This window comes from Camelina sativa, chromosome 9 (genome assembly GCF_000633955.1).
Source record: "Camelina sativa cultivar DH55 chromosome 9, Cs, whole genome shotgun sequence".
In the NCBI taxonomy this organism is placed as follows: domain Eukaryota; kingdom Viridiplantae; phylum Streptophyta; class Magnoliopsida; order Brassicales; family Brassicaceae; genus Camelina; species Camelina sativa.
This window is the reverse complement of record NC_025693.1, coordinates 33126178-33193333: the sequence shown is the minus strand read 5'-3', so window position 1 is coordinate 33193333 and position 67156 is coordinate 33126178. Positions and strand designations below refer to the sequence as shown.

Genomic DNA, 67156 nt, shown 5'->3' with positions numbered 1-67156 from the left:
CCTCCACAAAGAGTGAATCGTGTTCTGAAGTGTATAACCCAACAAGAACCGTGTAGTCTTCTTCAAAGCATTTCTAATATGAAGATTGTCACTACATTATAGTTACAAAAATCAGCTTCAGCCACAATTATGAGCCAGATTTGAGTGATATATGTATGGGTGACTAGATCATATAAATAATATTCTTCAAAAGAAAAATATATTTCAATGTATTCACACCAAGATTCATATTTCCTTCTTTGCACAATGATTCTCTGTTTTTTTTATGTGTGCAACTCACTATGATTCTCTCTTATGTTTACTGTTTGTAGTATTTTTTTCATAATGATAGAACAAAAGTCAAAAGAGCAAGAAAGCAAAAAATAAACAGAAAATAAGTAAACAAATAAATAAATATTGACCAAGGATATATAAACAATCCATTTTTGCAGTCTTTGTTATATGGTTAAAATAATAAAATTGATATTTTGCGGTAAAGATAAGATCATATGTTAATCTAACGTGTATGCAACTACAAATAGTCTGATAACATCTAGTCATCTACTGTAATAAAAGTCCAAAATGTACTGCCCATTTCGTGGTGGTTTAGAGTTTTACATCAATTAATATCATTCCAAGATTCACTTGTATATTTTAATTTGTATTTAGCTCGAAAGATATGTAAATACAAATTTCAGCTCTTTGATCACGTATGAGTTTGCACACGACAAGCCACCAGAAGCATATGGTGAAACCGTACAGCGGTACAGACTATACATATAAGAGTTGAAGCAAGATGATGAAACTAAGAGAAGGCAATGGAGACAAAGCGGTTTGTGCTTGTGCATGCGGTCTGCCACGGCGCGTGGAGTTGGTACAAGGTGAAAACACAGCTAGAGGCTGAAGGTCACTGTGTGACCGCGGTGGATCTGGCTGCATCCGGTAGAAACATGACCAGGTTGGAAGAGATTCAGACATTGATGGATTACTCCAAACCGTTGCTTGAGTTTATGAGCTCGCTTGGCTCGGATGACGAAAAGGTGATTCTTGTTGCTCATAGTATGGGAGGAATACCCGCTGCACTTGCGGCTGAAATTTTCCCTTGTAAGATTGCTGCTATGGTCTTCGTAACAGCTTTCATGCCTGACACAAGAAACCCACCTGCTTATGTTTTCGAAAAGGTATATGATTTGGTTGCACCGTATGGTCGTTTCTGAGTGATATATTCTGATATCAAACTGAAATCTGCAGCTAATAAGAAGCACTCCACGAGAGGAATGGTTGGACACCGTGTTTGGGAGATACGGGAATCCAGATTGTCCTCTAGAGTCTATTCTTTTGGGACCAACGTTCATGGCTAAGAAAGTGTATCAACTGTCTCCGGTAGAAGTAAGACTCCAAAAGCCTAACAAAACTTATACTTTTAACAAATAAGATTGCTAGTAACCTCAGTCACTCTTCTATTCACTGTTGTCATTTGTTAGGATCTTGTATTGGCGAAATTGTTGGTAAGGGTGAACCCGTTGGTTACAACCAATCTAGCAGGGACAAAAAGCTTTACTGAGGAAGGGTATGGATCGGTTACACGTACGTATATCATATGTGGAGAGGATAATATAGTACCTGAGGAATACCAACGTTGGATGATCAGTAACTTTCCGGTAAAAGAAGTAATGGAGATCAAAGATGCAGATCATATGGCAATGTTCTCCAAGCCTAAGGAACTATGTGCTCTTCTCTTGGAGGTTGCAAATAAATAACCAACTATAGCTTCCACCACAACCATAAACCATATATGAGAATAAAGATTCATAAGTGAGAACTGTATTAAATTGGGAAGCCGTATGCAAGAATGGTAATGAATAAGATACGTGTAAAAAAAAAACTATACGTATCAGAATTTATTGCTTTTTATGGTTGAAAACTTGAAATATATAAGTAGATAAAACTAAATAGTCAATATGTCGTGTGGTTTAGAAACTCTCTAGATCTCAGACGACCAAAAATCTACTAGTCAACATCCAAAGAGTGATTGCTGGAACCTTAAATTTAATGTGTTCAACCACAAGATGCTAAAAGTAGAAACAAACAATGGAGAAGAATAACCAGAAGAAACGGTTTGTGCTCGTCCATGGGCTGTGCCACGGTGCATGGACTTGGTACAAGGTGAAAACACTGCTGGAGGCTACAGGTCACTGTGTGACAGCAGTGGATCTGGCTGCATCGGGTATAAACATGACTAGAGTGGAAGAGATTCAAACTCTGAAGGATTACTGCAAACCATTACTTGAGTTTATGAGCTCTCTTGGCCCGGATGACGACGATAAGGTGATTCTTGTTGCGCATAGTATGGGAGGAATACCAGCTGCACTTGCTGCTGACATATTTCCTTGTAAGATTGCTGCTGTTGTCTTCTTGACAGCTTTTATGCCCGACACAAGAAACCCGCCGGCTTATGTTTTTGACAAGGTACATAAAAAACGATGATTCAATTGCACAGTGTGATCTCTTCATACTGATTCTAATATCTGCTTGAAACTAGCAGCTGGTCAGTAGCGGTTCAGAAGAGGACTGCTTGGACACTGTGTTTGGGACCTATGGGACACCTGATCGCCCTCTAGAGTTTGCTCTTTTTGGACCAAAGATCATGGCCAAGAATTTGTATCAACTCTCTCCGGTCCAAGTAAGACTCCTAATTTAAACCCAAATGATTGCTTGTAACTTCAGTCTTTTATTGATTACTGTTGTGGCTGATTAGGATCTTGAATTAGCAAAAATGTTGGTGAGGGTAAACCCCGTCGTTACAGACAGTCTGGCAGGGACAAGAAGCTTTAGTGAGGAAGGCTACGGATCCGTTACACGTATATATATCATCTGCGGAGAGGACTTTGCGATACCCGAGGATTTCCAGCGCTGGATGATCAAGAACTTTCCAGTAAAAGAAGTAATGGATATCAAAGATGCAGATCATATGACGATGTTCTCCAAGCCTCAAGAACTCTGTGCTCTTCTTTTGGAGATTGCGGATAAATATATGCCTAAATAAAATCTTCACTGCATCACAGCTACAAAACTCAACTTCCACGACAATACTAAGCGAGATGTGAGTGATATGGGTGACTACATTTTATATTTACAAGAAATAAGCAAATCATATTATTGGTAAAGAATGGTTGTATCATATGAATAAGAATGTAAGAAGAGGATTACACACTACCTGAAGATGTAGAACATATATATGCCTATAAACCTGCATATTTAAGAATATTACTATGAACTTTAGCTTATATTCAAAATAAAACAAAGATGGTAGTGATCAGCTATATATACAAGCAGCTGAAAATGCATATATGAGATGAATAAGCAAGGGCAGAATGTTAGCAGTACGAATAAGACCAAAAAAAAAAAAAAACACTAACTAATCCAAGTCATATTGAAGTCCATATAACATTATATCTAGAAGTATCTGCTAAAAAAGAGAAGGCAACTAACCAGGGGCAGTATGTGCTTGTTCGTGGATTCTGCAGACAAGTTGAAGCTTCAAGGAGAAAAGGTGGAGACTGGTCACGTTTGTTTAGATTGTAGGCAAAGGGGATAAGGTATTAAGGTGTGTCTGGGGATTTTCAACATAAAAGGATCAAGAACAAGAACACTGAGGAGGTTAAAGAAGTGATGGTATTGTCAAAAAAAAAAAAAAGTGATGGGAGATCAAAGATACAGATCATATGTCCATGTTATCAAAGCCTCAAGAACTCTATCATTATCATCCCTTTTGAAGATAGCAGGTAAATATTTCCTAAATAAATCTAGGATCCTCACTGACGTTGTTTACATACATAACAGTTCTTATATTGAGGTCCATAAACATAAGCAGTTTCTCACTCAAAGATTATGGTCTAAGAAGTAATTATGTGCTCTAAGATTATATTCAATCAAGAGGTCGACCTACCAACTAACTCCATCAACTAAAATTTTACAATCTCTCTTTTCAAAACTTATTCTTGCCTATACTATGGTCAATGAAACAATCACCTCGAACTTTAACAGGCCAACAAATTACCTCATGTGGAGTCTTCAGTTCCACCAACAAAAATTGCATCTAATGTGATACAATTAAATGTGCCCTAATAATGGATCTTTCTAAACGTTCAGACTATATTGCTTACTATAGTTGAAATGAGAAATCTAACAGTCAAAGTAGTGTTCATTTAGCATTCTCTAGATCTCAGAGAACGACCAAAAACTAACAGTCAATATACAAAAGAGTATATGCGGGAAACTTACCATATATATATGTGTTGAACCAAGATGCTGAGAGTAAAAAAAGGCAATGGAGAAGACGCACCAGAAGCAGTTTGTGCTCGTCCATAGCGTGTGCCATGGCGCATGGACTTGGTACAAGGTGAAAACGCAGCTGGAGGATGCAGGTCACTGTGTCACAGCAGTGGATCTGGCTGCATCGGGTACAAACATGACAAAAGTTAAAGAGATTCAGACTCTGAAGGATTACAGCAAACCATTGCTTGAATTTCTGAGCTCGCTTGGCTCAGATGACGATAAGGTGATTCTTGTTGCTCATAGCATGGGAGGAATACCAGCTGCACTTGCTGCTGACACTTTCCCTTGTAAAGTTGCTGCCATTGTCTTCTTGACAGCTTTCATGCCTGACACAAGAAACCCACCAGCTTATGTATACGAAACGGTATAAAAACAAACATGATGATTTCGTTTCACATTATGATATCTCTCTTCTGAGTGATTCTAATATTTGACTGAAATCTGCAGTTTCTCAGAAGCATACCACAAGAGGAGTGGTTAGACACCACGTGTGGAAACTATGGGGAACCTGATTGTCCTCTACAGTATACACTTTTAGGACCAGAGTTCATGACCAAGAAAATGTATCAACACTCTCCTAATCAAGTAAGACTCCAGTTCTTTTAACTAACACAAATATAATTGTACTAGCAGTAAACTCATTCAATCTATTTGTTGATTGTTGTTGCGGCGAATAAGGAACTTGAATCGGCGAAAATGTTGGTGAAGGCAAACCCGTTAGTAACAAACAATCTAGCAGGGACAAGAAGCTTCAGTGAGGAAGGATACGGATCCGTTACACGTATATACATTGTATGCGGAGAGGATTGTGTGGTGTCAGAAGATTACCAGCGTTGGATGATCATGAACTTTCCACCAAAAGAAGTAATGGAGATCAAATGTTCTGATCATATGCCAATGTTCTCCACTCCTCAAGAAGTGTGTGCTCTTCTCCTTGAGATTGCTGATAAATATTGCCTAAATTAACCTGGCACTGCAAATGAGTTACCAACTACAGCTTCCACCAATAAGAATAAGTCATATGAGAGAATGCATCTATATGTATAAGAAATAAGCAGAGTGATTTCTAAATAAGATGAAAATAACAGAATAATGTGGCTTCTCGAACCCTTCATTGGATACAGAAGACAGTAGTTATTGTTTTTCACTTTTCTCAATTAGATTCAAGAAAAGACAAAAACTTTTCATCTAATTCCCTCTACCCATCAAACAACTACAAGCACTGAAGCAATTAGACTAAGAATCTAGGCTAACAAGACAAAACAAAGTAAACGTACTCAATTCTAACTAAAGCAGGTACCTTTGAGAATCCCAGGTGAACATCGGCCAATGTGGATGCTCCGATGCTGCGGTTTAGAGAAGAATGGGATGCTCTGCGGCAGAAACGACCGCAAATTTGATGCCTTTGCTTCGAAAGAACCAACATTTCTGGGTTTCTGTAACCGGCGAGTTGAGGAGGAAGAAAGACCATTAACGACGAAAGAGAGACACTGTTTAAAGAACCGGTTCGGACCGGAAAACGGATTTGATTTGAATTAAGAACCGGTTTTAAATTGAACTGGTTTATTGCCGAGAGCTAAATTCCAAAGTTGAGTCTTGACAAAAACAAAAGCATTTCTCACTTAAATTTTTTTTTTAACACGACAACACATACATACAAAGAAGTGATCTTAACGTGGCGTATAACAAAACGTAAATGTAAGAAATTGTGTATGTAAAGGGACATTTTTAGTTCAACAAACAATTCAAATCACAAATCTCTAAGTTTGCTGAGATTAACCGGAGATATAACATTGATATCACCATATAACAATTGCTTCGCGATAATAACATTTGCTGCTTCACTCGGATGGTAAGGATCCCAAAACACATATTTATCCCTCTCTTCGCACAAACTCGAAGTAGGTCCGCACGGAATTATACCTGCGTATTGTCCTCCATTACCGCAACAAGCCTTTGTCGCGGATATAAACCCTGTCAAATTTTGTCAATCCAAAAATTTCTTTATGTCATATAGTCACAATATATGGATTAATTTTGTAGAAGAGCAAGAAAAATGCATTACCGTATTCTTTGTAGTTGGTAATGAGTTCCATTACAAGATCGTAGACATTGGCATGGACAAACATTGCACCGGGAAGTTTCTTGTTTAGTTCATCTAATAAACTCTTTAATTTAACATTGTATTGATTTGCTAGCTTATTAGCCAAATCCACACATTCGTCTTCTTTTAATTGATTGATCGTTTTTTGGTACGGTATGCATCCAATCGGTCCAACGTTACCGATTACAAACTTCCTTGCATCCATTTGATATAGCCTCTGTATTGCAATAATACAATTCAATGGTAAGCTTATAACATATTGATATCAAATAACAAAAGATGAGATTGGTTTTGTTGTTGCTTACAGTTAGTTGGTCACGTAAATGCTCGAGCATGTCGCCGATGAAATCGTCAGGAGTTTGAGTGAACCGTGTTCCGACAGAGAGAAGTGGGAATAGATAATTGTTGAGGAAATCGTTTGCTCCTATAGTGATTGAGAATATTGATTTCTTGCTTATATACTCTTTTGCTTTCTCTTTTCCAAGTAGATCATCGAATTGTTTCCGTGTAGTGTTGAAGAAATCAACTTGTACATCCATACCTAACCTATTCACCTACCAAATTTTTACATTTCCATAAAAAAATTAGAACTCTAAAACGAATTTAAGATATTTTCAAATCCAAAAAACCGATCAAAATAGTTTAGGTACGTACAAAGATTCTCCCGGTGCCATTCATGATTCCTCCTCCTCCAGATGCATAATTTACACCGGCTAATAGAGCTTTGCCTGTCGCATTCGGTGCTAAGAATGGAATCGCGTAGTTGGCCGACCCAAGTTCTTCCCCTAAATAAACATTTGAACGTTTTAGAACCGTTTAAATCAAAATTTCAACATGTATAGAACAAACAAAGGTTCATGTTGCTAAAACTTTCGTATGCATGCTCTATTTATCCAACTTGGATTTCCTATCAGGTTATTTGACTTTAATAGTGTGATTTACAAAAACTGAAAATAAACAAAACGTCAACATAAATGCGTAGGTGTGTTAGTTGAACATCATATCTAAACGAGTAAAACAACAACATACATCATTTACTATAAATGGGTTATAGAGATTAGAATATTGATGGATAATATTTGATCATGTAATTTTTTCCATTTTGTATGTACCAACGATGTCACCAATTGTCCGGCCATTGGTGAACCGGCCGGTAGGATTTCCTCCGGAGGCTTTGAAATCGATACCATTAGGCTGCATATTGGCCCTAGACAACGTCGATAGATAATTATTATTTCCGGCATCGACAAGAGAATCTCCAAATATGAACGAAGCTCCTAATCCGCCGCCCTTTTTATCATTGTTAACTCCACGACCAGCAGCTTCCACTGAAGCAGTGAGAGTTAAGAAGAAGAAGAAGACGAGGATAGTGAAAGCCTGAGAGACCCTGCTTGACGTAGAAGTTCTTGTCGTAGCCATATTTCTCGGATTTGAGAAGTTTTGGTGTTATTGTTTGAGATTATATAACAAGTATAACAAAGTGTTAGTTTGAGATCGAAGGGAAACTTGTGAGGTTGTGTTTAATTGGTTTAAATGAATTTGGTTTGACCGTTTTGATATAAAGGGGAGGCTTCAAGAATTTTCTAGTGGTGGTTCATCAACGTGTCCTAGTTTTTCCTCACGCTAGTAAGAAAATAATGACGAGAATTTAATTCTTTAGACGCTTGAACTCTATGTATTTTGACTCGTAATTAATCGAAGTAGCTCAAATTTGTTGGAACAAGAAATAAAAGTATCAACGCCAAAAATTATGTTGTTAAATTTACAAACTAACAAAATGGGTGAAAAGGTATACATGCATACAAAGTTTTTATAATCACACCAAAAAAAAAAAGTTTTTATAAAGAAATAGACTGTCTCAAACGATGTATGAAACTTCTTTAAAAATATTTTTCGTAAAGTTTTAGTTTGTTTTGTTTTTACTACATATATGTGTGTTGTGGAAAATTGCGTTGAATTCGTTTGTTTAGCGGAAAGTAAATCTCTTAGAAATACACCGCAACATATGTTTTTTGGAAGATTTGTGTATGGATCAGCCGATCAGGTAAAGAATTTTTTTTTACTACATAAGGAGAAGACTAAATTACGGTTTTAAGAAATAATTTTTGCAGCATAGTTCATTATTTATGAGTTTTTGTTCAAAACTAAAAATGAATATTTGGAATTTTACTTTTACCGCATACTCAAAATTATAAGTTTGGAGAGCTCGTAGTTTCTACTACATAATTTAGTAGGAAAAACATAACGAAAAGACTAAAATTAGGGTCAGTTTAAGACTAAATTTTGCTGCAAAATTAATTATTGGTGAGTTTTGAAATTTTTATTACCAAAACATCCTCACAATTATAAGTTTGGAGAGCTCTACTACATAACTTAGTCAGAAAAAATATAAAGAAAATATTAATTTACAGTCAGTTTAAGACTAAATTTTATAGCGTAGTTAATTAGAGCTAGTTTTATTTTTACTAAAATTGAACATTTAAAATTTTTTTTTACCAAAACATACTCAAACTTACAATTATGAGTTTTGGGAGCTCGTAGTTTTTTTGACGTTCAACTAACTATAGATCTTATGTTATAACCCCCATCCCCCAACACTCCTCTATATTAATAACTAAAATTTCATTTTAATATTTTCTGGAAGTTTAGTAAAACACATACAGTAATAGGAGAACGCTCCTTGAAAGTGAGTAGGTGTTAATTACTTAATTTGGTTGACAATGTAAGACTCTCATTATTTTTTTTATGGTCTGAATCTTTATTGTTTCTTTTGGAAAAATTATATTTTCTTCCTTAGTAGAAAAGTCCACCTAGAAAAAAAAATAAATCCAATTCCCTTCCTTAGTAGAAAAGTCCACCTAGAAAGAAAAAAAAATCCAAAATTTGCAAATTTGGTATCAAATAGAAAAAAAAAATACCAATTGGGATAATATTTTCTTCTAAATGCTTCACATCTTTCTATATTCCCATTATTTTACTTAGCTGTATTGCAATTAAAGGGAAAAAAAACCACAAAATATTTAAAAAGATTAAGTCCCATCATTAGGGTGTACTTATCTGCAACACAATTCCCAAATTCTCTGCACATTTTCAAATATAATATGACCGTTGCTGTGTAACATTCAACTCAACCCAAAATAAAAATCTAAATTTTTTTATCATTTCACCACTAGAGCACCAGCCATAAAAAGAGAGACTTTTGAAATCATTCATCCATCACCAAGAGAACCCGAATCAAAAACCTTAACCCAGTAGTGTGGTGATGGAAGGAACCCAAAAGGTGTCTCTTTACGAACAATGCAGAGAAGATAGGATCAAAGAGAATCTTCAGAGGATGCAAAATCTTGGCATCTTGAATCTCTCTCGCAAACTCAGATCCGAGAACCGACCCATCAATAGAAGATCTCACGGTAACCCTAATGCCGCTCTGAGATCGACTCCTCCTCTTCAGCCATCTCGCAGATCTTCTCGGTATAATCTCTTCCTTTTCCCCATTTTGTTTGTTTGTGGAAATTAGGGTTTATGAATCTTAATTAGGGTTTATGAAACAGCTTAAAGCAGAGATTTTTTTGGAGGAATTGAGGATTTTGAGTAGAAATTAGGGCTTTTTGAGGCAAAATTAGAGTTTATGAATCGATTTGTTTCAGTTTAAAGGAGAGATTTTTCTGGAGTAATTGGGGGTTTTGAGTTGGAAGAAGGGTAATAGGGTTTATGATTTGTTTCTTCTTTTGTGATTGTTGTTAGATTGGAGAACACAACTCCAGTTATCTACACTGATGGGATCAATGAGAAGGGTAAAAAAGCAACTAAACGAGGGAATGTGGTGATTGGTGAAGGGGTAAGGTCAGAGATTTACACTGAGGAACATGAGAAGCTTCTTGGGAATACAGAACGAAGCTGGACTTGTTTTGTTGATGGCTATGATAAGGATGGCAAACGGATTTATGATCCGTTTAAGGGTAAAACTTGTCACCAGTGCAGGTAAAAGAAACCAAACCCTCATTTGTGGTATTACAAGTTGCAATACTGTGAAACGAGATTTGCTCAATGCTTTAGTATGTGTTTGTGTGTGTGTGTGCATTACAGGCAGAAAACGATGGGATATCGTACACAGTGCAGTGAATGCAACATGGTTCAAGGACAATTATGTGGAGATTGTTTGTTTATGAGGTTTGGTTGCTACTTAATATGATTTGCTAGCAGTGGAGTTTTATTGTTATTGGTGGTGAATGTATTTTTAAATGTTTGATGTAACAGATATGGTGAACATGTGCTGGAAGCTCTGGAGAATGCAAACTGGACCTGCCCTGTTTGTCGCGATATTTGCAATTGCAGTTTGTGTCGGAATAACAAAGGATGGGTTCCAACTGGCCCTATCTACAGAAGGGTACGTTGTTTTCTTTCGATTGTTCTTTTGTATAATCTTGAACAGTATCAAGAGCTTAAGATTTCTTTCTGTATTGGGGTTGTTTTCCAGATAGCTGCGCTTGGGTATAAGTCTGTAGCACATTATCTGATTCAAACCAAACGGTACCAAACTGATGACTCAACCCCAAATCAAGCTTCTGCAAAGAGATCACTTTCCTTTAAAGAAAAGATTGCTGATGATGGAGAAGTACCAAAGCTTCAGATTGATGATGATTCCTTGGAGAAAGAGGAAGATGAAAACACTAATGAAAATCAAAACTGTGATCTCCTTGAAGAAGTACAAAATCTTGCGGAGATCGAAGATCAGAATGGTGATTCCTTGAAGAAAGAGGAGGATGAGAATCCCAATTCAGCTAGAAGGTCACTGAGCTTCAAGCCTTATGCGGATAATCAGACTCCATGGGTTGATGTTCAGGTCTTAAGTTGTCTTGAGCCACCAAATCAAGATCATTCATGTGCTCACACTGGTGATGATCTTTCAGAAGTTCAGGAAAAGATAGGTCAAAACTCGAATTTGGAGGCGAGACCAGTTAGCTACTTGCTTCCTGTGGATGACCAGACTCCATGGGTTGATGTTCAGGTCTTAAGTTCTCTTGAGCCACTAAAGCAGGATAAACAAGAACATTCATGTGCCCACACTGGTGATGATCTTTCAGAAGTTCAGGAAAAGATAGGACAAAACTCGAATTTGGAGGCGAGACCAGTTAGCTACTTGCTTCCTGAGGATGATCAGACTTCATGGGTTGATGTTCAGGTCTTAAGTTGTCGTGAGCCACTAAAGCAGGATAAACAAGAACATTCATGTGCCCACACTGGTGATGATCTTTCAGAAGTTCAGGAAAAGATAGGACAAAACTCGAATTTGGAGGCGAGACCAGTTAGCTACTTGCTTCCTGAGGATGATCAGACTTCATGGGTTGATGTTCAGGTCTTAAGTTGTCGTGAGCCACTAAAGCAGGATAAACAAGAACATTCATGTGCCCACACTGGTGATGATCTTTCAGAAGTTCAGGAAAAGATAGGAAAAAACTCGAATTTGGAGGCGAGACCAGTTAGCTACTTGCTTCCTGTGGATGATCAGACTCCATGGGTTGATGTTCAGGTCCTGAGTTATCTTGAGACGCCAACACAGGATAAACAAGAACATTCATGTGCCCGCATTGGTGATACTCTTCCAGAAGTTCAAGAGAGGATAGGACAAGACCTTAATTTGGAGACAAGACCTAGGGAAAGTCAGACGCCTGTAGTCAAAGCTCATAACAAGGTCCTAAGCGATGAGACAGAGACCGGGGTTAACTCAGTGAGGACTCGAGTAACGAGTAGTAAGAGGAAGGCGGCTCTTGAACCTAATCAAAATAGCATTGGTGGAAGACTAAGGCAGCGCCGAAAAATCCAAAGTGAGGTTTAGAATAAGTTCCAGAAGAAACCTTAACGTCTTTTGTTAAGCTACATGATGACTCTTTCTGTTTCTTTTTGGTATTTTTTAATGCTTATGTGCAAGTATCTTTTGTTTAAAATCTATCTAAGAATGATTTGGAAACTAAATCTACAAAGATCTTAAATCAAATTTATTTCAAAATGAAATTTTAACTCTTATTTTGTTAAATAAAAAGGTAAAAACTTTTTCTGTCAGCAAAAAAATAGAGGTTTTGTTATTTGTTAATCATTAGTTTTAATTTTTAAGTTAAAGCAAATTTATAGAGAACTGTCTATGAACCAAAATTTTCCAAACTTTACTATTCAAAAAGTGCTTTCAAATATACTTGGAAAAATTGTCGTAAAGGTTTACCCAATAAAGTGATTTCAATTTGTTCCGAATTAGAAGCTAATAATAACACGTATACATTCTTTAAGCTGTTTTTGAATATAAATTCTGCAATCTTTTTTTTTCATAAATGTGGAGTCTAAAAAGAGCAAGAATCTTCCCACTGTTCTCAACCTAACATATTTAATACGCTTATATATATTTGGTCTGCTTACCCAAACACTCCCAACATATTTAATATGAACTTTTTTACTTCTTAAATTTACTACAAAATATTATCTTCAATTATTCAGTATATATCTAATTATAATTCTAAGTTACCAAAAAAAAAACTTATGAATATATGTTTTTTCGAGATTCTTTTTTTTCACAAAAAAAATTACTTCATATTACTGGCAGAGTTGACTAATTCATACATTTTTCAGGGCAGAAAATAAGACAAAAAAAGTTAATGTTTTTTTATCTAATAAAAAATAATTTCTGTTTTGTTTTACTCTAATAGAATACTAATAAACAATTTTTTATATAAAATTATATAAACATTTACTGTCTATTTCACAATGCATAAAATGAGTTTAACATATCTTTCATACTCATAGAAAAAGAAAAAATCAAATGATTACAGAAAAAAAATTGAAATAATTAGAGCTTATCAAAAACCCTAACGCCACCACTACACTACTACTCTTTTGCTTTTGTGAAAAAAAAAAAAAAAAAAAAGTCAATGCCTTTTTTGACCGAACCTGTTAAAGAGAAAGAGAGAGAGAGAAACGCACTGAGTAGAGAGAGAGAGAGAGAGAGTGTAGTAAATGAAACGAGAGATTGGTGGTGAAAGGAGTCAGCTTTGCATTTATTATCATCTTCTCTAATCTTCCAAACAATCCAAAAAAACAGAGCAAAAAAAAAGCTAAGCTTCTTCTTCGTTTTCACAAGAGTTCTGGGATCTGTTTTCTCTTAAGGGTTCTCTCTCTTAGGATTGTTTGTTTGAAAATTCTTCCGTAAAACTCGTTTAATTTTTGTGGGTTTTGTGAAAGTTTCCGTTTTTAGAGGCTTTCTCTATTGATCTGTTTTCAAGATCTTCACTTTTTAGGGTTTTTGTTCTTATGGGCTAAAGAAAAAAAAAAAAGGTCTTTTTGAAATTGAGATTAATGCATTTTCCTCTGTGGAAGCAAATTCATCACTGTGCTGCTCTGATCTTGGATAAGAGTAAGAGCAGGAGAAGAGATGGAGATGGGTCTGATTCACCAATCGATGTTAAAAGAAAAGCTTCAGTGCTTCGGAAATTGTATGAAGATAAGCTTAGAGATGCTCTTGAAGAAGCTTCTGAGAATGGTTCACTCTTTAAATCTCAAGAAGTTGAGAAAGACAATGAAGATGAGAGCTTGGGTCGTTCTAGATCCTTGGCTAGGTTACACGCTCAACGCGAGTTCTTACGAGCAACTGCTTTAGCCGCTGAGCGCACTTTTGAGTCTGAAGATGATATACCTGAGATTCTTGAAGCTTTTAACAAGTTTCTTACAATGTATCCAAAGTATGAGACTTCTGAGAAAGTTGATCAGTTGAGATCTGATGAGTATGCTCACTTGTTAGATTCCAAGGTATGTCTTGATTACTGTGGATTTGGGCTTTTTTCATATGTTCAGACTTTGCATTATTGGGATTCTTGTACGTTTAGTTTATCTGAGATTACTGCCAATTTGAGTAACCATGCGCTTTATGGTGGAGCTGAGAGTGGCACTGTGGAACATGATCTCAAGACTAGGATAATGGATTATCTAAATATCCCTGAGAGTGAGTATGGTCTTGTTTTCACTGGGAGTAGAGGCTCTGCGTTTAGGTTGCTTGCGGAATCTTACCCTTTTCATACGAATAAGCGGCTTTTGACGATGTTTGATCACGAGAGTCAGTCTGTGAATTGGATGGCTCAGACTGCAAGAGAGAAAGGTGCAAAAGCTTATAACGCTTGGTTTAAATGGCCAACTTTGAAGCTGTGTTCCACGGATTTGAAGAAGCGTTTGTCTCATAAGAAGAGGAAGAAAAAAGATTCTGCGGTTGGGTTGTTTGTGTTTCCTGCGCAGTCTAGGGTTACGGGGTCTAAGTACTCTTACCAGTGGATGGCTCTTGCTCAGCAGAATAACTGGCATGTGTTGCTTGATGCTGGTTCTTTAGGTCCCAAAGATATGGATTCGCTTGGTTTATCATTGTTTCGTCCAGAGTTTATCATCACCTCGTTCTACAAGGTATTTGGGCATGATCCTACAGGTTTTGGTTGTCTGTTGATTAAGAAGTCAGTGATGGGTAATCTTCAGAGTCAGTCTGGTAAAACAGGATCAGGAATAGTGAAGATCACACCTCAGTATCCGTTATATCTCAGTGATTCGATAGATGGTCTCGACGGATTGGTTGGTCTTGAAGATCATGACGTTGGTACATATGGCGGCGATAAACCAGCAACCGCAGAAGCTGCTCGTAGAGGTGCTCAGATGCCGGTATTCTCTGGTGCATACACTTCAGCTCAAGTGAGGGATGTGTTTGAGACAGAGCTCTTAGAAGATAATACCTCTGATAGAGATGGGACTAGTAGTACCATATTTGAAGAAAATGAAAGTGTTTCGGTTGGAGAGTTGATGAAAAGCCCTGCTTTCAGTGAAGATGAGTCGTCTGATAATTCGTTTTGGATTGATTTAGGTCAAAGTCCGCTTGGTTCAGACCGTGCAGGTCACTTGAACCACCATAAAATCGCCTCTCCGTTGCCACCGTTTTGGTTTACAAGCAAACGTCAATCACCAAAACCGGTAGCAAAGAGTTACAGTAGTCCTATGTATGATGGTAAAGATGTCCTCTCGTTTGATGCTGCAGTTATGTCAGTTACTCAGGAGACAAACTCAACTCCATCACGGAATCTGAGGAACTCTAATAGTAATCTCCAAATGCAAGAGATACAGGAAGAAAACTGCGGTAACATTGTCTATCGTGCAGGATCTGGTTTTGGATCAAATGGCTCAAGCTCCAAGATTTCTTCAGAGATGAAAGATAACGCAATAAGACGAGAAACAGAAGGTGAGTTTAGGTTATTGGGGAGAAGGGGTACTGGTGGGAGGCTTTTGGGTGTGGAAGATGAACAACCGAGTAGAGGAACACGGGTTTCATTTAACATGGACCGTATCAGTCATAGTCTGGACCAAGGTGAAGCTTCTTTGGCCAGTGTGTATGACGAAAGTGATGGTGAAAACCAAAATGAGGATGATTGGGACAGAAGAGAGCCAGAGATTGTTTGCAGCCATATTGATCATGTGAATATGTTAGGTCTTAATAAAACGACAACTAGGCTCAGATTTCTGATTAACTGGCTTGTGATCTCTTTGCTACAGCTGAAAGTGCCTGAATCAGGCAGTGACGGTAGCAGCAGATACATGAACCTTGTGCAGATTTATGGCCCAAAGATAAAGTACGAAAGAGGAGCAGCGGTTGCTTTCAACGTGAAAGACAAAAGCAAAGGGTTTGTAAGTCCAGAGGTTGTTCTGAAACTGGCTGAGAGAGAAGGTGTATCTCTTGGTATTGGTATCTTGAGTCACATACGCATAATGGATCTTCCGAGAAACCACCGTGGGGGCGCTAGGATCAAGGAAGATAGCTCTCTGCATCTTCAGAGAGAAGCTGGTAAGCGCGGTGGAAAAAATGGGTTTGTGCGATTTGAGGTTGTCACAGCTTCTCTCAGCTTTTTGACAAACTTTGAGGATGTTTATAAGCTGTGGGCTTTTGTTGCCAAGTTCTTAAACCCTGGTTTCAGCAGAGAAGGATCGCTCCCGACTGTAATTGAAGAAGAAGCAGAAGATTCAGAGACGTGATTAATTCTTTGAAAAACTTTTTGAACACGACTCAAAAGGGCTTGAACCAGCTGCGTAAAGAATTCGCCTTTTTTTTTATAACGCCTGAGCCACATTAACATATCCTAGAGCTCGGCCGCACTTCTGGAAATGGAAGGAGGGTAAAAAGTTAAACTGTGAATTTAGAGGATATTGCTATATATAGTTTTTCCGTTTTGCTCTGTTTCAGTTTTTAGGAATATGAGATAGGAAGGACAATTCTTGTAAACTGGAAAGCAGAACATGGTTTGGCCAACGATTCCACTTTTGAAAGAAGGGAACAGAGTTAAGCATTTGCTCTCACACTAAAACCTCGTTAAGTTCATATATTCGTAAATTGAATTTGTTTAAAACATTGAACCTGTTTTGTAGGAAAAATTACTACTCTAACCGAAAAGAGATCCTTACTTGGAAAAGAGATATTCAAAATGTGAAATAAGTCCATCGAGATTCATAATTCCCAGTTGATAGCTATAGCAACGTGAAACATATTTGCCCTTACCGTCTTAATAAATACAAGATTTTAGAAAGAGAAATATTCCGGGACGTTTCCCTACGGAGGAGACATGAAACCCAAAGATCAAAACATAATCACTATTTTAGACAAGTACCTTGTAGCATATACTATATCACTATTAGAAGACACTTAGATCATCTGAAAATAAATTTGAGAAGTTTTAAATTTGAAATAAGATAGCTATGCTAGCTCTAATATAATTAAAAGATTAATTGATGGCAAAACTAATATCTATGTTGGTTTTTAGAGTCGTTTTAACATCGAGTCTTGAATCTTTTAAGTAAGAATAAGATATAATTTTTGATGCGTTTTGAGTCTTAATAGGTTTGTGGACTTAAAGAGTTATGGAAGATAAATGAAGCAATATGCGTCAAGAAAAAGAGAAGATTGAAGATGACGATCAATCGGTAGAGATTACGCTAGATACCAAGCGGTACATCCTTTGTACCGATCATAAGAGACTTTTTAAGTTTTCCTTTTTCTCAATTCGAGGGCTGAAAATCTTTTTATGTAAATAAGGTTCTCAACCCTAGCCGCAGGAGAGACGCTTATGTGGAATTTTTTTAGTTTGAAGGTTGTTTTCTCTTGTGTTCTTAAGATTTCTAAAACCTTTTGTAGTTTCCTATTCTACCCATGTCCCTCCTTCTATCTATTATCATGTGTACTTGTTGGGTCACGTATGATATGACTGACTACTCAGAGAGTCGACCCAAATATTAATAAAGTTTTTAAGTTTTTTTTTTAAATGTTTTAAAAAGATTCTAAAATTTTTTCAAAGATTTTAAATGGTTTTAAAATATTTTTAAAAATATTTTGAAAGATTTTAGAAGATTTTTAAAAAGTATTAAAAGGTTTCTAAGAAGAATTTATACACTATTTATAAAGTAATTATAGATTTTTACACATATAGAAAGGTAATTTGTGTATATTTTTATAAGTTTACATACATGTTTGAATAAATATTAGTTTTTAGTAGTATTTCTAGTAATGTTTTAAACAAAAAAATATTTTTGAAAAGTGATGTTAAAAATATATTTTGGAAATTCCCCATTATAAATCGACCAAAAAACAAAAATATTTAACCACATGATAAATGGGGTTGATGGTAACGAAGGAAATGACAAAGGAATCCATATGGTGGGGGTCGTGGACAGTGTTTATCAGTTTATGCCGTCTTCAACGTAAAAACCTTTTGAATCACTCCAAAAGTTCTTTGTACGTGTAACGTCTTGTCGAAATGGTAATGGCATATCCTTCAAATAGTGAAATGCAAATAAACATTTATTTGGGAACATCCATTGTATGTCTCTTGAAGGCTTGTAAGGTCGGTAGCTATATTTAGAATAGAAAAATCCTTTAAAAAATATATAAAAAGACACTTATTTTCTCCTACATTTGTTATATGTCTCAAGTTATTTCTAATTGACGTGTAATGTAGTGATTGTTTACCAATTTACATAGGACGAATGTCTTTCGCCACCAATTTAGAATTATTAGTCAAGAGGTTAACCCATTAAAAATAAAGATAATCTCACCAAAAAGATAACAAACCTATAAAGAGATAACTTATTATGTCGTTCGACGAACTCCAACACTTTCAGTCCGCTAACGAGGGGTTCTGGGAGCCTAATACATTACTCAACTTCCGTGATTTATCCGCTATGCAAATCACAAGCATGACCATCTAATAGTGAAACCCATCAGCTTAGTTTCTTAATCGTATAGTATATGTATATTTCTTTAAAATTGAAATGTTCACCAAAAGCTTTAATTAATAGGAAAAGAAAAGAAAAAACTCTTCTTCGTATGTCCAGATTTTATCATGTATTAAACTATTATAGTATACTAGATTTTAATCCACAGTATATATCAAAACAATTTTTTTAATAATTAACAGAAAATATATGTTGTATTTTGTGTTTGTTTTAATATGTTTTGATTAATATTTAAATTCTATAATTGTAGATCAATTATATTTTTTGTGTTTAGTAATGTTTAAAATTGGTGTAATATCTCTCGTTAACTTATTTGATATCAGACTAAAATATTTTGTGTATTTAAGTAGACTAACCTGTAAAAAAATATATAATCATATTTATACAAACTTTAACTTGCACTATAACATGATCAGTAAGAATGCAAACTTTTTTTAGCAAGTTAAAAGTATATAAAATATTTAAATTATGAATACTAATTTTTAAAAAACTTATTTAAATATGTTTTTCGGATATTATAAATAATAATTTCAAATTTTGATATATATTCAAATAACAAGGGTTTAATTATGTAAATCTTATAAAGAAAATGTTACTTTACCATACCTACTTTCGAATTAATAATAGGGGATGTAGTTTTTTACCATATCTATCTTCAAATGTTACTGTGCCATCTACTTCCGAATTAATCGACCAAATTAGAAAGAGACCTTTTAAGCACATGACGAAATAGGTTTATGGCAGTGAAGAAAATAACATAATAATCCAAATGGTGGGGCTCATGGATATATTCTCTCTTTGGTATTACTCGTAAAACCCATTTGAGTCACTCCAAAATATCTATGTAAGTGTAACGTCTTGTTCACATAAGTAAGGTAAGACTGGAGCTAGTGGTCAAAGGTTAAAATGTTTTTACACCAGATCTAGGGTTAGAGTCCTAAATAATGCAGTTCCTTATTAATAGTGTAGGAATAATCAAAAGTTTCAAAGTATTGGAGGTAGAGTCGTTCATCTTGGTTTCGAGAATTAGGAGTAAAACTGTCTACCTTGGTATGACAAAGGTAATTAAGAATCGTAAGTAGAAATATATAAATGTTGTGAGGAGAGGTTTTGTTCGTGGAGTCGTTTATCATAATCAAAATGTATTGCAGGTTATGGATTTGTTCATGTGTTCCAATTTTATCATGTATATGATAGATTAGTTGTTCACTATTTGTAGTAATAGCTTTTGATAAAAAGAAAAAACAGTTTGTGCAAAAGAAAAAAAAAATATACTATATATATCTAGAAACTTGAGACAAAGTCTAATTTATTATTTTTTGAATAAAAGTATAAAATATTACTCTCCATATCTCAAAAATATCCCCGTTAAAAACATTTCCGTTCAAACTGCATTGGAAAGAATAACTAAAAGATATTCCAAAATCTCGATACCATAACGTTCTCTATAAAAGACGAGGGTTCTACTCTTTAAGGCATTAAAAACTTAAGACATGCCAGTCCAAATAAGCTCATCGATCCCTTTAGTGGTCGAAAAAAAACTCACCCAAATGGTGAAACCCTCAGAACACATACCTCCTCAAACTCTTTCTCTTTCAACACTTGACAATGATCCAGACAATGAGGTCATTTACAAGACTATTTACGTTTTCAAAGAAAAGAAAGCTCTTGACGATGTTTACCGGCCGGAATCTTTGCTTAAGGAGGCTTTATCCGATCTTCTTGTGTGTTACTATCCACTCTCAGGGATTTTGAAGCGGTGGGAAAGTGATAGAAAGCTTCATTTGACCTGTGGGGGCGATGATGGCGGTGTGGCATTCACGGTGGCTACTACAAATGTGGAACTGTCTTCCTTGAAGTATTTAGATAACATTGACTCAGATACGGCCTTGAAGTTCTTGCCTCATGAGCTCCAAGTGGAGGATGGTTATCGACCTTTTGCTTTGCAGGTACACAACCCTATGATGTTTCTTTATATAAGTACAAAATTAAGTTACATGTCATGTTTCAACCTTAACACTTCGGGTCATAAGACCAACACGATTAACATCAGTTTAATAGTATTAATAAACGATTACTGTTGTGAAAATAACAATGATAATGATCACAGGTGACCAAATTTAGGTGTGGAGGATTCACCTTAGGGATAGCGATATCGCATGCAATGTGTGATGGATATGGACTAGGTCATACCATGTGTGCCTTGGCGGAGTTGGTTGGCGGGAAAAAGAAGCTGAGGGTGACGCCCGTTTGGGAAAGAGAAAGACTCGTGGGAAAGCCGAGAGAAGATGATCAACCTCCCTTTGTTCCTGTCTACACGGCAGTTTCGCCCTACTTACCTACTGATGATTGGGTAATATTATTAGATTTGGTTCGAGTTGATTGATAAACAGACAAGAAACCAAATAAATTGGGTTGTGAGGACATTTTCTGATATATTCATGTTTCTTTTTCTCACAAATTATAAGTTTATTAGAAAAAGAAACAAAATACAAGAAAATCGTCAGAACCACACTATTTTTGCATACAGTATATTGATATAAGAAATCAGTACTACGTATATATAAAAATTGGTAAATTAAGTTTGCTTGATTATTTTGGATAAAACTATTTATCAAAATTAGTTTTTATGAAAAAAAAAAATAGATACTTTAGTTTATTTTTAGGCTTTTTATCTAACAGGTTAATTTTTGTTCCATGTTTATAATTGTAATCAGGTAACTGAAAAAATAAATATTAGAGCGGAGAGCATAAGAAGGTTGAAAGAAGCTACATTGCGAGAATACGACTTCTCTAGCGAGGCACCAACTACTTTTGAAGTTATAGGTGCTTATTTGTGGAAATCAAGAGTTAAAGCTCTGAGTTTAAATCAAGATGGTGTCACAGTGTTAGGTTTACCTGTAGGAATTCGAAAAGTCGTGGATCCGCCTTTACCCGATGGATACTATGGGAATGCATACATTGATATGTATGTGCCATTAACCACAAGAGAAGTGGGAGAATTTATGATCTCAGACATCGTGAAACTCATAAAAAAGGTGAAGAAAAAAGCTCACGATAAAGATTATCTTCAAGAAGAGCTTTCAAACACTGAAGATATCATCAAGATGAATTTAACGAATAAAGAAAAAAAAGATGGTTTGTTTTTTTTGACGGATTTGAGGAATGTTGGGATTTTTGGATCTATGGATTTCGGATGGAATGAACCGGTGAATATCGTCCAAGTGGTCCCGCCGGAAACAGCTAGGACAATTGGTATGCTCATGAGACCGTCGAGATTGGAACCAGCCATGGTTGGAGGAGTTCAAATTATGATTACGTTGCCAAAAGCTGCAATGGCTAAGTTCAAGGAAGAGATAAACGCTCTAGCTAAAGTATAAATAGTATTTCTTTTGTATGTGGTAATCTGAATAATAAAATAAAATCAATAAATAATAATATTTGAATAAAACTCTAGTGATCTAATGTTGTTGTTATGCATAACTGAATTTTTTCAATGAAGATTTTGACAAATTTTGGAAAAAAAATAAAATTAGAACAAACTAATAAAATCGATAAGAAAAGTCTAAGATACCAAGCCATGACAGTGTGTTTGAACGAACAATCGGACAGAGAACCTATTGGTAAAATAAATGGGCAAAGCGTATAAGGCATATAAAAACTTAAGACATGCCAGTCCAAATATGTTATATAAAAACCTGAAGGAATTTTGTTTACAATTTTGTTAACTAGTAATAGAGCATCTCCATTGTCTTCAGTCTTTTTAATATTATTATTAGTAGAGATGATGGCCAATAAGAGGATGCCTGTTATTTGAGGGTCGAGTTAGCGTAACTTGTATTTGACACGTTACCCTTATCCGACTGTTCTCGTAAAAAAGGTACCCTTGATTGGGTTGGGTAAAGGATATATAGTTCTATTATTGGGTAAGGATTGGATAAAGAGTATTAAATTTTATCTATTACCCGACCGTTACCTTCTTCATTACCCAACCTAGGCATGACCAAAATTGAACCGTAACCGTATTTCGGACAGTAACCAGATCATATACGAACCGTAACCAGATCGTAACAGTATAAAATGGTTAAAAACCGTAACCATTAACCGTAAATATATGGTTAAATTATAGTAACCATAACCGTTAATTAACCGTAGCCGTATCAAAACTGTTGGTTAACCGCATAGTTAAACCGTAATTTATTAACCGTAACTGTTTTAAAAACATAATAAAATATTCTAGTAATTATTTATTTTGTATGAGTAATATGATATAAAGAAATCTGAGTACACTAAAAGAACATATTAACTATAAACAAATAATATCAATTATATTATATCATTAAAATATCAACTATATCATATTATTAAATACCGTAACTGTATATAACCGTAACCGCTTCAGCCGAAACCGTTTTAACTGTAACCGTTTAACCATTTATTAAACAGTTATGGTTAAGGTTAAACAAAATTTCTAACCGTAATCAGTGATTAATTAACCATAACAGTGATAACCGTAACCGTGGTCATGCCTAACCCAACCCTTAAATAACCGCTTTGTAATATTTTATAATATTTTAAATTAATTAAAATATTAATATTAGTTAGGTTTAAAACCTCATTTTGAGAACCTTATCAATGTAGGTGCCTTTATAAACTTTTTGTGTGGGTGGAACCGATAGAGGAAAATGAAGAGAGAAATAAAAATAACAAATGAGACTTTTATAAACTTTTGTGTGGGTGGAATCGAAAGAGGAAGATGTTGCGTTTGCAAAGAAAAAAAATCATAAACAAACCAATGCCATATCTCAAACGTTCTAAAATATTTCGTCAAGGCATCTGTATTGGGATAACTGATCTGATGTTCTTACGTAAAAATATATATTATGAAAATAATGTAAAATTATTAGCTTAGATCTTTTGTTTAAAGAGTTGGTTATTGGGAGAACATGTTTAAGATTATAAAATTTAATAATATAATAATCTAAAACATAAGTATTACAATTTTAAAAACTTTTTAAATTAACATTTATATTAAAATTGAGTAGGAAATAAAAACCAACACAAAATACAATTCCAAATTATTATGAAAGAAAATAACATGAAAGATATAAATGAAAAACACAAACAAAAAAACAAACATATTAATTAATAAAAACACACAAACATTTTATTTAATTAATACAAAGTTTAAAAACACACAAACATTATTTTATTTCTCTTGCAAAATTCTCATCCACTCTGGTAGTGACACGTAGACATAAGATCATGCCTAAATCAAATCTTGCACAAGATCTATTTCCATTGATCTAATCCACTGTTCCATTAAATTATATTTTTAAATTGTTAAGAACATAGAGAAAGTTCTCCCATTGTAGATGGCCTCAGAGACATTTTACTTTTCTATATTTTTACAAAATAAAAATCAAATTTTACTTTTCTTTATTTTTATTCTTTTTTATTTAAGACTCCTACTTTTTGTTACCAATGGACACTGACTCACACTACATCGGAAGTAATAACTATTAATTATAGATTGTGGTTTCCAATGACGAAAATCAATTCCAAAATCCAGAAGCCAAAACGTCTGCTATAACAAGACAAGAGGGTTCTTGAGTTAGTTGTATTTAGTTAAAACATGGCAGTCCAAATAAGCGCATTGATAACCGAGATGGTGAAACCCTCAAAATACATACCTCCTCAAACTCTTTCCCTTTCAACACTTGACAATGATCCTTTCAATGAGGTCATTTACAAGGCATGCTACGTTTACAAAGCCAAGAACGTTGTTGACGATGATGCTGACCTGCCGGAATCTTTGCTCAAAAAGGCTTTGTCCGATCTTCTTGTGTATTATTATCCACTTTCAGGGATTTTGAAACGGCGGGAGAGTGATAGGAAGTTTCAGTTGAGCTGTGGGGGTAATGAAGGCGGTGTGGCATTCACGGTGGCTACTACAAATGTGGAACTGTCTTCATTGAATTATTTAGATAACATTGACTCAGATACGGCCTTGAAGTTCTTACCTGAGCTCCAAGTGGGGGATGGTTATCGACCTATTGCGTTTCAGGTACTAAGCTTCAAAATCATTTGATGTTTCATAATATATAAGTACGAAACTTAAATACATTAAAATATAGATAATAATACCTATTTTGTGCAGTTTAGATCACATCTGAATGTTGTATAGAAAATAAATGATGTAATATATTAGAATTAATTAAACTATATAAACTTTGAAGTACAATTTATAAAATTTAGGCTTAGTAATCATTTAAGTAGCTACATTGATATACTATAAAGTTTTATTTTGTTTTTTATAACACAAATATTTCTTTTAATTTCATTTATGCTGTTCAAAAATTCATTTATAAGAAGAAAAATATAAATCAAATACAATTAATTAAAATATATTTATATATATTAGTGTTGGTAAAATAAGTAATATGCATCTAACAAATCAAAAACAAAATAATTCACAACTTTAAATTATTATTAGGAAATTTTGACAAAAGTATCTGTCCCAATTTTTTTTTTCAAAAATGCCCCTATTATAAAAATATATTTTCTGACAGCTTATTCGTCAAATCTACCGAAATGTGTGTAACCTTATAAAATAATCAAAAATTACCTTCATACGCACGCGTGTAAAACTTTATAAAATATTACAAATCCTACACATACATTATCAATATCTTACAATTTATTTATGTTTTGGTCTTTAAATTATTTTCAATATCTTAATTGCTAATATTTTAAATCTGACTTTTAAATTATATTCTATTTTATGTCAAATTTAATATCATCTCAATATTTGTTATAATTTGCAACCATACTAAAGTGATCTTTGGGTAATAAAACACTAGGTCTAATTTTATTTATTGTAGACTATCATCTTTGGATGTCCAGTCCCACAAACTTCAAAATCTTCCTTTTTTAAACTAGGTTTACACTAAAAAATTTCTTAAATTATTCCAACAAAAATTTTAGTAGTATGAATAACATGGTTCATGCTATATTTACCAAAGCTGTGGTGGGAATAATAGTGATGATAACAGGTGACCAAATTTGAATGTGGAGGATTCATCTTGGGAATCGCAACGTCGCATGCAATGTCAGATGGATATGGAACGGGTCATACCATGTGTGCCTTGACGGAGTTGGCTGGCGGGAAAAAGAAGCTGACCATGACACCGGTTTGGGAACGACAAAGACTTGTGGGAGAGCCTGTAGACGATCAACCTCCATTAGTTCACGGGGGTACCACGGCTGTGTCGCCCTACTTACCTACCGATGATTGGGTACGTATGTGGTTAATTTTGGGCAGTTTCAAAATAGTATCACTAGATTCTTTTTATGATTAATGAAGAGGCTAAAATTGGTCAGAGGAATTTTCTGATATTTTATGAATTTTTTTTATAGAATTAACATAAGTCTGAAAAATCCAATGATACAAGAAAAATGTTTGTTTATTAAGGTTTTCAAAAGATTTAAAAACACTTCATATAACCGATTTACTATTATATCTAGAACCAAAATTGGTTTGCTTTGTGGTGTTCTTACATATATATGTTCTATATGTTGTAATATCATACAAAATAATTTTAATACTTGTCCAACTAGTTTCAAATAAAACTATATTAAAATTATCATAAATTAATAAAAAAAAATCATATAAGTTCATTATTTTTTGTTAAAGTTTGTATGATATCCTGAAAATCAAAAGAAGAAAAACGAAACTAAAGTTAAATTTAATAATGCCAAAAAATGAAAGTACAATATATGCATAATACGTAAATATATGTTTTAAGTTAAATAAACATATTAACTTTTTGAAAAAAAGTTACCTCATAATTAAATTTTGACCTCTAAAATAGAAAAAATATGAGATAGTTTACATAATTGTCGTGTAGCTTTACATTACGAAATGAAGCATCTCCATGAGAACACCTCATATTTTTCACACAAAAAAAAAGCTCGCTAACAATAGAATAAAGTTTAATTATTTGCTTGTGTATTTAAAGAAACCATATTTTACTATGAGACAACCTAGTTGTTTATATAAAGGTGAGTGTTTACAATCTTTGTAGAATTAGTACTTAAAGTTAGAATTAATATTATATTTTATATACATAGTAGAATTATCTTTTTATATTTTTAAAATTATTTAAATTTTGGATTTTCTTATTATTATTTTTTTAATTCTTTAATTTGTTAAAATAAAAAAATTATCTTATTTATGACTAAAATCTCAAATCAATAAAATTGACACATGAACATGTGAGTTACACCAAGCTTTATATAATAAGATATATATTAAAAGAGCAAAAAATAATTTTTATTTTCCGAAAATCGTTGATAGTTATAGTTACTTGATATAAATTATTTATCAAAATTAGGTTTTGTTTTAAATAGATCCTTTAGTTTATTATTATTTTTGCTTTAGTTTAAAAGTTATTAATTCACGTTAATAATTGTAATCAGGTAACTGAAAGAATAAATATTAGACCGGAAAGCATAAGAAGGCTGAAAGAAGCTACACTCGAAGAATATGACTTCTCTACTGAGGCACTCACAACTTTTGAAGTCATAAGTGCTTATTTATGGAAATCAAGAGTCAAAGCTCTAAAACTAGATAAAGATGGAGTCACGGTTTTGGTTTTCACCACAGGAATCCGAAACGTCGTGGATCCACCTTTGTCTGACGGATACTACGGCAATGCATACATTAATATGAAAGTGTCGTTAACCGTAAGAGAAGTAGATGAACTTGGGATCCCAGACATCGTAAAACTCATAAAAGAAACGAAGAAGAATGCTCATAGTAAAACTTACCTTCAAAAGGAGCTTGCACACATAGAAAATACCATTAAAATGAATTTAAAGATCAAACGAAAGAAAGATGGATTATGTTTATTGACAGATGTGAGGAATATTGGAATGTTTGGACCAATGGATTTCGGGTGGAATGAACCGGTAAATTTTGTCCCAGTCGTTCCCCCGGAAATAGCTAAGACAATTAATATGGTCATGCGACCATCAAGATTGGATCAGGCGATGGTTGGAGGGGTTCAAATTATGACTACATTGCCCAGAGATGCCATGGTTAAGTTCAAGGAAGAGATCAATGCTCTAGACTAAAGTGTGCTTAGTCTTTCTTTTGTATGTTGTAATTTTCATGATAAGATCAATGATTAATAATAACATCTTTCAATAATGCTCTAGAGTACATCTAATATTTTTTTTTTGGGAGACAATTAATTTTTATTTATTTTTAAAACTCATGTAAAACAAGCATAATTATAAGTGAGACATAATGAGTAAAAGTCCTTAATTACGGCTGAATGAAAGTGAAACCACATAGCCAAGAAGCTTTGATGATTGTACTATAGGCGGAAGAATGTGCCGATTTACCCGATGATGTAAGCCTGCAAATTTTGTCTCGTAAGAGTAATTGAATCTCCTTGACTGTAACATGTGCCAATGTGCCGGTTTTGAAACAGAAGAATATAGCCTTAAAATGTGCTCTTTCCACACACTGTAAACAACAACTGCTTGGAGAATTAGCTTACTCATTGACATAAGTTTGTAGTTGCGAGTCGCAGACCGAACCCACGTCCCTATGTTGTCAAGCGAAGGAGGGGAAAGCATTGGATTATTAATTGAAAAAGGATTGCCATACCTCTGTTGAATTAAGACAACCAAATAAAATCTGATGCACAAAGTAAGAAATCTGATGGAACACTCATCCACCAACTACGTAACCGGTCTGGTGTTCTGTCTCTCATAACAATACAAAATATGAAAGCATTGTTTTTGAATTTTCTCCTTAAATCAAAAAGAGCGGAACCTGTCAACATTTGGAGCAGAAGGATGAAGAGATAATAAGGTTCTGGAAGTTTAGAAAGTCTCTCGTTCTCCATATGAAAACATTAGGCTCCTGAGATAAGGTGTTAGGTCATGTTTATCGGGAGTTCATAGCAAGGTTCTTAGAATTTTTGTGACAAAAAAATAAATCAAAAGAGAAAAAAAAAACAGAAGAGGCTCTCTTATATAATAGACTCAAATCGTTTATAAGAGACGCTACGTGTCCTTATATGGTTGGCGGACAGAATAATACAAAAGCGATTTTTTTTTTGTTGAGACAATTAATCTCTTCTCTCTTTCTCTCTTTCTATCTATTTCTCTCGCGATCAAAGTCTCGATCCGACAAAGAAAGGTTTGCTTTAATCGGAGGTTATAGAATCAGTGAAGTGTTGGGTCGAAGGCGATTTGAATCGGCGGATTCCAAACCCTTCCTTCTGATTCCAAATTCCTCTAAACTCGATTTCTTTTCCTCTCTCTCTCTTTCTCTCGCGATATGCTGAAACAACAAAGGAATTTGGAATCAGAAGGAATAATTTGGAATCGATTGATCTGGAATCAGAGGAAGGGTTCTGGTATGATCCATTTTTTTGATATTGTTAGTGGCGAATCCTTAATCGCTTGTGTGTGGTTTTATTTTGACAGATTTGGGTCTGCTTTTTTCTCAACTTTTATTGTTTTGAATCGTTTTTCATGTGGAATCAGTGGGGTCAATCGCTTGGTGTAGTAGCTGTAGAAAATTAGATCACTAATTCTGTTAATTTACTGATATATTCTTTGTTTAGATCTTGTTTTTTTCTGAAGGTTCCTAGAGTTGCTGGTTGTTTTAAATATTTAGGGTGTTCTTTGCTGTGCAGGGCTAGCGGGTGCAACTGCGGATGTTCATTGTTATGATGTACTTTCTAATAAGTGGACTAGGTGAGCATATGTTGGAATCTTATGTTCGAAAACTTTACCATCAGTACTCATAAATATAAACCAAATCGTATATATATATATATATATAGTAGGTTTCGAGATTCTCTGTTCTTAAGAAACTTTTGTCTAAAATTCCCTTTTACCAAATTCCCTTTTGTCTAAAATTCCCTTTTAATCGGACATTAGTGAATCCCTTGCCTAAGTAGCTTGCATCCTAATTGAACATGATCCTCAGTTTGTGAACTGATGCTCTTGCTCTGTAACTGTCTTCGTTATGCTACACAACCTTATCTTGGTTCTTATCCTTGCAATTAGTTTTATGAATTGGTTGAGAGATAGGTTCTGATTCAGAACAAAGCCTGTATGCTTTATAGCTATAACTTCTTTTAATTTTTTTATCACGAATTCTGAATTGAGATGGTGTTTTGTGACTACTCTTTGTTTTGGCTCTCATGGTTTCTGCATTCAGTAATGGCTTTTCATAAATTTGTAGTTCCTGATTACGTTGTTGGACAATCTGAAGCTGAAGCTTCTAAAGAAGGGAGGACCTTAGCAGATTTTTACTATGGGTGTTTGGGATTATCTAATTTTGCTTTAGCTGGAAATAGTCTACCTTTAAAGTTTGACTTGTTGTTGCTTAATGGGTAATGGTATTGGTATTTGACTTGACTGCCTAATTGATTCTGCGTGAATACAAAACCTCAAAGTTAGATAACTCTTAGGTCTACATTTGAGTGTGTTCGTTTAGCTAAAGGAAACGTTTTTATTGTGTGTGTGTGCAGTCTTGGACATTGATGCAGTAGGAACATTCAACATGTGTCACGCAGCACTTAAGTATCTTAAGAAAGATGGGCCTGGGAGAGACTCATCAACTCGTGGTGGTTCGATTATTAACATAAGTGCTACTTTGCACTACACGGCTTCTTGGTACCAAATTCATGTTTCTGCTGCCAAGGTAAAATTTGGATCAAACTATCTTAAATTTGGAGAAAATCAGTATTAAAATTAATCATTCTCTCCGNGCGAAGGAGGGGAAAGCATTGGATTATTAATTGAAAAAGGATTGCCATACCTCTGTTGAATTAAGACAACCAAATAAAATCTGATGCACAAAGTAAGAAATCTGATGGAACACTCATCCACCAACTACGTAACCGGTCTGGTGTTCTGTCTCTCATAACAATACAAAATATGAAAGCATTGTTTTTGAATTTTCTCCTTAAATCAAAAAGAGCGGAACCTGTCAACATTTGGAGCAGAAGGATGAAGAGATAATAAGGTTCTGGAAGTTTAGAAAGTCTCTCGTTCTCCATATGAAAACATTAGGCTCCTGAGATAAGGTGTTAGGTCATGTTTATCGGGAGTTCATAGCAAGGTTCTTAGAATTTTTGTGACAAAAAAATAAATCAAAAGAGAAAAAAAAAACAGAAGAGGCTCTCTTATATAATAGACTCAAATCGTTTATAAGAGACGCTACGTGTCCTTATATGGTTGGCGGACAGAATAATACAAAAGCGATTTTTTTTTTGTTGAGACAATTAATCTCTTCTCTCTTTCTCTCTTTCTATCTATTTCTCTCGCGATCAAAGTCTCGATCCGACAAAGAAAGGTTTGCTTTAATCGGAGGTTATAGAATCAGTGAAGTGTTGGGTCGAAGGCGATTTGAATCGGCGGATTCCAAACCCTTCCTTCTGATTCCAAATTCCTCTAAACTCGATTTCTTTTCCTCTCTCTCTCTTTCTCTCGCGATATGCTGAAACAACAAAGGAATTTGGAATCAGAAGGAATAATTTGGAATCGATTGATCTGGAATCAGAGGAAGGGTTCTGGTATGATCCATTTTTTTGATATTGTTAGTGGCGAATCCTTAATCGCTTGTGTGTGGTTTTATTTTGACAGATTTGGGTCTGCTTTTTTCTCAACTTTTATTGTTTTGAATCGTTTTTCATGTGGAATCAGTGGGGTCAATCGCTTGGTGTAGTAGCTGTAGAAAATTAGATCACTAATTCTGTTAATTTACTGATATATTCTTTGTTTAGATCTTGTTTTTTTCTGAAGGTTCCTAGAGTTGCTGGTTGTTTTAAATATTTAGGGTGTTCTTTGCTGTGCAGGGCTAGCGGGTGCAACTGCGGATGTTCATTGTTATGATGTACTTTCTAATAAGTGGACTAGGTGAGCATATGTTGGAATCTTATGTTCGAAAACTTTACCATCAGTACTCATAAATATAAACCAAATCGTATATATATATATATATATAGTAGGTTTCGAGATTCTCTGTTCTTAAGAAACTTTTGTCTAAAATTCCCTTTTACCAAATTCCCTTTTGTCTAAAATTCCCTTTTAATCGGACATTAGTGAATCCCTTGCCTAAGTAGCTTGCATCCTAATTGAACATGATCCTCAGTTTGTGAACTGATGCTCTTGCTCTGTAACTGTCTTCGTTATGCTACACAACCTTATCTTGGTTCTTATCCTTGCAATTAGTTTTATGAATTGGTTGAGAGATAGGTTCTGATTCAGAACAAAGCCTGTATGCTTTATAGCTATAACTTCTTTTAATTTTTTTATCACGAATTCTGAATTGAGATGGTGTTTTGTGACTACTCTTTGTTTTGGCTCTCATGGTTTCTGCATTCAGTAATGGCTTTTCATAAATTTGTAGTTCCTGATTACGTTGTTGGACAATCTGAAGCTGAAGCTTCTAAAGAAGGGAGGACCTTAGCAGATTTTTACTATGGGTGTTTGGGATTATCTAATTTTGCTTTAGCTGGAAATAGTCTACCTTTAAAGTTTGACTTGTTGTTGCTTAATGGGTAATGGTATTGGTATTTGACTTGACTGCCTAATTGATTCTGCGTGAATACAAAACCTCAAAGTTAGATAACTCTTAGGTCTACATTTGAGTGTGTTCGTTTAGCTAAAGGAAACGTTTTTATTGTGTGTGTGTGCAGTCTTGGACATTGATGCAGTAGGAACATTCAACATGTGTCACGCAGCACTTAAGTATCTTAAGAAAGATGGGCCTGGGAGAGACTCATCAACTCGTGGTGGTTCGATTATTAACATAAGTGCTACTTTGCACTACACGGCTTCTTGGTACCAAATTCATGTTTCTGCTGCCAAGGTAAAATTTGGATCAAACTATCTTAAATTTGGAGAAAATCAGTATTAAAATTAATCATTCTCTCCGTTTATAAATTGCACTTCTGTTGTAATATGTATTAATGTTTTTATTATGTTTTGTATGTTTGAAAATTAATTAAAATGCATTATTTTCTAATTTTATAAAATCTTAAATGTTTACACATTTATACCATTTCTATTCTATTTAAAAATTTTAAATTTTAAAAAACAATATTTTCAAAAATAATAGACTCAAAATAAGAACCTACCAATAAAAGAGAAAATTTTATCTAAGAGATCGTGAGTTCTTATATTCTAAACAGTACACAATTAATTCATAAAAAATTTAAGAACTCCCCTTATATGAACCCCCAATAATCTTGCTTTTAGAACCCCCGTTGGGAAGCCATTCTCCACATAGGTGGGTGATCAGATGTATTCCACGAGGTAACAACCAGCAATCATCCTCACATGTCCCGCAGTATAACCATACTAGAATATCCTGTGGCTCAAGGTCCATCTAGTGTTGTTGTAGTCTTTGTTCATTTTTATTTTTGTACATACCTGATAAGTTAATTATAAAAAGGTGAAAATACACCATACCCAAATTTGACAATTAATTATTATATTAACACTTCATTCTATCTCCTTACTAGAAGGAGACAATTTTTATGTAGAAATATTAAAAGCCCACCAAATTTTTATTTCAACTTAAAAAAATCAAAAATACGAAAATAGAAAAAAATATAATGTATAAAAATATGATTTAAAAGTAAAATGACTAAAACTATTTTTTTTTTGTCAACCATTGGGCCACAACTGGCCGGCCCATTAGTCAAATTCCTACATTCGTAGGAGCCGGGACTCAATCCCGGGTGTGATGGTGCCTTCTACAAATGGACTTACCTCCTCCCGGGTGTAAAACTATTTACTTTTGTTATTTTGATTGAAAACCATTATTTTAAATATTTTACAAGTGGAAGCCCCCTTGGCCTAATGGTTGGCCTAGGGTTCATTAATGCTTCTACACCAGGAGGTCTGGGATTTGAACCTTGGATAATGCGATTTATTAATTATGCAGATTAATGGATGCAAATTTACAGACGATGGAAGTGTCCATCAAGAGCATGAAGCCTATCTAGTGAATCTAATAGGGTCGGAAGGAATTATCCATGGTAAATCATATGTAATAGTTCTCATAATTTGCAATCAATAATAAATCCAGAGTTAAAAGAAACTTTTATAAAAAAAATCTTTAAAAGTAATTTTTAAAGTTATAATTAAATGAGGGTATTTTAGACTTTTGTAAATTTGAGACCCGTATAGTCTCTTATTTCAAACTCATGCAGAATATCTAGTGTTTTTTGGATGAGTTTTATTTTGCATCCAATTATTACATCTACACGCATTGCTTAATTTGAGAAAAACGAACAAGAATTGATAACTACATATTTAGATACTGCTTCTAGATAATGAAATGAACAGTCCCTGATACTATTTTCTATTGTCTCTCCCAGCCGCTGCTACCACTTAAACATGATACGATTTACGTACGTTTGCTTTTATCACTCAAATAAAGATGAAGATATACTGGCCGTTCGGACAACAATGACATTTAAATGAAATTACTATGTCAACCCGTTTCCATTTCCTTAATTTATTGGCCATGCATGCGAACAACAAAGATAACTTAGCATATAAACGAAAGTGCCAGTTGTAACTTGTTACAACATTTAAGGTTAAACGTGGCCAACATGATGCCAAACATCTTGTTTATAAGGACAAGAGTGTTCATAAAATTATTCACACAGAAATTAGAACATGTCGATCCCTTTAATTGTCGAGAAAAAGCTCACCGAGATGGTGAAACCCTCAAAACACATACCTCTACAAACTCTTTCCCTTTCAACACTTGACAATGATCCTTATAATGAGGTCATTTACAAGGCATGCTACGTTTTCAAAGCCAAGAACGTTGTTGATGATGATGCTGAACTGCCGGAATCTTTGCTTAAGAAGGCTTTGTCCGATCTTCTTGTGTATTATTATCCACTTTCAGGGATTTTGAAGCGGCAGGATAGTGACCGGAAGCTTCAGTTGAGCTGTGGTGGCGACGAAGGTGGTGTGCCGTTCACGGTGGCTACTGAAAATGTGGAGCTCACTTCTTTAAATAATCTGGAGAACATTGACTCAGATACGGCCTTAAAGTTCCTGCCTGAACTTCACGTGGAGAATTATGGTTATCGACCTTTTGCTTTGCAGGTACACAACCCATTCTTGTTATTAGGTGTTACGAATCCGGTTAGTATTTGGGTCGTTATTATCACATTTATCCTTGACTTTAAATAAAAACTAAGTTTTTCGATCGAATTTGTTATTTAATTAGTTTGAATTAATTAGGATTCGATTTTTCAAATAAAAAACAAAAATTATCCGCTTAAACCGTATAAAAATATATAATTTCATTTTTAGATGAGTTTTTCACTTTTTTGTGCACGGCTTGGGTTGTGTTGGCTAGCTTGTTATCCCTTAGGCTTATACGGATTTAACATCTTGTTATATATTATATTCAAGGACGGAATACATCCATTGAAAATTTACAAGTAAATAGAACAAACTTCTTATTTTATGTATATTTCATCGAGTAATAATTTGGAGGAAAAAAAACAAAAAAAAAGTAATACGTAAACCTCCTTAATTAATCATTCCGGTCATGCATGAAATCTGCAAACTCCGCATATTTTGTGTCCAGTTTTGTCTTGTCTATTTAATTTAATGCATGTGACCACTTCTAGGGTAAACATTTTTTTTTCTTTTCCAAAGAGTTTCTCTAGAACAACGTAAATTTAGACGCATGTAAATGACACACAGCTTGTGGCAGGTGACCAAACTTTTCTCACATCAATTTCAGATGTACTAATAATAAAATAAAATAAAATAAATAATAACCGTATTGATTACGACAGGTAACCAAATTTGGATGTGGAGGATTCGTGTTAGGGATGGCCATGTCACATGCAATGTGCGATGGATACGGAGAAGGTCATATCATGTGTGCCTTAACGGAGTTAGCTGGCGGGAAGAAACCAACGTTGACGCCGGTCTGGGATAGAGAAAGACTTGTGGGGAAACCGGAAGACGATGATCAACCTCCGTTTCTTCCCGGTGGGGACACGGCAGCTTCACCCTACTTACCAACGGATGATTGGGTATGTGTGCACAAAACAAGATCCGATCCTCATCACGTCGTCTATTTCCCACATACTATATGTTTTTGGATATAAGGTAATATTTTAATTATATCCTTGTTTATAAATGTTTTAGGTAACTGAGAAAATAAATATTAGAGCTGATAGCATAAGAAGATTGAAAGAAGCTACATTGAAAGAGTACGGATTCTCTAATGAGGTTCTCACTACTTTCGAAGTTATAGGAGCTTATTTGTGGAAGTCAAGAGTTAAAGCTCTCAAATTGGATCGAGATGGAGTCACTGTTTTGGGTTTATCAGTAGGAATCCGCGACGTTGTGGATCCACCTTTGCCCGATGGATACTACGGTAATGCTTATATTGATATGTACGTGCCATTAACTGTAAGAGAAGTGGAAGAATCTCCGATCTCAGATATCGTAAATCTCATAAAAGAAGCCAAGAGAAAGGCTCACGATAAAGATTATCTCCAAGAAGAGCTTGCAAACACTGAAAAAATCATTAAGATGAATTTAACGATCAAAGGAAAAAAAGATGGGTTGTTTTGTTTGACGGATTGGAGGAATATCGGGATCTTTGGATCAATGGATTTCGGGTGGAATGAGCCGGTGAATATTGTCCCAGTGGTCCCATCGGAGACAGCTAGGATGGTTAATATGTTCATGCGACCATCTAGGTTGGAACCGGATATGGTCGGAGGTGTTCAGATTGTGGTTACATTGCCAAGAATTGCAATGGTTAAGTTCAAGGAAGAGATGAAAGCTTTAGAGTAAAACTCGTTTTTTTTTTTTAATCTTCTTTTGTTTTGTGAAATCATACAAAAATAATAATAAGAAGAGTCTAATTTTGTTGCAACAATCTTAATTCACGTTATAATTAGCTAATTAGAATGAATGATGAAACTTACGTCAGCATGGTTTGGAAAAATCAAGAATTTAAGTCTTTTTTATTAATAACATAAAATATGTAAGTTTGAGCAAGTTAGGCCCCCGTCATATTTTCGACGTTTCTATTTAGTTTGATCATGAGATGCCCACAAAGTCATAAACATGAAGATGTTCCACATGACATGATATATGTCCATGTGTTAGATTCTGAGCAGGAACGGAGAGTCTTGTAAACAAGAGACACATCTATTATTATTGACTAGGAGCGAATCCGAGTTACCCCGAGTGATATATTCAGCAGCGGACCAGGAAAAAAATTTTGGGAGGTCAATTACAGAAAAAAAAATTATATATGTCATATTAGTGGTTTGAACTTAGGATTGGGGAGGTCAACACTATAGAATTTACCATCTATGTTAGTGAAACTTTATAGAACTACATGTAAAAACAACTATTTAATTAGTTTACCCAGGTCAGGTTATCCACCTTCTTTCTTTTTAGATCCGCCGTTGGATGTTTGTCAAAAGAAAAAAGAAAAAAAAGGTCCACCATTGGATATATTTGACTACTGATATTTTAAACTTTGTAAACTAAGGACATTTCCAACCCAGAAATAGCCAAAAAAATTATATTAAAAAAATATATATATATATATATATTTTTTTTTTTTAATTATACAATTATATTTTAAAATTTTTAATGAAGTGGAACCAATAAAAATTGTCAATGGCCTACTACTGTAATTAAATGTGGCCCAAAAAAGAATATGATCAATCCAATAATCACTCAAAAGTTCTGTAGCAATACATGAGAGGATAATGTAGTATTGTATTTAACATTTAGTAAAGAAAATGTATACTGTAATAACGAGGTTGTATGTACCATCACACAAAGTTGAAATGAGTTTTCCCCACAAAAAAAGTGTATAAGGCCCATATCGAGCCCAATACGTTAGAATCGTTCCCACTCACAGAACAGAACCGACGAAGAAGAAGAAGAAAAAGAAGCAAAACCTTCCCTAAAACCCTAAGAAACTCTGATGCACTCATCGAATCAAAGCTCTCGTCTTTTTCTAAACCCATGTAAATCAACGCTAACCCAATACCCAATCTTCAATTTCCCCAAATTTGCTTCAAGAAAACTCGTCAACTCTCTGAGAACTTCCATCGATTACAAGCAAGACGAAGAAGAAGAACTCGTAGTAGTTCCCAGTAACACAACTCGTCGTCTTCCAATCACAATCAAAACCTCTGGCAAAGTTTCTAGGTACTTCATCAAAGGTGATTCCTTGGAGTTACTGCTATGTGTTGATGAAGAAGATGGTTCTGATGACGATGGCCGCCTCGACGATGGGTTCTTGAAACTGATAAGACTTTCATCTTCAGCTGCAAAAGATTTTTTCATACCGAAACAAGTCAGTGAGAATTACATAAGTTATGTGAAATGGAAGTTTTTGCACAGAGTTTTCAGCTCTGCTTTGCAAGTTCTTGCCACTCAGGTAACTTATTGAACATATACTTCTACTAGACTTTGAATTTGTTGCACTGTCATGAACTTGAGTCATGTGTTGCTGCAGGCCATGTTTAGAGCCATAGGGATTGGACAATCTCGGTCACTTGCTCCATCTGCTGCTTTTAATTGGATATTGAAAGATGGGCTTGGACGGTTAAGTAGATGTTTATACACTGCTAGTCTTGCTTCTGCTTTTGATACTAATTTGAAGGTATAATAACTTTTGTGGGGTTATCTTCATCAAATTGTAGTTCTTGAACCATTTGTTACTTATACTCTTTTTGTTTTTTTGTCAAAGAGAGTTCGGTTCTCGACATCTGTACTCTTTAGTCTTAGCATTGGAGTTGAGTTAATGACTCCAGTATTCCCAAAGTACTTCCTTTTGCTAGCTTCTATTGCCAACATTGCTAAACAGATTAGCCTGTCGTGCTACTTAGCAACCGGTGTAAGGTTTCATGTTTTTTTTATTTTTGTTACCTGTGACTTTTAAGTGTTTTTATATGTTTAGTGTTTTGGTTTTGACAACCGATGTATCGTTATGTGTAGTCAGCTGTACATCGAAGCTTTGCTGTAGCGGATAACCTCGGTGAAGTCTCTGCAAAGGCGCAGGTTTCGTTTAGGGAAACATACTTGAGTTTTGTATCATTTCTATCACATTACACATACATGACCTGATTTGATTTGTGACATTTCAGATTCAAACCGTGTGTTTTGATAACCTTGGTCTCTTACTGGCTGTTCTTCTAAATATGCTATTTCAAAACAACCAAAGGTTAGATGATCATGATTCTAGTAAAGTTTCAGTTATTTCATTAGTGAGATCGTTCTAGAATGTACTGACTTGCTAATGTGCTAGATTGCAGGCAAGTCTACCTTTTGTTCTATATCCAATTTTCTCCACATTTGATCTCCTTGGCATTTATAAAGGGCTTAAACACATCAATCTGCAAACATTAACCAAGGTAGCTTTTATAACCTCGTTGATGAGAGACCCAAACAATGGAGAATAATTCCTGTTATAAGTTTAATTTTTCCTTTTTCTTATCAGAATAGGCTTGAAATAATTCTGGAAAGATGGATTGAATTCAGGCAAGTACCTTCCCCTGCCGAAGTGAGTGAAGAGGAAGGAATTGACCTTTTAGGGAGCAGAGGTGAAAAACAAAAAACAAAAACCTCTAAAGGCTCTTAAGATGGTGTATTAATAAGCTGAATTGTTTCAAATATTATTTATATTTTTGTAGGTAGCAAAAGGGTTTGGCCCATCAGAATTGGATGCTTAGATCCAAAGGCTCAGATTCCTGCACAATCAATGATGGCAATGCAATCACTGTCCAGTGATGATGGCTACTTCATAACCATTGAACTTTCCTCTCAAGGTTTCAGAAGAATACCAAAAGTGAGTTTTATATATGCTAACTTGTAAGTTCTCAGATCCCCACGATTCTCTAGTTTGATCTTCGCCATTTGTAAAATGTTTAGTTGGGAATTGTCATTTGCTTGCGTGAAGGAGCCAACAGTGTGGACATTATCACGAGTTTGTTACAGGTAAAGGACTCTACTAAGTTTCATCAATTTTATTTTAGTATAAATTCATATACATCTTGATCTGATTACACTTTCTGGTTGGTATGTTCAGACATGTTACATCCGTAAATCCCTTGGAAACAATAGAATCAAGAGAAGAGACACATCTTCAGACTTGACGCCACAGGATTGGTCCTTACTCACAGGAGAGAGTAAGCTTGCTGCACGAGATGATTCTATCACACTGAACAAACAAATGCAAGAACAAGGTTGGATTGTGAAGAACGTCTTGTTGAGTGCAGAAGAGCAAGTTAGATACATTTTCGACAAAACTCAATTGTAACATAAAGGATAAAGATCAGTTAAATTGTAACTGTTTATAGTACACAGAGATTTGTCTGTAAATTGAAGCGTGAGTGAGTACTTTGTTAAAACCCTACGTGGCAATCTATACACAAGAAAGTAGTTACCATTTACATTAGACTCCTTTGTAGAACGTGAAAATATCAATTTGAGAAGGAACTCGGCTCAGTGCTGTACATAGAGTAGTCACTCAAGCAGATGTTCGTTCTCTCCTCGCTCCATTTCAGAATCTCCATAGCAAACTTGAGCGATGAATCAACACTGTTCGGGTCCAAACTCTTGCTCGAAGAAACAAACAGCTTTTTCCCAGTCAAGGAAGAGTAAAACCGCTTGAACTGAACCGCCATGTAGTGGAACGCAAGCTGGCCCAAAGTGGGGTTACCGTTGTTGGAACCACGGTGACGACTGACCACGGGATTGAAGTCTTGGAACCACTCGCAGCGTGACAAAGGAACTCGTTCCAATTTTTCTTCCAAGAGATCGTACTTGTTGAGTATCAAGAGGAAGTCCATGTGCTCAAAGATGGGATGAGTGATAATGCTTTCAAAGAGCTTTTTGGTGAGTAGCATCTTGTTGGTTCCATCTTCTGAACACTGGTCGTAGTCACTCATGGAAACAACAAACACAACCATCCCAACATCTTCAAACATATCAATCCACTTGCAGTTTTCACCGAGGCCTCTCGAGGGTACTCTTATTAACTGGTACCTGAAAAAAACACAATAAAATGTCTTCAAACATGTTCGAACTAACTTGAATGTTACAAACACACAAAAAGGGGATCAGATAATACTTACCTGAGCAAAGAATCATTGTGATCGGACGGATCAAGATTCTCTTCAGATGCAGTCTGTGGAAATGAGAAATCGAGACAAGCTAGACCACTGGACGAAGTGACTCCTTCAGCATATAATATATCCAAATCCGATGGCTCGTAGTCTGGTGTCAATACGTCAATAGCCTGAAGAACGTGAAAACAGCTTCTTAGGAAACTAATAAACTCATAGTTCCACTTCCCAGTAACCAAATATCCAACGGAATATTGAGTGCAAAAGAAATAGTGAAACACTTATTTACCCGTTCCAAAAAGTAACTAGCGACACTGGGAAGGAGTCCTAGCTCACTTCTTCGCTTGTATGTAGCTTGGATCGCTGCATCCCTCCATAACTCTTCAACCAGTGGGGCATACTCACGAGAAGCTGCAGGGAAAATGACCCCAAGATTTCCAGCAGCCATAGTCTTCAATAGCCAATCAGAAAATGCTTTAAGCCTTGGGCCAATGGAGTACACAGTTTTGTTGTTGCTTTTAGCCTCTCCTGCTCATAACATAAACCAAGTTAAGACTCAAATGGGTAACATATATAAATTCATGATTGTCCATAACAAATTTCAGGTCCTGCCACTAAGCAAAAAAAGTAGGAGTGTGAAATCTATTCACCTTCATCCGCAGCAGCAGGAATATCTTCAATGACACACTGCTTCATACTCTGGACAGCAAGAGCTTCTTCTTCGAACCGCTCCCGGCCCTCAAGAAGCATACCGAGATAACCATACACATTGGTCTGGATAATAACCTTTATATTTTCACGCTCATCTTCCAAGAATGGTACGTCCTTATAAAGGATCTTTGCCTGAACGATAAAGTCATTCAGTTATATTGTAGATTTTGGGGCATAAGCTAATAAGCAGTGCGACATATAACAAACAGATATGATACCTGCTTGAATATCGTGCTAGTTCCAGAACCTCTGTTTCCAACCAACAGAATCTTTTGCAAAGTCCTATGCTCAAGATGGTCCAGAATGCTTCTGCTATTTGCGCTATGAAGTTGTTCCCCAGAAGCATTCGCAGTAGATTTGGATGGAACAGGAAGTGACAATACAGCACAAAGTAACTTCGTCCCAGCCTGAAAAGCAGCACAAGTTCGTAAACTTCAATCAAATAGGAATACACAAATTCAAGACTCAATGGAAAATAGATTTTTATGCAAAACAACGAACCTTGCCCCATATGTATCCCTTGGTATTCTTCTGTCCTTCTTCTTGATACGATCCATCCTCGTTAACCCAAAAATGAGGGTTACCCGCACATTGAACTCCTGCCAACTGTAATACAGAAATAAACAAGTTAAATCATCAACGAACGACATCCAAAATCTCTTTAAATCAAGAATTGTATAATCCAAAAATTGTTTCAAAACCTGCAGCATTCGTAGCTCTACTTTCGTAATCTCGCGGCCGTTAATGAAAACTTGAGTGTTTCCGTTGCTAGCTTCCGGACTAATCGGACCTCCAACATTCAGATGGGGACTAATTATCTGATAAGGCTTCTCTCCTTCCTGTGGAATCCCAACACAATACATATAAACGTTTTTGACACACTCTAAGACACAAAACTCAAAAAAGGACAGTAAATATTATTATTCACCTTTCCCCAAAGTCCAGACACTTTATCATACCAATAGTCACCAGGTTTCAGCTTCTTCGGAGGGTTAGAGCAAGTCTGAAGTGTAACCAGCTCTTCAGGGTAAAGAGGCTGTCCATTAACAAACACATACTCAGCCGGTAACTGATTAGCTTCACAAAACCTCTCAGTCTTCATAATCTGTTTAACTTCCAAATCATTAAGCAGCCTCTTAAGCATCCTAGAACATTTCCCTAAACTCCCTCGCTTCGATTCATCAATAGGAAACCCGATACAAGTAACGCATTTCCTACCTTCAGGCATAGAACCCATAGCTCGAAGCACGCAGCTGCTACAATACTTTGCATCACAAACAAGACAAACTTCCTTGTCAGTAAACCGGCTTCCTTTAAAACACCGATAACAAGAACCTTTCTTCCCTTTGGTTTGAGGCTGTTTCTTAACAGGGATAACACGAATCCTCTTCTGGTGGTTATTACTAGAAGAATCCTCTTCTTCAAATCCATCATCAGAAGCAATACCTAAGAAAGTAACAACTGGTTGCTTCTTACCAGTTTCACTAACACAATCCCCAGTAACACGAGAAGAAGGATAGTCCATACTCATAACCGAATCATTAGATTCCCAATCAGGTACCACCAAAGCATTCGAGGATTCATTCAAATCTAAGCTCTCTTCTTTCACTGAACCACTACTAACCCTAGACTGATCAAAACTACTACCATCACCATCCCCACAACCTTCTTCTTCGTCTTCCTCTTCAATCACAGAAGTAGGAGAAACAGTGACGGAATCAGAAACCAATCCAAGGTCACTAGATCCTCCACCACAGTTAGCTATAATAACAGAGGTAGGAGAAACCGAATCTCTAAGAAAATTCTTGCTATTGTTATTATTATTATCAAGAGGCAAAATCGGTTGAATCACAGGGAAAGACATGTCGTCGGAGATACAAACCGGAGAAACAACGGCGGCGACGGGGATTTTCTCGACGTTAATTGGAACAGCGCAAGGTATGTTGTATGATAATGGTGGACCATCGTATTCTTCAGCGAATAAACAACAATCATCAACTACTTCTTTCGTCATCTTCTTCTTCTTCAATGGCATTTTTCAATTTCTAACCCTAAGGATTTTTTTTTTGCTTCAGAAATAAGCAAATTGTAATAGGTAAGAAAAAAAAAATTAAACAAGAATCATATTTTTTTTTTTTTAGGGTTCGTTGTTGAGCTTCTTCACACAAGTGGGAGAAAGAGAGAGAGAGAGAGAGAGAAAGAGGAGAATGGAGAAGAAGAAAGTGTGATTGAGAAAAAGATGAAGAAACCACCACTACTACTAAGCTAGCTGGAATCTTGTGCGATAATTTTCTTNTTTTTTTTTTTTTTTTTTTTTTTTTTTTTTTTCTTTATGGAATTTTATTTTCTTAAGATCGAGGGGGGGATGAAAAAAAAAAACGTGGGACCCAGGTTTTAGAGACAAAACCGAAATTGTCTTATTCGACGTCGTTACGAGATCGGAATTTGAGCTGTCTGATCACGTGGGATCCATGAACAGTGATTTTTATTTAAAAAATAAACTTTTTCACTTCTTTTTCTTTGATTCGTTGCGAAATTTACGGTAATTTTTTTTTCTTTTTTAGGATATTAGTTGATTTTTTTTGAGTTTTACCTTCTATTTATTGGGCTTTAGTAAATCTTCAGATTTGAGATTTATGTAAGCCCATCAACGAATAATAAAGTTACCCCTTGGGCCCATTACTTAGCTACGGGGACGTTCTCTATCTCACTAGTCAGCGGGAACTTATTTTTTTTGTATTGAAACTTCGATAGAACATGTTCTTTTGTTAGCGACTGCGATTGTGCAAACGACAGTGGATGTAGGAGCTGTAAAAAAAACGACAATAAAGGACATTAATCAAGGTGACGCTGAAAAATATGGAGTTGCCACTAGAAAAAGTTCAGGCGTAATACATCGACGGAGGGATCGTTACAATAACTAGCGATTATAAAATTAATACATGTTTTCATGTCCAAAACTATCAGCGACTGACTTTTTGAAAAACTGTGTTGTTTGTCAGTTTTTCCTACTTTAGTTTCCAGTCACAGTCGTTGGGATAGTGATCAACAAAAGAACATGGCCTACGTTCTGGAAAAAAAGAATCTTCGAGAGAGAATCGTCGCGCGTGGCCAACACTCGCGTCGATTTTTTCTCCCAAATTCTTTCTTCTTCTGACCACAACCTCTTGCACCGTCGATGGGGGTTCTCCGTCGATTCCGGCAACAAAGAGAGCCCCAAGGCCCATGGTTCTTCATCCGTAAACTGCAGCATCAACAAAGTAAAGCTTCAGATCGAAATCAAGGGAGCAGCGGAAAGGAGAAGCTTCCGCGACATACCGACGGTAAAGAGCTCTATCGGCGGTGATGCGACGTGGAGTAGAAGAGGGAGATTCACGGCAAGGATCGAGAGAGGTAGGTGGTTAGATCCGAAGACTAGAGATTCTGGAGGCTTTTCACGGTCGTTGTTCGATGGGGGAGGTCGTCTCCGGCTAGGAGGAGCTAAGCCACCGTCGAAGGTTCTCAGATCTACTCCCTACCGCCTGTCTTCTCTCACATATGAGCCTGAATCTCGTCGACATGCAAAGCTCGGATCTCTTCTTCCTCCTCAAAGCTGCTCTACGGTGGCGGGATGGCAACGGATCTTGGATCACCATCTCCGTTTGACTCGTGTCGCCCAGGCTCACCGGAGGTCCTAATCCGATGAGCATCCGCAATCTCATGGGCGGCGGCTCAACCTGTGTTCTACAGTTTGGGATTATGGTTACAGATGACCGGTTTGATTTCGGTTCGTCATTAATTAAACCCGAGTCAATTTTAATTTTTGGTTTTACTTGGTTTGTTGTCTGTGGTTTAGGCCCTAAGGGGATATTGTAAATGGGCATAAATCCGGAAATAGCCCATTTATCTATAATATTGAATACCCTTTAACAAAAAAAACAAAAAAAGAACATGGCCTACGTTGGATTGTTGATGATTGTATAATAACAGTGATTAACCACTTGAGAGTGAATCAAGTTAAGTTCATGCATGTGTTTCATTGACAATTCATTTTTCTCTTCTCGGGCACCTTTCTAAGTTTGCCTTCTAATGACAAAGGTTTTTAATAGTCTTTTAACGCTCAAGATAGAATGAGACAATATGAATGGACGGAGAAATTGGTTTGACGAGAGGAAAAATGATGTTGATTTTCTAGGTTCAATTGAGAAGTGATTGGAAGTCTATGGCAAGATTAAGAGAGTGAGAAATCGGATTTTCGAAATCTAGTTGGAGCTCTATGGTAGACGGGGATCATATCCCGCATCAAGAGAAAAATGAGGAGAGGGTGAAACTCCTACATCCCAAGTTCGAGCCTCCTTTCTGCTGTTAACAACATCTTGTTAGGATGTCTGTCAGTTGGGCTTCGGTCCAGTTACTTTATCTAGTAGTCAAAAATACAAGCGGTCTGACTATCCCGAACATCCTTTATATATTAATAGAGAAGCATTCTCATCAAAAAGCTGAGATGTCGCACTCACAGAGCTTCTGTACCTTTTTAATAAATGCTTTCACTTCTCATTAAGTCATTATTATTTACATAAAGATGTCATTAAAATATATGAGGCTATGTTTTTTTCTTTTAGTTTTTAAAAATGAAAGATTTAATCAACTAATAAAATCCAAAAATATATTTAATTATCACTTCGATAACCTATTTGATTATTAAAGTAAATTGCATTTCCAAAAAAATAGAAACCATTTATTTAATTTTTTGAAATGCTAAAGATTCTCCTATTTTGTAAAAGTCTGATGACTATTCAATTATATTTAAAAAAATTAATTGAATAAATTATCACAATAATTATAAAAGTAAATTACATACCACAAAAAATTTAAACTTATTCATCTATTTAACTTTTTGAAATGCAAAACTTATTCTCCAGTTTAAAAAAATCCTATAACTATTCAAGTATATTTAAAATTAATTATCACAATATAATCTTAAAAATAAATAACATTTCACAAACAATCTTATAACTATTCACCAATTTAAATTTTTGAAAAGCAAAACATTTTTCTCCTATTTAAAAAATCCAATAAATATTTAAATATATGTGACTCAACAATCTTAACATGGTATCCATGTTATTAAATTTTTTGAAAACCCTAAACAATCATGTTTCCCTATAAGTTTTCACCAGAACTACACTTTTTGATTGTTTACCACTTTTTTTTTACACTTAGGATTAGTTTAAATTAAATCAATTAGTCTAAAACTATTTCTTTATCTATTAAATGGCATAGTGATGTAGATAACCATGTGAACGAATTTGATTTTAGAAACACAAAAATACATCAAAATTTTCTCCATTATGCGGAAATTTTTTTTCACATTTAAATATTTCATTGGTGAAACGTATTTTTACACAAAATAAATGCAAACTTGAATAAACAAACAAAAGAAACTTTACTTACAGATTTTATTTATACAAACAAATCTTAAATCTCAAACAATAATATTATTCATAATATTTATTTGATCGATATCCCGCACTATGTGCGGGTTGATACCTAGTTAGTTGGAAAATATTCAAAAATTAGACAGTGTGGTATTAAAATCCAAAAATTAGAAAATTGTTATTTCGACGAATTTCTGAAAACCACAAAGTTTCCGACCAAAGTTTGTCACTAATTTCCTATTTTTATTTGGTCGAATATATTTTTGTTAGAAATTTGTTAGAAATCAGTCAGAAAATGGTTGAAATTTTTTCGACCACCGGATTGGTCAGAAATGGTGGTCGGAAATTATACTATTTTCTTGTAGTGTATAGAATAATCGATATAAACTAAAAGTCCAGATGATCATCTCTCTCCTTAATTATTTTTAAGTCCCAAAGTATACGAGTTTGATATGTTTAAGATTCTCACGATAAAACAATTTTAGTTTCTCTTTTCTCAAGACACTCGAAATCAAATCAGTAACTGAAGAACACTAATATGTATCGTACTCTCGAAATAGAAAAGTAGGAAAGGATAAGGAAGAACATTGTGGTGTGTGTTGACTGCTGAGAATGAAACCCAAGACTCAAGAAGAGGCACTTGATCCCTTCTTAGGGGAGGAGAAATATTCCACCATTAATTCCTTCCTAGGTTCGGTAGACATGTCAGTGATGTCACATGTACGCTTAAATTTTTTTAAACTTCCGAAAGTGGAACACTTGATAACTCTGTCAAGCTTATGATCTTGTCATTCCGATAAACGTGTTTACCATAACAATCCATAAAATATGGTTAAGGCTTCTAACACTATAGTCAGTGGGCAGAAACAACCAAAACTTGACACATTGATAATTCCCCCTAACTTCCGCATGAGAACATTGAGAATAAATCAAGTGTTGAAAAGTATTATATATCGGGACAAAAACAAAAATCTCCAATCTTAATCATTGAGTTCTGGTCTTTCCTCTCATCACCGGAATTCAAGCCAATTATTATTAATCATTCCCCCCAAATTTCCTTTAAAGTCAAGAAAAGAAAATATATCATTGAGCTTTTGGGTCTACAAAACTGATTACTTGGTAATTATCTGCCCTTTTTCATACTCATATGATAATTCAATATTGTTGGGATTGCTAAAGACAAAACTATCTATCACAACAATTAATAGAAGTCTTTTTACCGGGGAATATCAAGGCTTTTGCATTCTTATCGTTTGAAGAGTTCACAGCAACCATGATAGGAAATGTAGTAGAATGATTTAAAAAGTGTTTCTCAATAAATGTTGATTGATTGACAAAAATAAAAATGCTCCTTCATATGTTCGTCCAATTAAGGTCATGGTATATGTCGGTTTTGGATTTGAGTTACGTGCACACACTTTCAAACTCATGATTTACATCAAGGTCACATTTCATAATGAATCAATTCGAATAGAAAAATTTGTAAAACAAAATTAACGTTACCGTATTAAAACATGTACGTGTATACGAAGGCACGTATTTATAACTTATGATATTCTTGAGAAAGATAATAGAAGTCAATGGGTGCAAGTAAAGAGGACTTTTACGTCATTTAGAAAATGGATTACCCCACCGCACACGGCACGTAATTGTCGATAACGAACAAGGCTCGTGACCGGACGGTGACTCGAGCCCGAGAGTCGACATCCAGGAACTGACAAAATACTATTAACCCTTTCCTTTTGTTTTCTCCTTTTATCGTACGTAAACGTGAACCAACGATAACACGTTCACACTAAATCTATATTTTTCTCTTTAGTTTTCTGTTTTAAAATTGCTTATGTCATCTTCACCATATGGTTCATAAATTTGCTTATGTAATAAATTGTTTCTGTGAAGTTTTGTATTTAGCTCGATACAGTTGTAATATAGATTGTTTAATAAAAGTTTTTAGAAGGAACAAAAAAAATCGAATTTATAAAATCTCTTTTTCTCTTTTAATTGATGTATATACTAGAGTTGTAATTAGTGTAAACTCAATGTATATGCATGAAAACAAAATCTTTAGCATGTTAAGCCAAGAATTTCTAGCTTCTAGAAATGAAATGTTGAGAAATAAACCAAGAAAACTAGAGATTACTTAAATGAGAAAAAGATTATCTGATTCATACTTCTCATCTGTCTTGGATTGGATAAGGATGAGCTTACCAAATAGAAAGAAGATTGTGAAATTAGTATCTTGTCGGTAATTGAATGTTTGTGTACACATGAAGACATGTTTATCAATCTCTAGTTGGATATATTTAGCAAAAACATGAGATAATGCTCAAAAATTTTGATCCATCCATTTGATATCCGGTTATACTGATTCTTCAAAAAGTAGTTTTGTCTTTGTTAGGACAAGAAGCACAAAAGACCAAATTTGGTTAGATAACACAAATGACGCAGTTCGAGCGGTTCAACAACTATTGTACGTAACTACTCTGTTTGCTTATTAGAGTCTTAAATATAACTTTTGCCCAAAAAAAAAAAATAATAAGAGTCTTAAACCAATATACTGTACTAAAGATATTGTTTCACTTTAAAAAGAAAAATTGTTAAACAAATATTGTTCGTCCATATATGAAGGTGTATATATAGATGAATAACGGAAAAAAAAATGGAGTTAAAAATGAATTGAATACTATTTAGTTCATTATTTTGTACTCAATTTTTATTTAAAAATTCACAATTTTTATTATTTATGGTTTGTCTAATTTTTTCAAAATTTTTAGTCAAATGAGTTAAATCTCTTTTAAACTTTGGTCTAAAAAAACCTTTTTTGGTACAAAAACCATCATAATACAACCATTAAAACAAATTAAATGATAAAATAATATGTACATAATTTTAATGATGACTTTTAGGATATATCTCTTTAATGAATTTGATAAGAGTAGAAGTGACCAACCTTTTCAATTGAAAGTCTTACAAGCTAACAAATATAATCGGTCACATTCCTCCTTTAATACATGCGTAACCGTAATCAACTATCATCGTTTTGATAAAACTCTAAAATACAAGAAGGTATTTTGACTTTTTTTTAAAAAAGTTTAAACATCAGCCATTAATTTGTCATAATTTTTTGTTGAACTGAATAAATCTCATCATTATAAGAAAAATTAGATATCTTTCCAAAAATGTTACATAATTTGGATTCTTAGCATAAATTTCTCAAATTTAAAACGTATAACAGTAATGAGATATAAAAGATTAAATTTGTATACAGATGATAGATAAATTACAACACTGAATTTACATCATTATCCAATTTTCTTTCCAATCAACATATTATTTTTTAAAAACCAATTTTGGGCTACTTGACCAATTGACCCCCAAAAAAAAAGAAAAGGCATAATTATTCGATTCAATAAAAGTGTGTATTTCAATAATAATAAAACCAAAACGACTTTTTGAGCATATTGTTATGCTGTCCACTCACACACGCATCAACAAAAAAATAAAATAAAAGTAAGCTCAAACCCGGTCAAAGATATCCCAAGTTGCTCGTTGACCACTTAAGGGTAAATTCGTCATTTCAATTCTCTTCCCACGCATTTTCCCAAGGGCTTTTTCGTCTTTAAAAACAAATAGACATCCACTAGGCGCACGTATCTTCTTCTTCTTCTTCCGTCTTTAATTACTCCCCGTGATTGTTATTATTTCCGCGATTAGGTGAAACAAATCCACCGGAAAAATATATTCCGATCATAACTTCATCGTCGGAGAGAAACTGATATAATTTTCGAAGCTTCTTTTGTATTCTAGAATAATCAAATCGTAAGAAGATGAATAGAAACCTCACAGAACAAGAAGGTATTTTGACTTTTTTTTTTTTTTTTTTTTTTTTTAAAGTTTAAACATAAGCCATTAATGGAGGAATCAGTTTCTCTCTCTCTCTCTCTCTGTATTTACTTTATTGTGTATACAGTTGGGAAGCTTTGAGAGCTTTTAATAGCTTTCAACTAATTCCAACTGGTTTCTTCGAGGTCTTAGGGTTTTAGCTTCACTACAGAATTGAATTGAATCCCATGGGGTCTCGTTTTATGTTTTTTCAGAACGTTGAGATCCGATTATTCAATCAACGATGATGATTTCTCATAGATTGGATTTGATTTTGGTGATCATAATCGTAATCGGAGGAACCTCCGCTGCTAATTTCACCGAACCTTGTAACGGGAGATGCGGTAGATTGAGTCTGCCTTATCCTTTTGGGTTTACTCCTGGTTGTGGCATCAAATTCAATTGCTCTGCGGCGGGGAACGCAGAGATCGGAGGCTTTTCCGTTCAAAACGTGACGGAGAACAGTATATTCGTCAGCCTCCCACACAATTGTACTCGTAAGATCGAAGATATGACTCCGCTATTCAGCGAGCAATTCGCGCCGACGGTGGAGAACAGTTTCTTAATGGAGGAGTGTAACAAGACAACCGACGGATGCTCCATCAAGCAGAAGTTTTTGGAGGATGTGCTGAAACTGGAAAGCTGTGATTCCACTGGAAACATTAGCTGTTTCTCTTTAGATAGTAACTCGAGTTCGAAAAAGTTTTTTTTCGGTATGAATGAATTGAGGAACAGTACTTGTAGTTTGTTGTTCTCTTCCATAGCTTTCGAGTCTGTAGGTTTGAATGAGGGTATAGCGTTAGAGTTTGAGCGAGTTAGGTTAGGTTGGTGGCTTAACGGAGACTGCAAAAACAAAAACAGTCCTTGCGCTGCAAACGCCAATTGTACTCACGTTGACACTCCTGATGGGAAGGCTGGATACCGTTGCTCGTGTGACGAAGGTTACCACGGAGATGGATATACCAATCTTTGCCAGAGAGGTTAGTCAATCTGAGATTAAGTAGTGAGAGCACAAAGGTTTATTTTTTTTGCTAATTGGTTTCTTCTATACTCTTTGCAGTACTACCGGAGTGCCGCGGTTCAAAGCTGGTTTGGAGACATTGTAGATCGAAGCTTTTTACTATTGTAGGAGGTAACGGTCGCTTTAGTGTTTGTGACATTTTTAAGTTTTTGTACTTTATGGATGTTTGACTAGGTTTATTATTCATTTGCTATATTTAGGAACTATTGGTGGAGCATCTTTGCTAGTTGGCTTGGCTCTTTTGTACTTTTGTAAACGGAGACGGTCTACTCCCTTGAGAAGCCATTTGAGCGCAAAGCGTCTTTTGTCTGAAGCTGCGGGTAACTCAAGTGTTGCTTTTTTCCCTTACAAGGAAATCGAGAAAGCGACAGATGGGTTTTCTGAAAAGCAGAAGCTAGGAATAGGTGCATATGGTACGGTCTATAGAGGAAAGCTCCAAAATGATGAATGGGTTGCTATCAAAAGACTCAGACACAGAGATTCAGAAAGTCTTGACCAAGTCATGAATGAGATCAAGCTTCTTTCCTCAGTGAGTCATCCGAATCTTGTCCGTCTCTTAGGATGCTGTATTGAGCAAGGCGATCCGGTTCTCGTTTATGAGTACATGCCAAATGGAACTCTGTCGGAACATTTACAAAGAGATAGAGGGACTGGTCTTCCATGGACCCTGCGCCTCACTGTTGCCACTCAAACAGCTAAAGCTATCGCTTATCTCCACTCTGAAATGAATCCACCGATTTATCACCGTGACATCAAATCTACCAATATCCTTCTTGATTATGATTTCAACTCCAAAGTTGCGGATTTCGGACTCTCTAGACTGGGAATGACTGAAACTTCCCACATATCAACGGCTCCTCAAGGGACTCCTGGTTATCTTGACCCGCAGTATCATCAATGCTTCCATCTTTCTGATAAGAGCGACGTCTACAGCTTCGGTGTAGTCCTTGCCGAGATTATAACAGGATTGAAAGTTGTTGATTTCACTCGTCCACATACTGAAATCAACCTAGCAGCTCTTGCTGTTGACAAAATCGGATCAGGTTGTATCGATGAGATTATTGACCCGATTCTTGACCTGGAGCTCGACGCATGGACTCTCTCATCGATACACACCGTGGCTGAGCTCACATTTCGATGCTTAGCTTTCCACAGTGACATGAGACCGACTATGACTGAAGTAGCAGACGAGCTCGAACAGATAAGGCTCAGCGGTTGGATCCCGAACATGAGCTTGGATTCACCGAACGGTTCTCTCCGGTCATCTGATCAGGGAAGCGAAAGATCGACTAAAAAACCATCAACAGGAAGTAGAAGAGTCATTATCCCTCAGAAACAACCCGAATCCCTAGCTTCCGTCGAAGAGATTAACGGTAGCTCACCTGTGTCAGTTCAAGATCCTTGGTTAAGTGCACAGAGCTCACCTTCGACAAATACATTATTGGGTAACATTCCCAGGTGATAATGAAGATCTAAAAAACACTTTTACCACACTTTCTTGTTTATAAATATAAGTCCCTCTACGTGTAGCTTTTACATCATTCAGTGTTGATAATGATAAGTAGAGATATTAACAATGAAGAAAACAGGGTTTATGCATGAGTTATATAATGTAAACGATCTTGAAACAAGATCTTTCAAGCAGGTACCACATAAAGTTTATTAAAAATCTTCTGATCTAAGGTATCTTACATATCGCTACCGTAAACAAATTAGTGGTTATATTATAAAACAGATTAATTTAATTTAAATTGTTCTGATTGAATTTGAGATAGGATTCGAACGCGTTTTTAGCTATTAGTGTCTTCATGAGTTGCTAACTAACACGGAAACTAACACGGAAACTAACACGGAAACTAATACTACATGGAAATCCATTCATTTTTTTTCTTCTTTTTATAATGTCCCAATTATAAAATAAGCTTGTCCCTAAAACAAGAAAGTTTATAGCATGAATTAGTTAGCCAACCACCATTATTAGTCTATCTATAGTCTACAGTCTACACCTATGTGGAGTAGGAATCAACTACAAAAAAAAAAAAAAAAAAAAAGGATTTTGATATTATCGTTATTTGTCTTAAGTCATTAGTAGAGTCGATTTGGCCTTAGAGTCAACAAATTAGACCAAAAACGTAATGTTACTCTTATTCGATAAACTTTACTCATCAAAAACATTCCCGGAAATTAGGAATAAAAATGACCTAGCTTATTTAGAAACATGTGATAACATATGTTATTGATAGCAAGATTGTAAGTTTATAACACCTTAAATCGAAATTCAGATTTAATATTTAGCTCATCATCTTCATCGGTTGGTTCCCGATTTTTTTTTTTCTGTTGTGAGCTCAATTTTTGTTTCTTTCCAGCGCTAACGGTTTTATTGTTGTAATGTAACAAACACAACAAAACTGAACTGAACGTCATGCAGCATTGGATGTTGGGCCTCGGAAATCAGTATGACAATTTACTTACTGTATCCTGTATGCATTTTGAAGCCTAACAAAGTAAGTAGAAATTACTATTCGGTTTACATTATACTATACCCGGCCGATTTAAACTTTGTAAACCTTTTTTTTTTTGTACTCACTTAATTTTTTTTGTTTTTTTTTTTTATCTTGTAATGAGATATTTATTGTGACTAGTCAATACCAATTGTTTGAGTCTTAACTCTTAGAATTTCCATCAAATAAAAAATAAGAAGTTTGTTGATAACTTGTAAAGAAACTAAAGTAACTCAAAAAGTGGCAATAATTGCATTATTTATTTGTACCGTATGATGATTTATCTTATGGATATAGATAGGTACCCGATTTTGATATTAGGTACAATTTCTTAAAAATATTAGATATCGTTTATCAATCCATCACGGCACCAAAAAGTCTATATTCCACTATCATTTCGCTGAGGTAACTTTTTTTTGCTGACATTTATCAAAATCTTTTTAGAAAACAGTAATAATTAAACAGCATGTTGGCCCAAAAGCTACGATAAATATTCTCTATCAATCAATATATATATATATATATATATTGCTTAAGATACATTAAAAATAATATTCGAAGGCAACTAAACAGTGTTTAGTTGATGTAAAACACTACTTATGTAAGGGCAATAGTAGACATTAGAAACACACAAAAAAATTGTTGGAAATTCTAAGAGTTTGTCAACACAATCGAAGATAAACGTGATTTTCCCAAATATACCTTATGTAAGGGCCATAGTAGACATTAGAAACACAAAGCAAAAAGATATTAAACCAAAACGAAGAGAACAAAATCTTAAACTAAGAACAAGAGAAAACAAACCTTAAGAATTACACTAATACATTGCTAATGTTATTTATAAAAGATGTGTACGGCCAACCCAAAAATTACATCTTCCTTGTCGAACCAATCTTTCAAAACCAAAAAACAAAAACTTTACCAAAAAGAAAGATCACTAAATGTACCTCAAACATGCTTCCGGATATGAGGACGAAAACTGATGTGCCTAAACTACACTAGCTCTAGATATATAGTCCATTTACTAATCCCTTGAAGATATTAGAGAATTAAGAGAAAATATTACTATTTTTTTTTAAGTAATGACTAATGACGCGAAATCGGTTCCATTTTTGAAATTGATTTTCATGCTTCTTTCTTAAATTTGATTTATTTTGATCTTTTATAATCTGGCTTAAAGACGACAATAGAGCCCAATAAATCCTACCTAACCTACTATACCTTTGAACGGTACCTACATTTATAAGACTTTTCTCTGTGTTTTCTTTTTATAATCTTCTCATAAACTTTAAGAAATTATTAGATATATTTTTTTACTCGAGTTAGATATTTAATTTATATGCTTTTGATACACGCCCTTACTTTTGTGGATCCTATCAAAGACTATAACTATAGATTTTTTTTAGTAACATTTTCAACTTTTTCTGGATGTTGATTCTTCATTATTGCCGGTATACATGTAATACCTAATCATTTACCATTTATCATAATCCGAGGTAATGATGTATGCAAGATATTTTCTTATACAAGATATGTAGGCAAATATCTACTTACTACTTTTAGCTTTGTAACTCAGTTTACTAATTGAAATCAACGTACTGGACATTATTTAGTCTAACTAAGTGCCTAATTCTAACTCTTGTTGTACACGTCAAGAAAAAATATGGAAGAGACGACATAAAGTTAATGTAGATATCTCTATATGTACGTGCGTAATTTTAAGCCTAATTAAGAGTACTATGGAATATATATAATTTCTTATTTATTTTTGGTAATAAAAAGATCTTGTAAATTTTGCAAGCGCAAGTTAACAGTGGAAATATAAACTATGAAAGGACAACAATTATTGAGAGACATAACCACAATGGCACAATCTACTATTTAGTATTTACAGTATGAGAAAACAGCATGACTCATATAACCTCATTAGGCCTCGACAACCTTTTGTCAATGGAACAACGTAGGCAAGAGAAAAGGAGAAATAGAAATCAAGATTAAATAAATTCGAATTTGTCAGGTCTTGATAGAGTGGCCAACACCGGGGCTGTGACCTGGTTCAGTAGGCCGGAAAGCATCAACACCATAGTTGTCATTGCTCCTCATCGTCTTGATGCTTCGTTGAAGATCATCTGATTCATTGAGAGTGTCCTTGTGATGACGATGATGATGATGATGATGATGATGATGGTGATGGTGACGGCTTGAACGTTTCTTACATGAATAATCTTCTGGATGATGACACATCAAACGACTACCCTGCGCCTCGTTGATGAGTACGCAGAAAATTAGAATAGTAAGGAAAAGGTAAATTACACGACGGGTCTTTGCCATATCCAGACTAGAAATATATATAAAAATATAATATATGTTTTTGTTTACTTAGGTTTAAAAGTCTTTGATCGTGAGTAGTAGTGAGTAATATAGATGTATTATGAAAGGTTTAAAATAATGATTTAAGAGTTTTGAGATTGAATCTGCGGCTATTTAAAGACAAAGTGGACTTTAAACGATTGATTCCGATGTTCCTAAGTTATTATTGATGGAAAACGACCGTACCCTTTACTGTTCGTGGAGCATGCAAGACCCCATATCTGATTATTATTGTAATCTAGGACTTATATATTTATTATACGCATAAATATTTTATTCTCGTACCATTAAACTTTGGAACATTTTTGTTAATTAGTACATTATTTTATTTGAATGACATATTGTTCTAAGTTATTCGATGTGAATCTATAGGTGGGTTTAAGCAGAGTATTTGATGCCCATGTTTATATATTGAAAAGTATACAAAATTAAACTATCTTCTTCACCGTAGAATTTTGCATGACGATAACAAAAACATGCCAAAGCCTTTCTAAAAGCTTTCAATAGAAATTATAACTGCAATAAAAATGTGTAGTAAATGTATATCCAAGAAGATCAAGCTTTGTATAGAAACAAATTGGTCTATTAGCCTAAAGTTTATACTAGTATTAACCAGTACAGAAAGACAATACGTTACGTTTGGCACCGATATTAAAAAGAAAAAGACAAAAAACAGAGAACAAATTACAATAACTTCATTTACCGATCTATGTCTTTCATTGCATGAGACTCATGATCTATGCTGGCTTCTACCATATATATATATATATATTTTTATGAAAATTATTTATCTTCATAAAATTGATTACTAGCTAACAATATACAACACATTAAACCAAAAAAACAATATACAACAAAGAGAAAATACGGGAAAATGACTTCGCTTTAATTTTTTTTTTTATATAACTTCTTTATACTGTAATAAATAATTGTTTGGGATTCTTTAATTTGTCTTATTATGATCTGTGTTTCTTAACTATACCTTTTTTTTTTCTTCCTTTTCCTACCTCTTTTTCGTCCGAACTTTCGCCATATACATTCGCTCCGTTACCAAAGTTTAAGGCAATGATAATATTTAAGAATTTTAGAGTTAAGGTTAAAGAGACTAAAGTTAACTGATCATCTTTAGAATCACTAAATAAACGTTTAAAGAGACTATCTAAATTGGGCGAGACACCTAAATTGCCCCTTTTCATATTTTTGGTAGTCGTATTTGTTTTTCCAAAACGTTTGAGATTTAGGTCTTTGATCTCTTCGAGTCGGGATCAGAGTAGGCTGAATTAGTGTTTTTGCCATCACCGATGTTTGGAAACTCGTGACTTTATAGAATGGGCAACTAGCTAGTATAGTACCGGTTAAATTATTGATACGGGATAGTAAACTCACACACACACTTAATATGTGACCCAAAAACAAAAAAAAAAGGATACGAAAGATACGTAGGAATATGATACAAAGTAGTGAAATATTGTTTTAAGAGACGATGAGACATAAACATGTGAAAAACTGAAAAGGTTTTGCTGGAAAAAAATGAGGTTGTAATGGCTTAAGATGCACACTCTATGTTCGTGTGTTTTATATATTTTATTAATTTATGGTATTAATTGATGGTTAATATTGATGTTCAGACTCGCCGCAATGAAATAAAATGTTCGATATTCAGGGAAAGTTGTAAGCATTTGCATGTTAGTTTTGCCTCCCTGTCTAATATTCTCTTCTTTTATTATTTTTTTTCCTTCTTTTGCTAAACTAAAAGTATCCCAATTATATGATTTTGACGAATTAAATTCTCATATTTATTATTTTAATGGTGTTTTATTTTCCTTGAAACGAAATGTTATAAATAACTGTCAAACTGTAACGAAAGGTATTCAAGCACAAACGATAGAGCTACCTCAGCATGAAAGTCAAATGTGTCTAAATCTCTTTGATTACGCATATCGTATATATCCCAATCTCAGAATCCTGATGCTTATCCTTGAATTGGATTATGATTAAGAGCTTTTAGTGAAAATACTATAAAGTTGATACCAAGTTAAAACATGAACGACGATGGAAATGGAAGTATAGTGAGACCTTTGAAGAGGATCATCACGGCTAGCGTGAAAAGTCACTTTCAATATGTATTATTCCTTTGTTGAACGCGAGATTAGGACCAATGTGAATGAAGTTGCGATTGTCACAAAACATACATATCAATTTGCTTCGAGGTACTGCAAAACCCAAAACCAAGTGCTGTTTCATCCATTTAAATTCTCGTGTACTCACTTACAGCCAGTATCGTGCCATCGTGGGATACTTTGCTTCGGCAGAAGAATGTCGTCGTTTGTTACTTGTCTTCTTTGATATAGGAAACTGAATATTTGAGGAACCATTTTGTTAACGGATATACAGTCCAATCAAAAGCACAATAAATGGATAAACAACTATCGTGATAAGATTATAATATGATCGTTTTTAAGAATGATGACACAAGTCACAACACAATACACAGCCTTCTAAATGTGCTTCTTTCGGATCTGCATCTTTATCTTTCTATTACTATCGTATGGGCTTTCTTTGTCATTTGGGATTGACATTGTTTCTTGGGCTTTAAGGTTTATTTTGTTTATTTCTTTTTCATCACATTTTGTTTATAACCTCCTAAATTAATTGAAAAATTCTTAAACCAATAATCACACAATTACTAAATGTTCTTTTGTGGTAAATAAATCAATGCATATTTAAACTTAAAGAAGAAAAATGATTGTACAATACTTTTAACTCTAATTAATTACGAAGTCATTTTTAACATCATACTCCCTCTGTTTCAAAATGTAAGTTGTTTTGGAGATTTTTTTTTGTTTCAAAATATAAGTTGTTTTCCAACAACCAAGACAAAAAGCAAATTAAAAGCTTTACTATTGAGAGTTTCCAAGAATCACGTTTTACTATTTTTTTTTTAAACCATTTATCTTTTTTTTTTTTTTAATTAAATGGTAAGACAAAATCATGAGTTTTTTTAGAGATTACAAAAAGCAAAAATTATCTTAATATGTGTGCATTCAAACAAAACAACTTACATTTTGAAACAGAGGAAGTATTAAATATACACAATATTTGTAAATATGACTATTAGTCAATACAAATTATTATATCAACATTGTATTCTGTACTACAAACTTCAATTTATTTGATAAATGGGTCAAACATATTCCATGATACACACTCAATGATGATATCGTACTTTGTACTTAAAAGTGCTTTTGAATAAAAAAACTCAACGGTGGCAAATGCACAAAACAGCCTTGCAAATCAAATTTAATTAATACATAAATGAGTTTGTTTGGTGGCGCATGAGATTTTCTAACACCAAATATCATATATGGCCTCCTCTCATTTCCAGTAGCCAACTAACTCTTTTTTTCTTTTCCTGAATTTTTTTAAATATAATTTTCTTATAATCATTAGGATTTTAATCTATTGAATAAAGAGTGCATTAAGTTATTATATAGTGGTGCACATAAACTAAGTAGGTCCATTCAAGGGACTTCCGAAAAGGCAGGAGCCAATTAGAATAAAGTTCAGATTCCACTATATATATATATATATATATATATATATATATATGAAGTGTAATAAAAGATGCACACAGTTGAAATAAAAATGCAATTTTCTTATACCCATCAAACTCAATTCCAATAGCACTTTCTTATACCCATCACAGTTAGAAAGATGTTTGATTTAGTTTTGGATGGTTATTGTTATGGTTGAGTTTACCTAGAATAATAATTTTTTTTTGAAAAATGTCCTTTTTAGTGTGCCTATTTTCAAAGTTCGATTTCAATCACTGTATGTTGCAAAACTAGAAAGCAAGTGGTTCTTCTTCTCTGATACCCAATTCACAAGTGGCAAGTCTCGTGAGAAGAATAAAATTTTCTTTTAGTACAATGTTGTTCCTTTTTTCTTCAATCATTTCTTTATATTTTCATCTATATATGAGTTTTCTTTTCATTACAAATGAATTTTTATCTCATGAAAAAACGGTACAAAATTTCAAACAGTCAAATGAAAATGGTAGTAAAATGGTTAAAACAATACGAAATAGTCGTTAAGAGAGAAGCTTCTATTTTGATAGACATATGCGCGACCAACTGCTAACTATTGGGCTTACGGGAGATAGGCGATATGATGACGGGTTACAAGCATGGTTTAGCACAAGAGTTTAAGTTTTAAAGTTAATTCTTTCTATGATTCTGTTCAAAAAACTTTCAACTCTACAATGCATTTGATGTAACACAGCTATTTTTCTTTTGAATATAATTTAACATTAAATTCAAAAAAAAAAGAAGCTTCTATTTTGATAACAGAAAAACTAATTTCGTAAATCTTTTAGTATTACTGCAGCAGTACTAGCCTTACTAAGTTACCATTCAAAGCTAGCCAAGCTAATTTTTCAGCAACACATAGAAATAGGACACAGATTCCTTTACCTTTACGCATAGTTTGAAACACAGTGAACGATTTTATAAACAATGTAACTATTAATAATTTTATCCATACCACGAAATTATATGATAGTAGGTTGTATTCACACCACATGCATGATTAACAACTTTACTTTTAAAACTAAAAATTACGACGATTAGTTTAGCCTATATTCAAGAAACTTGAAGTATGTTGAGGAATATATACAAGAAAAAGAAGAAGAAAAAAAGATATAAATGAAGTAATATACGAAATGAACGCAAAGGGTTACTGAAATGATTTTGTCCTTTCTTTTAGCCGGCCACATAATATTTTAGTTAAGCGTACTAGTACTAGGACTATTGAACAAACATCAAATTAACAAGAAAAAAGGAGTACTACTAATTAATAAATGAAACGAACACGATGCTAATATATAATCCTCCTATACTGGTTGTTGAAGCCTACGAAATATTTTTAGCTGCTAGACTGAGAATCTTTTAAGCACTATTCGAATCTCACTCACCATCTGAAATTACTTTATGTTTTATTTATCATTGTACTTAACGCTTTTTGGTCCAAGACCATTCAATTAATAAATCCCATGATATTTGGTTTCTTTGTGTACGGTTAGCTTTTAGAAATGTATATAGAATTTGCCGCATGTATATAGCTTACCTACCATTTCAAGCTCAAGTTGAGCATTTCTATAATAAACAAAAGGACTCTAGACACACTTTCATGTAATTTAGTAAAATCTCTATGATCTTGTAAAGTTCCCGATCGAGACCCTCGATTTGGTCCCTCTATTTTCTGTCCATTTTACTAAATCTACATTTATTGGAAGATCACTTCGCTAATTAGAAAAAACACACATGAAATTAATTATTAACTTATCACACAAAATATACTAATTTTCCCGAATAACATCCATAAACTACACAATGTTTTTTCAAATCATACTTGTTCCACTCAATTTTTTGTTTCTTAATTTAACATACAAAAAATAACTTGTAACTACACTAAATTTCGTAAACAAGTTCAATTTTTGTTTTTTTTGTCTAACACTAGTTCGGTTTTTTAAGATCGTTAAAACCATAATATTTCCGTTACTAATAAATCGGGGATTAAGTTAGTGTCAGAAACCCGGGCTTATCATGTGGTAGTCTTATAGACAACAAATGTAATCTGTTAAGTCCCCTTTCACACACTTGTTATGGCTATCAACTTGGTGCTGAAACTTTAAAATGTCATTAGCATTACTTCACTTAGGAATGCAATTTTATTGTTGTTGGAGATGTTTCCAGGTCTTGTGTCTTCTTGAAATCAAATAATTTGATGATTCCGGCCAAGATTCTATATGATCATTCGGAAAAAATTTATTGTCTTCTCATTCATGGTTGTTGCCATAACGTATGTTTTAAATAAAATCTTGGTTGAAAACGATTTTAGGTAAAAAGTTTTACATATACAACAATTTGCGATAAGCCTCCATATATAAGTTTAGACATGGCACTGGCTTCCGGGCACACGAAAACCAAATAATGAAATCAAATCTCGATCAGATGAGGATTGAGTCAAGTTCATCCATAGCAATGGACCTACCCGTAAGCCAAAAAAAAAAAACAAGAAATACAACATTTCTGATGAACAATAATTTCCTGTATGATTTTTTTGATAAATATGTGAATTTCATTGAACTAAAGGTTCGCAGAACTTACAAAAGCTGGATACAGAAGTTACTTCTTGCCAAAAAAAACAAAAAACAAGGAAGGAACCAAACAGAGGTATATATCACGTCTAAACCTACTTTAACCACAACGCCATAGCGCCCTTAAACTCATCACGAATATATATAAGTCAATTAGAATGCAAATGGATTAAATGTCACCATAAAATATCAATTATCTTTTATGGTGAATACTTCTTATGGCGCATTGACATTGTCGAAAAGAGAAAAAACAACTTATAATGCGAATTTGCGAGTTTTTCTCAATTATTCGTTGTGTCTTAAGTTTGTGTATAGGAACTGTACATTAGTATTTTATAAATCTTCTATATACTGTTAATAGAAATGCATCTTGCAGGTATTCTTTATTGTCTTTTTCCTTCTTCTTCTTAATCATGTAGACCCTTCTTTTACTTTGTATAGATTGCTTATTCCTCAAATATTCGCTTCCGATCCGTCTAAACCTCTTCTAAACCTCTTACAAACAAATTAAAAGGTTTTAACAAAAAACAAATTAAAAGGTATCATAATTTTTTTTTTTTTTTGTTAACTCAGGGGTAATCCCAAGCCCACATAGGCCCAGACTAATCCCCTGGGGAAAGGACAACCCATGGGTAGGCCCCCTTCCGGGTTTTCAAATGGATCGTAAGCAAGGATCCATACCCATGTGGATGTCCGAATATTCGTGAGATAGTTCCCTCCAGCAGGGTTCGAACCCGGATTGTGCTTGCAACCAGGGCCCATCCTTACCATTAGGCCACGAAGATCCGGACAAGGTATCATAATATTACGTACGTAGTACAAACTTTTAGGTTTTCGTCCATGCAAAATAAGGTAAATGTATTCGTTAAATCTAAAAAGGCCTAGGGAGACATAAGGTATTCTTTAGTAGTGGTCCAGTGGAAGTAGAATCCAATAGATTAGAAGATGTTCAGTTATTCTGTTGAATGAAATTATTATACCAAATTATTGTAAGGATATATACATAACAAGGAAATAATATTGTTTCTATTTCGATATTGGTTTGCAGTTAGAGTTAGATATATTCAGTTGATCAAGTCAATGAGACACCACCTCCTTATAAAAATGCATAAATAAATAGATAGGCTTTTCAATTATATAATTTGAGGGTGATGAATAAAAAAAGGATCAATTTTATTTCTTTAAGAAAAAAAGAGGCTGCTTGTAAAATAAGATGGATTATAGAAACTTAGTTTAATCAACTAGATATTATTACAATCACAGAATCACACTTGCAAGAAACTGAATATGAAGAGAAATTACGTAAATTAAATACATATTGATGATAGGAAAAAAATCCATATTCAGAAAAAAGAAAAAAAAAAAAACCAAAAAGATAGCACAGCCCAATCCTGTATTCAGTAAGGGGCAAAATATATAAAATAAAAGCACATTAATATGTGTAGTCACATAAACCATGTTCTTCTTCGTTAATTGTGTACGGAATGTCCAATACCAGGGCTATGTCCAGGTGCCGTGGGTCTGAAGGTATCAACCCCGTGGCTCGGAGGTGACTCAAGTTGCTCAGCCGGGGACGATGGCAGCGCAGTACCATCAGCTCCGAGTTCCCCAGCCGTCTTTACGGTAGACATGGTGAGTGTTCGGCCTTCAATGGAACCAATACTGATAGTCAAAAGCAAGATAATTGCAAAAAGATAAACATTAATTCTCGCCATTGATATATAAACTGAGACGAGAATTAGAAAAATAAAATTTAAATTATAGAATATAGTCGAAGGCGAATATGTATTATGTGTTGGTCAGTTGGTGCATGAAACCCTCTTGGACCATTTGGTCTATTTATAGGGATGAAATTTTCATCACATGGGCGCAACACTTGAGAGTTAAATTAAATATTAAGTATTAAGTATTAATTTTTTATACGGACACTTGACTAAAAGAGTCCGTGTGCTTTACAACTATTAAGTATTAATTTTTTATCAAAACAAAAAACTATTAAGCATTAATTAATTGTATCTAATTATTTTTATTTTTTTCATAATTCATATAACTTGACCTTTCATGATTTAAACTTAGTTGTCCTTTCTCCTGTATATGGATATCCTCTTACAGATCCTATTTTTTGGAGTTCTAGGTTACTTTCCCCCATGCAATGTTTTTTTTTTCCACAAACCTCCTTGTAATATATAAGGTAATCATTTACGAAAATTAAACTTTTTTAAAAAGTGTGATAAAAGAATTTTGGTAAATTTAACCTATATATGAGCTTAACCATTTCAAACCAAACAAATCAGCTGAACTATTTGAAGTACAAGAAATCATAAAGAAAAGTTGATTGTAAAGAAAAAATGGAAAACTGTAACAACAGTTTTAGTTTTACAAAAGAATCTAAATGGGAGGCGAACGTTGGCCATTTTGCAGGTGCGATCGTCATCTTGATCATGTCCGAACAATCAGTCTCAAAGCAAGATATACTTATCGGATGCACTCTATTGTTCATGTGTTGAGAGAGACAAAAGATATATATAAATTGAAAAGTTTGGCTTACTGGTTACACACTCTATTATAATCCTTTTGCGGAAACCAAAATTTTAATTGCTAACCCTTTTTCAAAAGAACTTTGTTTGCTTTCTGTTAAGAGTAAAAGGGTTGGCTAGGCCCAGGGGAGTGATGGAGGCCAAGTTTAGTTGTTAGAAAACCCAAATCCACAACACATGGTAATGCAAAACGTACGATCGTGATGTTTGATAACTTGACATCAAGCTAAGCAAGTAAGCATAACACAAAGATTATCTCCTTGTAAGTGTCAATTCTATTTTATTTTACTCGGAGACTTATCTGTAGTTTTTACTTTTGACATGTACAGTTACGACGAGCAACATGTGATTTTGTAATGTCCAGGACTCTCTCTTTGTATGTGGGATTCAGACGTCTTCTGAAATGTGAGTTTCATCTTCGTTGAACAGTCCGTTTCTTATTTTATCATTTTTGAAAACTCTTCAGAGGTTTGTTTTTTTAACTGATTCCATATTAGCACGTGTTTTTCAGTGTATTTTTTTTTCTTTTCTTTTTGGTGTCATTTTAGCATTAATTTGTTATTCTGTCAAAAATTCACGAGCTAATTAAAATTTTAGTGGATGAACAGTTTTCAAATTTTAGATGATGTGTTTAAAAAAATTTCATAAAATTATTTGAGTCAAATTATCCATTTTTTTTATTAATAAGACCAAAATTGTTATATATTTTATTTATTTTTAAAGTTAATATCTTTCTCTTAATATAGAAAATTAATCTAATATGATAATATCTATAATAATAAACTAAATGGTGGTTGTCTAGTGGTTTCCACGTGAGGAGGAGTTGTCCTGTTGGTACAGGTCCGGAATCATCTATACTATTAATTGAAAAGTATAAATAAGAGAATATATAAAAAAATGATTTTTACATGAAATATTATTATTTTAGAGTACTATAGAGGGTGTATCCAAACAGATTTAGATACAGAAAAATTGATTTACTTGGATATCTATTAGGATCTTGAACAAGAAAAATTGTGATTGTGACCGTCAAAGTAAATTAGAATCATTTTAAGGTAGATGTAACAAAGTTGTGGTTTAAAAAATGTTTGCCACATTATTGTAGATGATTTAGCTTAAACTTTCAAGTATTTCTTGGACAGTACTATAAACTTTGGTTCATGGTTCGATATATGTAGTATATTTCCTCCACTTTATCTTCTAATACCAAAGCATCTAAGATGCACATGGGAGCGGTAATTCGTTTACACTCTTCTAAATCTCTAAAATGTATTACCTACTTAGTTTGAGATATTAAATTTTAATAACTATAACCATGAAAATAGAAAATATATATAAGGTGGTATTAATGCATATAATTATATATGTCTTGATCAGTTACAAAAGAAATTCATTATTTTCATTTTTTTGCAAAATTAGGACTCACTCAGTCAAGACCATAGTTATTCGGATCTATCATAAAAGAGTAAAGATACCGCACGACCCCTCGACTATGCACTGTCAAGATCTAATGATTTGTCTTACTATATATTAACAAAAAATCATAATGTTGAACTTTGTTTTTAACTAATAATTATATTTTATTTGTCTTTACGAACTAACGAATGAAGTATGGATTTAACTAACGGTGAAGTCAACAAAGTATCTTAGGTGACATCAAG

General features: G+C 34.3%; 15 protein-coding genes and 1 long non-coding RNA gene across 19 annotated transcripts; 11 read left to right on the top strand and 5 right to left on the bottom strand.

Annotated features, from left to right (window-relative positions):
- LOC104713797 (putative methylesterase 19) lies at positions 605 to 1932 on the top strand. The gene is made up of 3 exons (XM_010431004.2): positions 605 to 1160; positions 1231 to 1368; positions 1464 to 1932. The coding sequence occupies exons 1-3, from the start codon at positions 798 to 800 to the stop codon at positions 1737 to 1739; spliced, it is 777 nt and encodes a 258-aa protein (XP_010429306.1). The 5' UTR covers positions 605 to 797; the 3' UTR covers positions 1740 to 1932.
- LOC104713798 (putative methylesterase 19) lies at positions 1963 to 3204 on the top strand. The gene is made up of 3 exons (XM_010431005.2): positions 1963 to 2448; positions 2525 to 2662; positions 2738 to 3204. The coding sequence occupies exons 1-3, from the start codon at positions 2071 to 2073 to the stop codon at positions 3023 to 3025; spliced, it is 804 nt and encodes a 267-aa protein (XP_010429307.1). The 5' UTR covers positions 1963 to 2070; the 3' UTR covers positions 3026 to 3204.
- LOC104713800 lies at positions 3100 to 5234 on the bottom strand. Its single transcript, XR_002033321.1, has 3 exons — positions 5146 to 5234; positions 3472 to 4643; positions 3100 to 3229 (listed from the first exon to the last, which is right to left on the bottom strand). It is a non-coding gene; the product is annotated as an uncharacterized LOC104713800 (long non-coding RNA).
- LOC104713799 (putative methylesterase 6) lies at positions 4261 to 5459 on the top strand. Its single transcript, XM_010431007.2, has 3 exons — positions 4261 to 4681; positions 4765 to 4902; positions 4996 to 5459. The coding sequence occupies exons 1-3, from the start codon at positions 4310 to 4312 to the stop codon at positions 5281 to 5283; spliced, it is 798 nt and encodes a 265-aa protein (XP_010429309.1). The 5' UTR covers positions 4261 to 4309; the 3' UTR covers positions 5284 to 5459.
- LOC104713796 (GDSL esterase/lipase At2g23540) lies at positions 5914 to 7952 on the bottom strand. Its single transcript, XM_010431003.1, has 5 exons — positions 7534 to 7952; positions 7076 to 7206; positions 6727 to 6975; positions 6383 to 6638; positions 5914 to 6291 (listed from the first exon to the last, which is right to left on the bottom strand). The coding sequence occupies exons 1-5, from the start codon at positions 7838 to 7840 to the stop codon at positions 6068 to 6070; spliced, it is 1167 nt and encodes a 388-aa protein (XP_010429305.1). The 5' UTR covers positions 7841 to 7952; the 3' UTR covers positions 5914 to 6067.
- On the top strand, positions 9523 to 12383 carry LOC104713795. The gene is made up of 5 exons (XM_010431002.1): positions 9523 to 9892; positions 10166 to 10402; positions 10508 to 10591; positions 10679 to 10808; positions 10899 to 12383. The coding sequence occupies exons 1-5, from the start codon at positions 9684 to 9686 to the stop codon at positions 12255 to 12257; spliced, it is 2019 nt and encodes a 672-aa protein (XP_010429304.1). The 5' UTR covers positions 9523 to 9683; the 3' UTR covers positions 12258 to 12383.
- On the top strand, positions 13338 to 16791 carry LOC104713794. Its single transcript, XM_010431001.2, has one exon. It carries the CDS (start codon positions 13763 to 13765, stop codon positions 16460 to 16462), a length of 2700 nt encoding a protein of 899 aa, XP_010429303.1. The 5' UTR covers positions 13338 to 13762; the 3' UTR covers positions 16463 to 16791.
- LOC104713793 (spermidine sinapoyl-CoA acyltransferase-like) lies at positions 20206 to 22112 on the top strand. The gene is made up of 3 exons (XM_010431000.2): positions 20206 to 20661; positions 20823 to 21065; positions 21430 to 22112. Exons 1-3 carry the CDS (start codon positions 20206 to 20208, stop codon positions 22090 to 22092), a joined length of 1362 nt encoding a protein of 453 aa, XP_010429302.2. The 3' UTR covers positions 22093 to 22112.
- On the top strand, positions 24288 to 27929 carry LOC104713792 (spermidine sinapoyl-CoA acyltransferase-like). Its single transcript, XM_010430999.2, has 3 exons — positions 24288 to 24779; positions 25768 to 26010; positions 27194 to 27929. The coding sequence occupies exons 1-3, from the start codon at positions 24348 to 24350 to the stop codon at positions 27848 to 27850; spliced, it is 1332 nt and encodes a 443-aa protein (XP_010429301.1). The 5' UTR covers positions 24288 to 24347; the 3' UTR covers positions 27851 to 27929.
- On the top strand, positions 30987 to 33869 carry LOC104713790 (peroxisomal 2,4-dienoyl-CoA reductase-like). Of its 4 annotated transcripts, none has more exons than XM_019229795.1 (4): positions 30987 to 31320; positions 32157 to 32307; positions 32446 to 32618; positions 33699 to 33869. In XM_019229795.1, the coding sequence occupies exons 2-4, from the start codon at positions 32304 to 32306 to the stop codon at positions 33831 to 33833; spliced, it is 312 nt and encodes a 103-aa protein (XP_019085340.1). In that variant the 5' UTR covers positions 30987 to 31320; positions 32157 to 32303; the 3' UTR covers positions 33834 to 33869. The 4 variants fall into 4 exon arrangements, 3 of the variants coding, with proteins under 3 accessions (XP_019085340.1, XP_010429297.1, XP_010429298.1); XR_002033427.1 differs by lacking the exon at positions 33699 to 33869 and adding an exon at positions 31603 to 31663 and having other exon boundaries at positions 30995 to 31320; positions 32446 to 32720; XM_010430996.2 differs by lacking the exon at positions 32157 to 32307 and adding an exon at positions 31603 to 31663 and having other exon boundaries at positions 31003 to 31320; positions 33699 to 33857.
- On the top strand, positions 34425 to 36691 carry LOC104713791 (spermidine sinapoyl-CoA acyltransferase). Its single transcript, XM_010430998.2, has 3 exons — positions 34425 to 34879; positions 35584 to 35826; positions 35942 to 36691. Exons 1-3 carry the CDS (start codon positions 34439 to 34441, stop codon positions 36596 to 36598), a joined length of 1341 nt encoding a protein of 446 aa, XP_010429300.1. The 5' UTR covers positions 34425 to 34438; the 3' UTR covers positions 36599 to 36691.
- Positions 37669 to 40229, top strand: LOC104713788 (protein root UVB sensitive 4). The gene is made up of 10 exons (XM_010430992.1): positions 37669 to 38210; positions 38289 to 38435; positions 38523 to 38669; positions 38771 to 38833; positions 38920 to 38996; positions 39081 to 39186; positions 39273 to 39375; positions 39466 to 39620; positions 39704 to 39769; positions 39861 to 40229. Exons 1-10 carry the CDS (start codon positions 37752 to 37754, stop codon positions 40089 to 40091), a joined length of 1554 nt encoding a protein of 517 aa, XP_010429294.1. The 5' UTR covers positions 37669 to 37751; the 3' UTR covers positions 40092 to 40229.
- On the bottom strand, positions 40090 to 43862 carry LOC104713789 (extra-large guanine nucleotide-binding protein 1). The gene is made up of 8 exons (XM_010430993.2): positions 42539 to 43862; positions 42312 to 42449; positions 42112 to 42216; positions 41829 to 42017; positions 41550 to 41742; positions 41189 to 41427; positions 40909 to 41072; positions 40090 to 40819 (listed from the first exon to the last, which is right to left on the bottom strand). Exons 1-8 carry the CDS (start codon positions 43643 to 43645, stop codon positions 40255 to 40257), a joined length of 2700 nt encoding a protein of 899 aa, XP_010429295.1. The 5' UTR covers positions 43646 to 43862; the 3' UTR covers positions 40090 to 40254.
- LOC104713787 (wall-associated receptor kinase-like 14) lies at positions 50662 to 53574 on the top strand. Its single transcript, XM_010430991.1, has 4 exons — positions 50662 to 50882; positions 51125 to 51889; positions 51970 to 52041; positions 52131 to 53574. Exons 2-4 carry the CDS (start codon positions 51154 to 51156, stop codon positions 53390 to 53392), a joined length of 2070 nt encoding a protein of 689 aa, XP_010429293.1. The 5' UTR covers positions 50662 to 50882; positions 51125 to 51153; the 3' UTR covers positions 53393 to 53574.
- On the bottom strand, positions 56254 to 56863 carry LOC109126579 (nuclear receptor subfamily 4 group A member 3). Its single transcript, XM_019230263.1, has one exon. It carries the CDS (start codon positions 56760 to 56762, stop codon positions 56445 to 56447), a length of 318 nt encoding a protein of 105 aa, XP_019085808.1. The 5' UTR covers positions 56763 to 56863; the 3' UTR covers positions 56254 to 56444.
- Positions 64392 to 64742, bottom strand: LOC109126621. Its single transcript, XM_019230330.1, has one exon. The coding sequence runs from the start codon at positions 64671 to 64673 to the stop codon at positions 64428 to 64430; it is 246 nt and encodes an 81-aa protein (XP_019085875.1). The 5' UTR covers positions 64674 to 64742; the 3' UTR covers positions 64392 to 64427.

Bases quoted from the DNA above. Each gene is read 5' to 3' on its own strand.
- LOC104713791 (XM_010430998.2), top strand. From the start codon at position 34,439: ATGTCGATCCCTTTAATTGTCGAGAAAAAGCTCACCGAGATGGTGAAA. The intron at 34,880-35,583 runs GTACACAACCCA...TGATTACGACAG, and splicing joins ATCGACCTTTTGCTTTGCAG to GTAACCAAATTTGGATGTGG. The intron at 35,827-35,941 runs GTATGTGTGCAC...TAAATGTTTTAG, and splicing joins ACTTACCAACGGATGATTGG to GTAACTGAGAAAATAAATAT.
- LOC104713799 (XM_010431007.2), top strand. From the start codon at position 4,310: ATGGAGAAGACGCACCAGAAGCAGTTTGTGCTCGTCCATAGCGTGTGC. The intron at 4,682-4,764 runs GTATAAAAACAA...TGAAATCTGCAG, and splicing joins CAGCTTATGTATACGAAACG to TTTCTCAGAAGCATACCACA. The intron at 4,903-4,995 runs GTAAGACTCCAG...GCGGCGAATAAG, and splicing joins ATCAACACTCTCCTAATCAA to GAACTTGAATCGGCGAAAAT.
- LOC109126621 (XM_019230330.1), bottom strand. From the start codon at position 64,673: ATGGCGAGAATTAATGTTTATCTTTTTGCAATTATCTTGCTTTTGACT.
- LOC104713787 (XM_010430991.1), top strand. From the start codon at position 51,154: ATGATGATTTCTCATAGATTGGATTTGATTTTGGTGATCATAATCGTA. The intron at 51,890-51,969 runs GTTAGTCAATCT...TACTCTTTGCAG, and splicing joins TACCAATCTTTGCCAGAGAG to TACTACCGGAGTGCCGCGGT. The intron at 52,042-52,130 runs GTAACGGTCGCT...TGCTATATTTAG, and splicing joins GCTTTTTACTATTGTAGGAG to GAACTATTGGTGGAGCATCT.
- LOC104713788 (XM_010430992.1), top strand. From the start codon at position 37,752: ATGCACTCATCGAATCAAAGCTCTCGTCTTTTTCTAAACCCATGTAAA. The intron at 38,997-39,080 runs GTTAGATGATCA...CTAATGTGCTAG, and splicing joins CTATTTCAAAACAACCAAAG to ATTGCAGGCAAGTCTACCTT. The intron at 39,376-39,465 runs GTGAAAAACAAA...ATATTTTTGTAG, and splicing joins TGACCTTTTAGGGAGCAGAG to GTAGCAAAAGGGTTTGGCCC.
- LOC104713798 (XM_010431005.2), top strand. From the start codon at position 2,071: ATGGAGAAGAATAACCAGAAGAAACGGTTTGTGCTCGTCCATGGGCTG. The intron at 2,449-2,524 runs GTACATAAAAAA...TGAAACTAGCAG, and splicing joins CGGCTTATGTTTTTGACAAG to CTGGTCAGTAGCGGTTCAGA. The intron at 2,663-2,737 runs GTAAGACTCCTA...GTGGCTGATTAG, and splicing joins ATCAACTCTCTCCGGTCCAA to GATCTTGAATTAGCAAAAAT.
- LOC104713797 (XM_010431004.2), top strand. From the start codon at position 798: ATGGAGACAAAGCGGTTTGTGCTTGTGCATGCGGTCTGCCACGGCGCG. The intron at 1,161-1,230 runs GTATATGATTTG...TGAAATCTGCAG, and splicing joins CTGCTTATGTTTTCGAAAAG to CTAATAAGAAGCACTCCACG. The intron at 1,369-1,463 runs GTAAGACTCCAA...GTCATTTGTTAG, and splicing joins ATCAACTGTCTCCGGTAGAA to GATCTTGTATTGGCGAAATT.
- LOC104713794 (XM_010431001.2), top strand. From the start codon at position 13,763: ATGCATTTTCCTCTGTGGAAGCAAATTCATCACTGTGCTGCTCTGATC.
- LOC104713789 (XM_010430993.2), bottom strand. From the start codon at position 43,645: ATGCCATTGAAGAAGAAGAAGATGACGAAAGAAGTAGTTGATGATTGT. The intron at 42,217-42,311 runs GTTTTGAAACAA...TCTGTATTACAG, and splicing joins TAGAGCTACGAATGCTGCAG to TTGGCAGGAGTTCAATGTGC. The intron at 41,073-41,188 runs GTAAATAAGTGT...CACGTTCTTCAG, and splicing joins CTAGTTACTTTTTGGAACGG to GCTATTGACGTATTGACACC.
- LOC104713790 (XM_010430995.2), top strand. From the start codon at position 31,242: ATGCTGAAACAACAAAGGAATTTGGAATCAGAAGGAATAATTTGGAAT. The intron at 31,321-32,445 runs GTATGATCCATT...GTGTGTGTGCAG, and splicing joins GAATCAGAGGAAGGGTTCTG to TCTTGGACATTGATGCAGTA. The intron at 32,619-33,698 runs GTAAAATTTGGA...TTAATTATGCAG, and splicing joins TTCATGTTTCTGCTGCCAAG to ATTAATGGATGCAAATTTAC.
- LOC104713795 (XM_010431002.1), top strand. From the start codon at position 9,684: ATGGAAGGAACCCAAAAGGTGTCTCTTTACGAACAATGCAGAGAAGAT. The intron at 10,592-10,678 runs GTTTGGTTGCTA...TTGATGTAACAG, and splicing joins GGAGATTGTTTGTTTATGAG to ATATGGTGAACATGTGCTGG. The intron at 10,809-10,898 runs GTACGTTGTTTT...GTTGTTTTCCAG, and splicing joins CTGGCCCTATCTACAGAAGG to ATAGCTGCGCTTGGGTATAA.
- LOC109126579 (XM_019230263.1), bottom strand. From the start codon at position 56,762: ATGGCAAAGACCCGTCGTGTAATTTACCTTTTCCTTACTATTCTAATT.
- LOC104713793 (XM_010431000.2), top strand. From the start codon at position 20,206: ATGCCAGTCCAAATAAGCTCATCGATCCCTTTAGTGGTCGAAAAAAAA. The intron at 20,662-20,822 runs GTACACAACCCT...TAATGATCACAG, and splicing joins ATCGACCTTTTGCTTTGCAG to GTGACCAAATTTAGGTGTGG. The intron at 21,066-21,429 runs GTAATATTATTA...AATTGTAATCAG, and splicing joins ACTTACCTACTGATGATTGG to GTAACTGAAAAAATAAATAT.
- LOC104713792 (XM_010430999.2), top strand. From the start codon at position 24,348: ATGGCAGTCCAAATAAGCGCATTGATAACCGAGATGGTGAAACCCTCA. The intron at 24,780-25,767 runs GTACTAAGCTTC...TGATGATAACAG, and splicing joins ATCGACCTATTGCGTTTCAG to GTGACCAAATTTGAATGTGG. The intron at 26,011-27,193 runs GTACGTATGTGG...AATTGTAATCAG, and splicing joins ACTTACCTACCGATGATTGG to GTAACTGAAAGAATAAATAT.
- LOC104713796 (XM_010431003.1), bottom strand. From the start codon at position 7,840: ATGGCTACGACAAGAACTTCTACGTCAAGCAGGGTCTCTCAGGCTTTC. The intron at 6,976-7,075 runs GTACGTACCTAA...AAAATTTGGTAG, and splicing joins ATGGCACCGGGAGAATCTTT to GTGAATAGGTTAGGTATGGA. The intron at 6,292-6,382 runs GTAATGCATTTT...AAAATTTGACAG, and splicing joins TACCAACTACAAAGAATACG to GGTTTATATCCGCGACAAAG.